The sequence below is a fragment of the Musa acuminata genome, chromosome BXJ1-5, assembly GCF_036884655.1.
Source record: "Musa acuminata AAA Group cultivar baxijiao chromosome BXJ1-5, Cavendish_Baxijiao_AAA, whole genome shotgun sequence".
Classification (NCBI taxonomy): domain Eukaryota; kingdom Viridiplantae; phylum Streptophyta; class Magnoliopsida; order Zingiberales; family Musaceae; genus Musa; species Musa acuminata.
In genome coordinates this window covers 33251603-33323691 of record NC_088331.1, presented here as the reverse complement: position 1 = coordinate 33323691, position 72089 = coordinate 33251603, and positions in this window count along the sequence as shown.

The window sequence follows — 72089 nt, the reverse complement described above, 5'->3', positions numbered from 1 at the left end:
TATTAACAAGTTCAAAGTCAAAAACATTTGCCAAGTGCTTTTAGACTATTAACGATATTCGTAAAACAGGTGTACATGTCTCTAATAGTCTCACTTGGCTTTATTTGAAATAGATCAAAATTATGCATTAAAAGATTGACTTTGTGAGTGATTTCGAGTTTGTGCCAAATATCAAAAGTCATTTCGTATGTAGAAACCCGATTGAATTCATTTTTATCTAAGGCGCAAAATAGAGTATTCATAGCTCTAGCATTTAAAGAGAAAGTCTTCTTCTCCAACTTATTCTAATCATTCATTGGAAGAGAAGACTTTTAAAAATCATTCAACTATATTCCATAAATTGAGATTAGAAAGATCCAGAGATCACGCCGATTTTACAGTGGTTCGGTCAAATAACCTACATCCACTTGTGAGGCCCCTCTTTGATGAGGCTCCCACCTTCCACTAGCAAATCTCTTGAAATGGAAGGGCAAATACCCCTCTTACAACTTTTTACAAGCGGTTCACTCTGTTACAGATTTTCAGCAAAAAAGAAGGAGGTGAACACTAGCAAATTGAAAACAAGACTAGCAAAGACTTTTCTAAGACCTTTCTCTCAAACAATTGCTGCTCAAAAAGTTGTATTCTCAGTTGAGACTTGAGGGGTATTTATAGGCCTCAAGAGGATTCAAATATGGGCTCCAAAAATTTGAATTCTCTTATGTTCCCGATGCTGGCGGTGCCATAGCCCAGCCAAGCGGCGCAACCGCCCAGCCCAGGAGGTGTCACCGCCCAACTCTCGGGTGCTGGGCGGTGCCACCGCCTAGGCCAATTCAGCTCACTGGTTGGGCTCCAAACTTGGCCCAAACCAGTCCGAACTCGGGCCCAATTGGCCCCTACTTGGGTTATAAGATTAACACCTAATTCTAACCCTAATTAATGTACTAACTATGAATTTAAAGATATTTTCTAAGCTATTACAAAGTCTGTAAGTCAAGACTTCTTCCGGCGAGCTTCCGACGAACTTCCGGCGGTCTTCCGATAAACTCTCAGAAACCATTCTGCGGACGCCCGGCAAGCTCCTAGACTTCATGATTTGATCTTGGCGAGTTCCGATGAGCTTCTTCGGTAAGCTCCGATCTTTCTCAGCGAGCTCCGCGAACTTCCAACGAACCTTCCGGCGAACTTCCGAAAAACCCTTCGGTAAGCTCCCTACTCATTCTTGGCTAGTTCTGGCAGCATTCCCGACGAACCTTCGGACTTCCGTCGAACTCTCGAACTCACACTGAATCCTTCGTGCTTGACTCCGATACTTTGTTTTGCTTTAAGTCTTCATCGTTATCGTAGTTAATCCTGCATACACAAGCAAAAACTCTACTCCGATCTAGACAATTATTATAAAGCGAATTAACATTCTGTTGCCCGGCACGTCATTGGTTGGCGCTTCGTCTGATTCTTCGGCGCATCGTCCTCTCTTGCGGCTTTTTGCCCAATCGACGGTTGACCTCCGCAACACCGATATCCTTGGTGCAATTCCACTCTTGGCCCGATGCCCGACGTCCGAAGCCTTCTGCCATCCAATATCCTAACGTGATCTCCTCCGGCGCAACGTCAATTCCTCCTACCTTAATTGTCTAATCTTGATCGAGTAGACCTGCATCACTCAAAATATAGTTAAACATAAACATAATTATCAATTGGTTTCATCATCAAAATACGAGATTCAACAATCTCCCCCTTTTTGATGATGACAACCAATTGATGACGGAGTTAAACTTGACTCCCGGAGTTTAAACAAACTCCCCCTATCAATATGCCATATTGATAGAACCTTGAATTCAAACTGAATTTAAGTCATTGTAATATTCATCATGAATACTTGTAACACATCATTATGAACTCATGCATAGACTTATGCACATCATGTCATCAACATGCTTCTCCCCCATTGTCATCAACAAAAAGGAGAAGTACAACTATTCTTTGTAATATAAGTTCAACTCAGTGCATGAAAAACATAATATTAAGTTTTATCATCATGCAGTTTTGAAGCTAGAAAATTTAGTAAGTAATGCATCATGCTTAGGACATTCAAGCTATCAAGTTTTAGATATGCAAGTTTTACAGCATACAAGATATCACTTTTGGTAATGTTCAAGATAGCAAGTTCTACATCATGCAAGCTAGCAATATTGAGATGTTCAAGAAAGCAACTCTTGCTTCTTGAAATATGCAAATTTGTCAAGTTTTGCTAGATGTGCAAGTTAGCATTTTTGCCTCTTAAGATAGGCAAGATAGCACATTTGCTTCTTTTGAGATAGCAACTTTTTACTTCTCTTTAGACTACAAGCTAGCAATTTTTACGATATGTAAGTTTCACAATATACAAGCTAGCAAAAATTTCGAAAGCAAATGCAAGATAGCTTTCTTGTGTAAGCTCATAATTCTTGCTTCCTATTGCAATGTGCAAGTTGCAAGTTTTGCTTCTTGAGATAGGCAAGATAACACTTTTGCAATTTTTGTTTCTTAAGATAGGCAAGCTTGTGATGTTCAAAATAACAAGCTCTTTCTTCTAGAAGTGTCATTTTTGCTTTCTTTGCAAAGTGTAAGCTAGCAAAATGTTTGAAAAAGTGATCAAGTTTTGCAACATACAAGCTAGCAAAAATGCCAAACTAGCAAGAGATAATGTTTTACATGAGGCAAGCAAACAATTTGGCAAATGTTACATTTGCATCTTCTCTTTTGAGAAGTGTAATTTTTGCTTTCATCTTGAATTGTGCAAGCTAGTTAGTTTGCCTCTTTTCATGATGTCCACGCTAGAAATTCTTGCTCCCCCTTTGTCATTGTCAAAAAGAAGGGAAGACCCTTATATCAATTTTCATATTATGACAAAGGTAAGTATAATTCTTATTTGTGTATCATTATATATTCAAATTAAAACATACACAATTTCAATAACCTTATTTTTCATGCACGATACCGAAAAATAAATCAATCATCATTAATAAGCATATCATACATGATACTCAAACATTAAAATTTTTAAGCATTTATCAACATGTTGATCATGATACCAAACATTCATCATTTAAAGCATTCATGATACACATCATATGCAATAAATACATCATGTACATCATTATCAAGTATTGCATACATCATTTTAACTTTATGAATATTTCATCATTGCATACATTATACCAAAACATTTCAAGACATGCAAGCCATAAATACAAAGAAATCATGTATAAAATCATTTGAATACCAAAAGACATGATTCATATAGTAAATATCTTCTTTAAATAAAATATCAAGAAAAATCATAGGAGTACAAAGAAGAGATCTTGTTTTAAAAGAAAAATCAAGTAATAACTCCAAGAACTCACAAGGAAAAATCATGATTCATTTAGAAAATCTCCTCTCAAGAGAATATCAAGTAAAATCGTAGAAGATCGATTAATGAGAAATTTTGATTTATAATAAAATCTCATATATCGAATGTCGAGAAATCAAAATGATGATTTATATAAAAAATATCACAAGTTATATTCAAGAGAAAAATCATCATTCATTTTCAACTTATTCAATTTGTCACATCAATATTTCTTAGATATGCATGATACCAAAACATGGTTTTAAATCTTTAACATATAACATGCATAAATTGAAAGAAGAAGGGAAGAATTCAAATGTACAAAGATTTCAACCATCTCATAAACAAATGTAAGACCAAGTCATGAATCCAAAATTCCATGAATCAAAATGATCATCAAAGGTAATCTCATGTTATTCCAAGAAATCAATATCATAATTTTGATAAAACTCATTTCAAATTTAAATCATCAAAATCAGCAAACTATCAACATTACTTTCAAGAGATTCAAAATGGTATACATAGATTTATCATAATAAACATCAAGATCAATAGGATAGAGAAAAATAAATTTTCAAGGAAAAAATATTTTCCTCTTTTTAGTTGTTTCAATTCATATGATTTTATTTCACTTATACCAAATAAAAATATGTATAATGTTTAAAACCGAAAGTGTAAGATTTATTACAACAAAGATTAATAAGGCACTTTCATTATGGTAAAAATCAATAATCCATAAATCACAAGATTCATATGCATAATTTCGAAATTTATTAAGCATGATCATTATGCATGACACTAAAACATGGTTTCAAAATGTTTAATATTTTCATTACATCATTATGCAATGGTTTCATTGAACATAATTTTGAATGATTCTTATAGATAACTAAAACTTCTTTAGTTTTAATTTATATGATTGACTTTATATTAGCATGCTCAAGTTTTGTTCTTATGTCAAAAACATACATCATGTTTGAAAACCAAAGACAAGGTTTTTTAAAAAAATCATTAAGCCTTCCATATAAAAACCATGCATCATCATTGAAGGTTAATATGGAAATCATCAAAATACACATTCTTGCTTCTCAAGCACATATATATATATGATTATTTAAATCTAACATTTTATTCTATTAACATAAAACATACAATTTTCAAGAAAAATAATTATTCAAAAGAAAAGAGAAAATGCATCATGGAAAACATCAAGTAATTTCAAAATAATTCAAGAGAGTTGAGTTACTTACCTTGTAGTCGAAGCCCGTCAAAGCCCAATTCGCCGTTTCATTTTTGGAAGTTCTTGATTCATCCTTGGGTGCCTTCCTTTTCTTTGGCCTCTTCCTCCGTTCAAGTTCATTATTTATTTTAGATTTTTGTTTAATGAACTTATTAAGAGTTAGTGTTCGAAGTTCAAGTTCATCATTGTCCTCATCACTTGAGTCATCGCTCAAGTGGTATTCATTTGTTCGGAGTTCCAAAACCTTCCTATTCTTTGTAAGGTGGTTCAAGTGTTCATTGTGTTCATCATGTGCATTGCACACCATTTCATATGTCATCAATGAGCCGATAAGTTCTTCAAGTGGAAAAATATTTAAATCTTTTGTTTCTTGTATTGCCATTACTTTTGATTCCCAAGCTTTAGAAAGTGATCGTAAAACTTTACTAACAAGTTCAAAATTCGAGAAACATTTGCCAAGAGCTTGTAAACCATTGACGACATCCGTAAAATGGGTGTACATGTCAACAATGGTTTCGCTCGGCTTCATTTGAAAAAGCTCGAAATCATGCATTAAAATGTTAACTTTCGAGTCTTTGACTCTACTAGTTCTCTCATGCGTGATTTCAAGTGTTTGCCAAATATCAAAAGCCGTTTCGCATGTAGAAATCCGATTGAACTCATTTTTGTCCAAAGCGGAAAATAAGGCATTCATAGCATTTGCGTTTAAAAAAAAATACATCTTCTCCAAATTCGAACATTCGTTCATCGGTTTAGAGGGAAGTTGAAAATCGTTTTCAACGATATTCCATAAATCTAAATTCATAGAAATCAAGAAAACTCTCATTCGAGTTTTCCAATAAGTGTAGTCCAATCCATTAAACAATGGTGGACGAACAACCGAAAAGCCCTCTTGAAAGCCATGAAGAGCCATTTCTCTCGGGTGTAAATCCGAAATGAGAAATACCGGGCTCTGATACCAATTGTTAGGATCGGAGCAGCACTAAGAGGGGGGGTGAATTAGTGCAGCGGTAAAGTGTGATAAACTTTTGACGATTTAAACACTTTCGGAAACTTCGTACGATAAAAATAATGTTTTCGTTTGAAACCGTTTCAATTGCGTTTTAACTTGAAGATATAAGTAAGACGGAGACAAAGAAGTAGAGCATTAAAGTGCAAATAGTTTGCAGTAATGTAAATGACAATAAGTAAATGCAAACCAGAGATCACGTCGATTTTATAGTGGTTCGGTCAAATAACCTACATCCACTTGCGAGGCCCCTCTTCGATGAGGCTCCCACCTTCCACTAGCAAATCTCTTGAAATGGAAGGGCAAATACCCCTCTTACAACTTTTTACAAGCGGTTCACTCTTTTACAGATTTTCAGCAAGAAAGAAGGAGGTGAACACTAGCAAATTGAAAACAATACTAGCAAAGACTTTTCTAAGACCTTTCTCTCAAACAATTGCTACTCAAAAAGTTGTATTCTCAGTTGAGACTTGAGGGGTATTTATAGGCCTCAAGAGGATTCAAATTTGGGCTCCAAAAATTTGAATTCTCTTATGTTCCCGATGCTGGCGGTGCCACTGCCCAGCCAAGCGGTGCCACCGCCCAGCCTTGGAGGTGTCACCGCCCAGCTCTCGGGTGTTGGGCAGTGGCACCGCCTAGGCCAATTCAGCTCACTGGTTGGGCTCCAAACTTGGCCCAAACCAGTCCGAACTCGGGCCTAATTGGCCCCTACTTGGGTTATAAGATTAATACCTAATCCTAACCCTAATTAATGTACTAACTACGAATTTAAAGACATTTTCTAAGCTATTACAAAGTCTGTAAGTTAAGACTTCTTCCGGCGAGCTTCCGACGAACTTCCGGCGATCTTCCGATAAACTCTCAGAAACCATTCTGCGGACTCCCGGCAAGCTCCTAGACTTCACGATTTGATCTTGGCGAGTTCCGATGAGCTTCTTCGGTAAGCTCCGATCTTTCTCAGCGAGCTCCGCAAACTTCCAACGAACCTTCCGGCGAGCTTCCGAAAAACCCTTCGGCAAGCTCCCTACTCATTCTTGGCTAGGACCGGCAGCATTACCGACGAACCTTCGGACTTCCGTCGAACTCTCGAACTCACAATGAATCCTTCGTGCTTGACTCCGACACTTTGTTTTGCTTTATGTCTTCGTCGTTATCGTAGTTAATCCTGCACACACAAGCAAAACCTCTACTCCGATCTAGACAATTATTATAAAGCGAATTGACATTCTGTTGCCCGGCACGTCATTGGTTGGCGCTTCGTCCGATTCTTCGGCGCATCGTCCTCTCTTGCGGCTTTTTGCCTAATCGGTGGTTGACCTCCGCAACACCGATATCCTTGGCGCAATTCCGCTCTTGGCTCGATGCCCGACGTCCGAAGCCTTCTGCCATCCAATATCCTAACGTGATCTCCTCCGGTGCAACGTCAATTCCTCCTGCCTTAATTGTCTAATCCTGATCGAGTAGACCTGCATCACTCAAAATGCAGTTAAACATAAACATAATTATCAATTGGTTTCATCATCAAAATACGAGATTCAACACTTTGAACTTGTTAGTAAAATCTTAAGATCCCTTCCAAAGAGTTGGGATCCTAAAGTAACGGTCATTCAAGAGGCCAAGGATTTAAATAACTTTCCTCTCAAAGAACTTATCAGGTCATTAATGACCTATGAGATGACTTGCAACACTCATGAAGAGCTTAGGAAACAACCTTCTAAAGAATAGGAAGGACATAACACTAAGAACTCATGAAGACCACTTGAAAGAAAATTTAAGTGATTAGGACTATAATTATGACTTGGCACTCTTGACATAAAGTTCAAAAAATCATAAAAAGGAATAAATTTAAAAATGACACTAAAAATAAAATTGAACCTAAGAAAGAACAAGTTATATGCTACGAATGCAAGAAGCTGAGATATTTCAAAAGTGAATGTCCTCAAGCAAAGAAGAAGCAACCAAAGAAGAAGAAGGCTCTTAAAGCAACTTGGGACGACTTAAGTACATCCAAAGAAGAGGAGCCAACCATCATATAGCAAGTTACTCACTACGCACTAATGACTATCGGAGATAAGGTAAGCAGTTCATTAGATGCAAATTTATCTTTTGATGAATTACTTAGTGCTTTTCATGATTTATTTGATGAATGTAAATTAGTTAGTAAAAAATATAAATTTTTGAAAAAAGAGTATGCATCTCTTGTTAGTGATTTTGATAGATTAAAAATTAAGCATGATGATAGTTTAGCTCCTTGCACAAAATGTGATGAATTAGAAACGCTTAAAAAGGAGAATTTACAACTACATGAAACCTTAGAAAAATTTGAAATAGATAGTAAATCCTTAAATATGATTCTTGCAAGTAAGAATCATGCTCATAGAAGAAATGAAATCGGCTTTGTGAATAACAATCGTAAAAATTCAACCATCTTTGTTAAAGGCCAAACTTTACATGTTTCACCCCGAAATAAATATAACTTTTGTTGCAAATTTGGACATGTTGCTTATCAATATCCGTTTAAGAGATGTAGTCCACACAAATTGATTTGGGTTCCTAAAGGAACTGTAAAAAACTCCATGCATATGACTAGAGATCCATCTCAATTCTCTAAGCTCACTAGCCTAAACGAAGGGTATGTTACCTTCGGAGACAACTACAAGGGTAAAATCATTGGCAAAGGAACCATAGGTAACAAATCCAACTTTTTTATTGAAGATGTATTGTTGGTTGATGGCTTAAAGTATAATCTTTTGAGCATTAGTCAATTTTGTGATAAAGGATACATTATTAGATTTGAATCCAATGATTGTATTTTTGAAAAATCACACAAAAACATATCTGTGATTGCCCTAAAACAAAATAATGTATACACTATTGATATTGATAATCTTTGTAATAAAATATAGTTTTTGATTTTAAATGATGATGCCTGGCTTTAGCATAGAAGATTAGGTCATGCTAGCATGAAAATAATCTCTCAAATCTCATCTAAAAAACATGTAAGAGGTATTCCTAACATCAAGTTCGTTAAAGATAATGTGTGCGATGCAAGTTAATTAGGAAAACAAATAAAAGGTAGTTTCAAACCAAAGAATCAAATAACCACCTCTAGACCATTGTAATTGATCCAAATGGATTTATTGGACTAATTGATACATCAAGCCTAGGAGGTAGCAAATATGCCTTTGTAATTATGGACGATTATAGTATATACACTTGGATAGACTTTTTGGCACACAAAAGTAATTGCTTTAGATATTTTTCTAAGTTTTGTAAACTTATTTAAAATGAAAAAGGCTTTATGATTTTATCAATTCGGAGTGATAACGATGGCGAATTTCAAAACCGTGATTTCCAAAATTTTTATGAATCTAATAGATACAACCACAATTTCTCTACTCTGAGAAATCCTTAACAAAATGTAATAGAAAGAAAAAATAGAAATTTATAAGAAATGACAAGAACCATGTTGAACGAACATAGCCTACCCAAATATTTTTGGCTGAAACTGTTAATACGGCATGCTACGTTATGAATAGGGTTTTAGAAAGACCATTACTTTCTAAAACTTCTTATGAATCGTGGAATAACAAAAAATCTAATGTTTTATATTTTAAAGTTTTTGGTTGTAAATGTTTTATCTTGAATGAAAAAGATGCCTTAGGAAAGTTTGATGCAAAATCCGATGAAGGGATTTTTCTTGGCTACTCTTCTATTTCTAAAGTCTTTCATATCTTTAACAAAAAAACTTTAGTTATAGAAGAATCTATTCATGTTGTCTTTAATGAAGTTTCAAAATTTAAGAAAAATGAGTTTGATGATGATCTTAATTTTAATGCTTTGAATTTAAATGAACCCTCTCCTCCAACTAGCAACTTAGATATATCTTCTTCCTAAACATCCTTATGCAAGAAATGGAAGTATGTAGATGCTCATCCTAAGGAGCTAATAATAGGAGACACATCAAAAGGGGTTCAAACTCGTTCTTCTCTTAAAAATTTTTATGCCAATATCGCTTTTCTTTCTCAATTGAACCTAAATGCATTGATGAGGCCTTGAAAGATGATTCATAAGTTATCGCAATGCAAGAAGAGTTGAACAAATTTGAGAGAAACGAGGTGTGGAAGCTTGTTCCTAGGTCAAATGACCATTTAGTTATTGGTACTAAATGGGTTTTTAGAAATAAGCAAGATGAATATGGTATCGTGTTTAGAAATAAGGCTATATTAGTGGCCAAGGGTTTCAACCAAGAAGAAGGTATTGATTTTTATGAAACCTTTACTCTTGTGGCACAATTAGAAACCATAAAGATGCTCCTTGCCTATGCTAGTAGTAATAATTTTAAGTTATTTCAAATGGATGTCAAAATTATTTTTCTTAATGACTTTATTTCCGAAGAAGTTTATGTTAAACAACCTTCTGGATTTGAGAATGATAACTTTTTGAATCATATGTTTAAATTGACTAAAGCTCCCTATAGATTAAAACAAACCCCGAAGGCTTGGTATGAGAGACTTAGCTACTTTCTTATCTAAAATAATTTCTCTAAAGGCAAGGTCGATACTACATTATTTATTAAAAATTTTAAAAATAATTTTCTTATTATTTAAATTTATATTGATAATATTATTTTTGGTTCTACAAATGAATCTTTATGCGAATCATTTGCCAGGAGTATGAGTCAAGAGTTTGAAATGAGTTTAATAGGTGAATTAACTTTCTTTTTAGGCTTATAAATCAAATAACTTAGTGATGGTATTTTTCTTAGTCAAACAAAATATGCATTAGACTTGCTAAAACGATTTAATATGGATAGTTCAAAGGCTATCAATACTCCTATGAGTACCTCCACTAAGTTAGATATTGACGAAAGTGGAGAAAGCTTTGATCAAAAAGCTTATAGAGGTATGATAAGAAGTTTACTATACCTCATCGCAACTAGACCGGACATCATATTTAGCATAGGACTTTATGCTATGTTTCAATCTAATCCTAAGATATCTCATCTTAAAGCAGTTAGAAGAATTCTTAGATATCTTAAACGAACTATTAATCTAGGATTATGATATCCAAAATCTGAAAACTTTAAACTAATTGCTAACGTTGATACGGATTTTGTCGGATGTAGAATAGATAGAAAAAGCACATCTAGAACATATCAATTCTTAGGTCATGCACTTGTCTCTTGGTCTTCCAAGAAACAAAACTCAGTTCTACTATTTACAACTGAAGCCGAATACATAGTGGCAAGTGCATGTCGTGCACAAGTTGTATGGATGAAAAATACATTAGAATATTATAAGATTCACCTTAAGAACATTCCCGTAAAATGTGATAATACGAGTATAATATGTTTAACAAAAAATCCTATTCAACACTCTAGAACTAAATATATTAACATTAGGCATCATTTCATAAGAGATCATGTTAATAACCATAACATATCTTTAGAGTTTATTGATACAAAACATCAATTAGCCGATATCTTTACAAAACCTTTAAATGAAGAATAATTTGATTTTATTAGAAGAGAGTTAGGGATGTTAAATTGTCTGAATGCATGAGTTAACGATTTTTGATACACTTAATCACTTCACTCATGGAATTTATTGACAAATGTATCTCTCACAGATTTCACTCTTGTGAATTTCTAATGAGAAACTGATTTGATCTATGAAGCTTTATTCGTGAATTTCTTTTTCATATGATGCTCTCTTCCTATGAATTCTTCCTTACTCTTCCCTTCAAAGATGAATTTTGGTGTGTGATGATTACTTGCAAGAATGACGATTTGATTTCACATGGATATCTTGATCCTTTTCATGAATCCCTTCTCTTTGTTAAATTGAAACATGATTTAATAAAACTCATTTATTATTTTGAATTTGACTTGATTCAAATTATTTCATGTTTTTGGCTCTTAATAGATTCTTTCCTTACCTTTCTTCCTCTTCTTCTTATTTTTATGACAAAAAAGAAGAAAGAAACTTGCACATCTAAAGAAGAACAAAAAAAACCCTAGAGTAAAAATATTAGTTTATCCAAAATGGTTATCATGCAAAGTTTTTGCTTATCTTCCTTTATGGTTTGGATAAATTGGTTAATTTTATTTATCACACTTATATTGTTGAATAGTTCTCCTTTTTGTTGATGACAAAAGGGGAGAAATGATACTAAAATGTGGCGAATTGATGACAAATTGGCATTGTAAATATTTGAAATATATTTTCATAAATGCTTGTATCTTATCATAAATGCTTGTATGTTTTACGAATGCTTAAAATATAATTAGAATTGTCAAATACATCGCAACACATCGTAAATGCTTGAAACATATCAAAATGTATTTCATATGTTTTGTAGAAACTTGAAATATTTCATAAATGCTTGATAATTGTCTATCATTATAATAAGGTATCGTAAGCTTAACTTGCTATTTACAATTGATATCATGCCTCAAAATAATGAATTGCTATCTTTTATCAAGAATTGTCATCTTGCTAAATTTTATATTTTAAATTTGTATCATACTTGAAAATGATGATTGTCTATCATCATTGGACTTGAAATTGAATGTCAAGCCTTGACATCATTTTTTTATTGATAAATACGTGGTAATGTATTTTGAATTGGTAAATCATGATAAGTATCATGATGTGCATGTTGATAAGTTTAAATGAATATAACTTATCGGTTTGATGCTTGAATTTAAAGGTCTTGAATTCAAGAGAGTCTTTTCTCAAGTATGGCATATAGATAGGGGGAGTTAAGGTTAACTCCGTCATCAATTGATTGTCATTATAAAAAAGGGGGAGATTGTTGAATCTCGAATTTTGATGATGAAATCAATTGGTAAATTGTTTGATCTAATCCATATGTTGAGAAAAGTGTGCAGGATTAACTACAATAGCAGTAAGACATAAAGTAGATGTTGGGCTAGAGTCAAGATCAAGATTTCGTTAGGAGTTCGAGAGTTCATCGGAAGTCCAGACGTTTATCGAAAGTTCTGCCAGAATTGACTAAGAAGTCCAAGAGCTTGCCAAAGAAGCTCATCGGAACTCGCCAAGAATATCATCATAAAGTCCAGGAGCTTGCTAGGAGTTCGTTGGAACATTGCCAAGAGATTGTCGGAAGTTCACCAGAAGATCACCGGAAGATCGCCGGAAGTTCACCGGAAGAACAATTAACATACCAGGCCAAGATTACTTAGTTAATATCTTAAATTATCGTAGTTAGACCTTAAGTTGAGTTAAGATTAGGAGGTAATCCCACTAACTCATTTAGAGGCCAGTGGCCCTTAACAGGGCTGAATTGGGCCGGTTGAATAGTCCATTCAGCACCGGAAGTCATGGTTGGCGGTGGCATCGCCTAGTTACTCGGTCTCCTAAGTGGTCTGGGCGGTAGTACCATTGGCAGTTAATGCTACCAAGTAGTGGTACTGCCCTTGTTAGGCGATTGTACCGCCTAGTGTCAAAGTGTCAGGCGGTGGTAACACCCAATAATGGTGGTGGTATCGCCAGTACCCTGAAATCTAGGGATATGATATTTTTTTGCTCCAATTCTGAAGTCATTAGAGCCCATAAATATCCCACCCTTTTTTGCATGAAAGGATAACAAAAGTGCAATGAAAGTGTTGAAAAATTTTAAGTGTTGGGGTGTTAAAAGTATTGTAAAAGTGAGAAGAGTTCTCCTCCTCCCTCTCCTTAGATTTGTAATCATTCAAGAGAAGTGTGAGGCCTGTAAGGGTTATCTCCTAAACTCGTGAAAATGATAAAGTGTTGTAAAGAGGTGGTTGGTCTTCACCTATTGAAGAAAAAACATTAGTGGACACCGGTGACCTCGATAGAGGGGGAATCAGAAGTGAATGTAGGTCACAATGACCGAACTACTATAAATTCTAATTTGCATTTCTATTATTGTCATTTACTTACTCTGCAATTGCTTCACTTCCTCCTTACTTGGCTTTTACTACCCTTATGAACAAACATACTTTCAAGCTATCTTCCTAGATCGATTTTTGTTTTAATATACGAAGTTTCCTTAAACCCGCAATTTTATCCACTGCACTAATTCACCCCCCCCCCCCTTAGTGCCGACTCGATCCTAACAATGGCCACCTCCCTTTCTTCTCCCTCTTCCCTCTCTTCTCCTTCTTCCTCTTTTCTTCTCTTCTTCCTCTTCTTCTTCTTCTATTCCTCTCCTCTTCTTCCCTTCTCCTCCCCAATGCCCCACACCTCCTCGTTGCAGCCCTTGTCGCAACCATCCTCTTTTCTTCCTCTTCTTCTTCTTATTCTTCTTCTTCTCTTCTTCACCTCTACTTCCCTTCTTCCCGATGCCCCACACATCCTCTCCTCTGTTTCCTCCTGTGGGAAACAAAGGTGCCGTAGCCACCTCCTTCCTCTTCTTCTTCTTCTTCTTCTTCTTCTTCTTCTTCTCCTCTTCTTCCCTTCTCCTCCCCAATGCCCCACATATCCTCTCCTCTGATTCCTTCTACGAGAAATAGAGGTGTTGCAGTCCTAGCTACTATAGCTACCTCCCTCTCGTCTCCCTCTTCCCTCTCTTCTTCTTCTTCTTTCCTTCTCTTCTCCCTCTTCTTCTTCTTCCTCTTCTTCTTCTTCTTCTTCTTCTTCTTCTTCTTCTTCTCCATGTGATAAAAATGCTATTTCCCTTTTTTTTTTTTCTGCAGCCTAATAGTTTAATAACTATATTTACTATATTTACATATAGGTCCTTCGATTTACAAATACGTTCTTATAAATAAATTTCAGAAGTGAGGGATATTATACTCTCCCCCCCTTAAAAGAAAATTTAGTCCTCTAAATTGGTTATACCTTAATCGATAAAAAGATGAGGATTATATTTTATTTATTTCCTCCTCCAGCTCCCATATAGTTTCATTAATAGAATGCAATTACATAATCATCTAAGAGTGATTGAAATATCCTCCTCCTTGATCTTCAATAGATGGTAACCCGACCTCCGATCAATCTTGAAAAAATACTTATGCACCGTGCAATTGATCAAAGAAGTCAGCACTTCTGGTTAAAGGATACATGTTTTTTATGGTCACTTGATTCAATTGTCTACAATTAATGTAAAGCCTCAATGTTCCATCCTTCTTCTTAACTAATACCGAAGCACCCTATGATGAAATACTAGGCCAAATAAAATCTTTATCTAATAGTCCTTATAGTTGCTTTTTCAATTCCACTTACTCAAATGGTGTCATTCCATAGAGAGGCTTAGATATTAGAATTGTCTCAAGGATCAAATCAAAAGCGAATTCGCCCTCTCTGTCTAGAGGTAATCCGAGCAAGTCATATAAAAATTATGACATAAGATATACAAACATAAATACATATGAGTCATATAAAAATTATGATATGAAAGATGTTAATATGAAAGATCGTAAAAGATCAAGTCATGAATATCAAAAGACATGATTCACTTTGACAAGTCTTCTTAAATAACGAAAAGAAATCTTGGGAGATCAAAGATCTTGATTCATAAAAAAAAATCTCAAGTATCAAGTTAATGACTCGAATAAAACTCAATCAAATTTAATTTATCAAATCATCAAAGTCACTTTCTTAGTTCAAGAGATTCATAAAATAGATTCATCACTAAGAATCACTTGTTGAAAAATCGAAAAGCTTTAGAGATATTTTTAAGAAAAAATGCATTCTCCCCCTTTTGTTTCAATTTAAGCGATTGATTTATACAAGCATGCCTTTGTCTTTTATACCAAATAAAAACATTCATTATCATTTAAACCTGAAAAAGTAAATTTTATCACGACAAAGATCAATAGTATAACATATTAAAAAATAAAACATCTTCAATCAAAAGATTTGTTAATAATTCTAATTATAATGATCTTTTTTTATTATTTCATCTAGTGAGCTTTGAAAAGTGTATTGGATCTCCGGTCATAAGCCTTGAGCATCTACTATCAAAATATCATTTTTACTCCTAGCTTTCGATTTTAGAGATGTCTACAAGAATGGTGGGTTTATTCTAGGTACCCATTTAGCTTTGGGTCTCTCATGGTTGGATCTATATATCTTAATTTTTGACATTAAGTTATTCATGGTTCATTTAAGAACCCAAACCAATTTATGTGAGTCATACTTTTTAAATGAACGTTTATATACAAAATGACCATATCTACCACAAAAATTACACTTAACCTTAGGGATAACATGCAATATGGGCCTTTAACAAAAATAGTTAGCTTTTGTTGAGTATAGTTACTCATAAAGCCGATTCTTTCCTTTCTATGAACATGACCCTTATTGGCAAGAATCATATTTATGATTTGCTACCAATTTCAAATTTTTCTAACAATTATTGTAATACTACATTTTCTTTCTTAAGTGAATCTAATTCTTCACACTTAATGCAAGGGGTAAACAAGCATTTATCATACTTATGTTTAAAATTTTTAAATTCATTAGAAAGAGAAGTATGATCCTTTTTTAATAATTTATATTTTTTACTAACTAATTTACATTCATCAAACAAATCATGAAAGACATTAAGTAATTCATCATAAAGTAAATAAGATTCGTTTGAATTGCTTACCTCATCATTGAGATCCATTAAGGCATAATTCACCACCTCGTCTTTATTGGTTTACTCCTCATCTTCGGATGTACTCGATTCATCCTATGTCGCCTTAAATGCTTTCTTCTTCTTTGACAACTTCTTTTTTAGTTTTGTATACTCATCTTTGGAGTGCCCTGGCTTCTTGCGTTTATACAAGTGATTGTGTCCTTTTTGAATTCATTTTTAGATTCTTGTTTTAATTCAATCTTGTTCGGACTTTTTAAAATTTTTTTGTGAGGAGTTCTATGTCATCTTCACTTGACCTCTCGCTTGAATGGTCTTCTTTGGTTCTAAGTACAATAACCTTTCTATTTTTTGGAAGGTTGTCATCATGTTTATCATATGCCAAATATGATATTTGATAGGTCGTTAAAGACCCAATAAGTTATTCAAGTGAAAAATTGTTTAAGCCTTTTCCTTCTTATATTGCCATTACTTTAGGATCCCAAATTTTTGGAAGGGATCTTAATATCTTGTTAACAAGTTCAAAATTAGAAAAACTTTTACTAAGTATTTTTTTACCATTGATGACATCCGTAAAATTAGAAAAATATGACTCCAATGGTCTCGCTTGGTTTCATATGAAACAACTCATTGCTATAAACCAAAAGACTAATTTTTTACTTTTTAACCCTACTTGTGCCTTCATGTGTGACTTCAAGCATGTGCAAAATCTCATGTGCAGTATCGCATATATAAACCCGATTAAATTCGTTTTTATCAAGAGCGTAAAACAAAGCGTTCATTGCTTTAGCATTAAAAAATAAAGTCCTCTTCTCCAAATCATTCCATTCATTCATTAGTTTGGAAGACTTTTCAAAATTGCTTTCAATAATGTTCCATAAAATGAAATCCATAGAAAGCAAGAAAATTCTCATTCTAGTTTCAATATGTGCAGTCCGTCCCATTAAATATAGGAGGATGAATGATAGTAAGACCCTCTTGATTGTCGATAAATGTCGGTAAAAGCCATTTCTCTTGGTTGTTAAACCAAACGAGAAAAACCTTAGCTCTAAGACTAATTGTTAGGACTGTTTTGGCACTAAGAGAGGGGGTGAATTAGTGCTTTTGATTAAAAACGTTGATTTTAGAAAATCATCGGTCGACAAAAATGATAATTAAAGCAAGCTTGACTTAGAGTAAGTGAACTAAGCAATTAACTCAAAATCTAATAGCAATGAAATGTAGAAAGAAAGTTTAAACTGATTTATAGTGGTTCGATTGTCATGACCTACGTCCACTTTCGATTCCTCTTCCGTCGAGGCCACCGACTTACATTAATGATCTTCTTTCGATGGGCAAAGATCAACTACCCTCTTACTGTAGGGAAATCTTAGGGGGGCAACATTACATGCGCAGCGGAAGAACAAAAAATAATATCCTCAATTCCCAAAGATATGTTCGTCATTGTGCGAAGATTGGTATGCAAAATTCATAAAACTTAAAATTACATAAATGAAAGACTATGTTTTCTAGGGAGATCGTATATCCCAGAATCTATACAGATCTCTAGGAGAGGGTGAAGGAGGTCAAGTGTCCTCTTCTCTAGTGATGATCCACACAGTAGGGCTGCGATAATGCTCCTCAAAACTTGAGGCCTGCTATCTAAGGTGGAGAGAGGGAGGAGAATAGGATAGGCAACCAAAAAGCCTTGCCTATGAACCATTGAATCCCTCCAATTTATAGAGGTCCCCTATCAACTTAACCTTAATGAATCCTACCCTATTGGGTATTGGATCTCCATCCAACTACCCAAGTCTCTTAAATTAGTGGATCTCTATCCAATAATCTCTCATTGGCTCTTATTAGATCTCATCCATAGGATCCAATAATTCAGGGGCTTATTGGATATCCAATAAGATAAGGGCTTCGGCAGATATCTAATATCCAAACCTCTACTAATCGTAATGCATACCATATGTGTATGATCCTTTAGGCCCAATATCGAGCTAGCCGTGAGTCATACCTGTCAGAACTCCTTTTGGCTCAGTGAATTATTATCTCTATAATAATTCACTCGACTCATCAACTACAGACATACTAGGCCACTACGCCACAGTCCCCAAACGATACAAGAGAATCCAATCCATTGGATTAGTCTATCCTTAGTTACCAAGTACTTATAGTCCCTCATCCATCTAATATCCCATAGACCATATACCGGGCACGGTGCTGTTAGACCCATACGATTTCTAATTGAGTCTCGCTCTAATCGGATTCTCCCAAAGAACTCTTTCTCTCTCAATCCGAATGACCTTGGCTAGGGATTTGTTTGAGCAAGAACACATGTGATATTCCTCTCATGACACCAAGAGTGAATAATCCTCTATTGACACTTAATAGTTCTCATAAGGTTAGATACCACTCGTGATTACCGTTTGTGCCAGATCTGGTGTTAGGATCAGATTCGGTGTTAGGATCAGATTCGACACTAAGAGGGGGGGGTGAATTAGTGTAGTGGTAAAATCATGACGGTTTAAAAACTTTCGTACGATAAAACTGTTTTCGACGTAAAACCATTTTCGGAAACTTAACTTAAATTGAAAGCATATGGAAGTGTAGTTGATGTAAAGCAATGGAGGCAGTTTGCAGTTAAGATAAATAGTAGAAAGTAAATACAAACCGAGATTTAGAGTGGTTCGGTCAATCTTGACCTACATCCACTTTTGGCTTCCTCCTTTGACGAGATCATCGACTGTGAGAACCCTTGCAGATTCTAAACTTGGGGTTGATCTCTTTAGGGGATCGGCCTCCTTGGAACTCTATAGGGGTTCCTCCCTCCAATTTGCTGCTCAAATGCTGTAGAAAAGATTCATCTATTGCTTATCAAAAGAGGTGGAATACATGACTATTTATATGGCTTCTAAACCCTAACTCCTAATAGGACTCTTACTTAAGACTCATACTTCTAACCAACTCCTGACTCCTACTCAAGACTCCTACTTCTAACCAACTCCTAATATGACTCATACTCAAGACTCCTATTCCTTTATAACTCCTTATTCTTCTCTAAGAAATAACCTCCTAACCCTAGCCGACCACTTCACCTCTTTAATAGGGGTTGGCTTAGGTAGGTTTTACATGAATGTCCCTCTCAATTAGGACTCTCTTAGCTAGAGTCCTAACAAACCCGCCCTCTTTAAATCAGCCTTGTTCTCGAGGCTGACGATTCATGAATTTTGCGAATTTGATCTTCAAGTCATCATAGTTCTCCCAAGTGGCATCTTCTGTTAGTAAGTTTGCCCACTGTATTAGCAATTCAGTAGTGGATCGTCGTCGTTGAGTCACGATCCGTCGATCAATAATGACACTTGGCTGAGTTTGAAGTTCTCCTTAGGTAGTCATATTTGGTGGGTGGCTTTGGGCTATCTCCAAGCACCTATTTACAACTTCCGTCTGGCCGTCGGTTTGCGAGTGATATGCCATACTCCTTTTCAATTTAGTACCCTGCATATGGAATAACTTTATCCAAAATCTGCTCGTGAAGATGAAAGTAGAATTTATCATAAGCACAATGCGTCCCTTATAGTGTAATTCTTTTAAGTCCCAATTGTAATGAGCCATGGGGCTTGGTGCTTCCTCCAATTTTTTTATAATCTTACTAGTCTCTGAATCTTCCTGCCATTCCATCTTAATATCCTTAAGAAAGTCGCTGGTCGGAAGTGAAATGGCCGAAACTTCAACTTGCTCGGGTAGTTGCGAAAGCGCATCTGCAAGAACATTCTCTTTCCCCTTTTTGTAAGTTATTTCATAATCAAATCCAAGAAGTTTTGTTACCCAATTTTGCTACTCAGGGGATGATATCTTTCGCTCCAAAAAGTACTTGAGGCTTTTATGGTCGGTTTTAATTTAAAATCGTCGGCCAATCAAGTAGGGTCTCCACCTCGTTGCTAAGTGCACAATGGCGAGTATCTCCTTATCATATGTTGACTTATTTTGATATGAGGGAGATAATGCCTTGCTAGTGTATGTGAGTGGTCGACCATATTGCATGAGAATGGCTCCAATTCCAACTCCAGATGCGTCGGTCTCAATAATGAAGGGTAAGTTGAAATCTAGTAGTGTTAGCACCGGTGTCGTCGTCATGGCTGCCTTAAGTTTGTCGAAGGCAGCGGAGGCTCTGTCCGACCATTGGAAGACATCTTTTTTCAGTAAGGAAGTAAGTGGTGTACTGATCTCTCCATAGTTTTTCACGAACTTACAGTAGTAGCCTGTTAAACACAGAAAGCCATGTAGCAATTTTATGTTCCTCAGGGTTAGCTAGTTTTGCATTGCTCCAATTTTGAAGGGGTCTACTAGCACACCTTCCTCTGATATGATATACCTAAGATATTCCACCTTCTTTTGAAGAAAGTAAAAATTCATAGTGGTTGTTGTGTGTTCAAAAGGTGGTTTTCGGTATGTCTTCTTCGCATACTCGTATTTGATGATACCCGGATCGAAGGTCCAGCTTTGTGAAGATTTGTGCTCCCTTTCATCTAGCAACTCATCTACTACTGGAATAGGGTATTTATCCTTGATGGTTATACCATTGAGAGCTCGGTAATCAACACATAATCGCCATATTCCATCCTTCTTTCGTATGAGGAGCACCGGTGAAGAGTAGGGGCTACAACATGGCCAAATAACTTCTGTTTTGAGCATCTCTTTTACAATCCTTTCTATTTCATCCTTCTGGAGATGTGGATACTGATATGGCTGAGCATTTGCTGGAGATTTGCCTGGAAGAATCGTTATATAATGATTATGCCGACGGGTAAGAGGTAGGTTACACGGTTCGTCAAATATATCTGAAAATTCAGCAAGCAAAGGAAGTAGATTTGGATCTTCAAATTTTGTTGGCTCTCCCTTAATTTGCTGCTCAAGTTGTACCAAAAAGCCATTGCATGCTTTATGCAAAATCTTCTCCATTTGTTGTGTGCAAATCATTGTTACGTCGCCCCCACGTTTCCCGTTCAGTATCACATGTTTCTCCTTATTGTAAAATTTCATAATTAGTTGCATAAAATTCTAAGAAATATCACCTAATGTCATCAACCATTTAATTATGAGCATGGCCTCATGATCATCAAGAGGGAGAAGGAAGAAATATGCAATTATCTCTTGGTAAGGCCTCATGATCAGCAACAGTTTCACTTGCGGGCGCCTACGATCATACTTCAAAATCCAACCATCGGCGGCCTTAACGTCAAACCTACTGAAATTCTCAATAGATAAAGCCATCTGGATAGCAACCATACTATTTAGAAAGTTATTAGTATTGCCCATGTCGATGAGAACAGTGATCGGTTGTTGTTTGAGAAGGCCTCCAACTTTCATCATTTGCGGGTTTGAGTAGCCGGCTAGTGCATGTACCGTAACTTCGGTTGGTTGTGGCTCTTTTTCTACATCTTCTTCTTCATGTTCAAGGCTCTCTTCTGGATATTCATGTTGAATCTCGGATTTTGATGATGAAGTCAATTGTCATTTGTTATCTAATCTATGTGTTGAGATAAGTGTGCAGGATTAACTACGATAAGAGTAAGACAAGCAGCAGGTGTTGCGCCGGAGTCAAGATCATGATCACGTTGGGAGTTCGAGAGTTCGACGGAAGTTCGGACGGTCGTCGGAGGTTCAGCGAGAACAGATCCGAGAAGTCCAGAAGCTTGCCAAGCGAAGCTCGTCGGAACTCGCCAAGTGGATCGTCGCAAAGTCCAGGAGTATGCCGGATGTCCGCAGAAGGATCACCGAGGGTTATCGGTTGATCGACGGAAGTTGGCCGGAAACTCGCCGGAAGAAGCGATTGACGCATCGGAGCAAAGCTGCAGAAGTTGTCTTAGAGTTAATCGTAGTTAGCATGATGATTAAGCATGAAAATGAGAGGTGATCCCATTAGCTTAATCTTGGGGCAATTGGGCCCCTGAAAAGATTCAAAGTGGGCCGAATGGAGTGAACCATTCGGACCCTGATTGCACCAGGAGGTGCAACCGCCCCAGCCAGGAGGTGCAACCGCCTGGGCTGTGGGGTTGGGAGGTGCAACCGCCCCAGCCAGGAGGTGCAACCGCCAGGGCTGCGAGGTTGGGAGGTGCAACCGCCCCAGCCGAGAGGTGCAACCGCCCAGAGCTCAGTCTTCGAGCTAGACTGGGCGGTGCAACCTCCTCTGCCAAGAGGTAGCACCGCCAGAGCTCAAGTTTCGAGCTCTGCCAGGCGATGCAACCACCGAGCTCAGTCTTCGAGCTCTGGCAGAGAGGTGCATCAGCCTGAGCTCAGTCTCGAGCTCTGCCAGGTGATGCAATCACCGAGCTCAGTCTTCGAGCTCTGGCAGAGAGGTGCATCAGCCTGAGCTCAGTTTGGAGCTCTGCCAGGTGATGCAACCACCGAGCTCAGTTTCGAGCTCTGCCAGGTGATGCAATCACCAAGCTCAGTCTTCGAGCTCTGCCAGGTGATGCAACCATCGAGCTAAGTCTTCGAGCTCTGGCAGAGAGAAGCAATCGCCTGAGCTCAGTCTTCGAGCTCTGCCAAGCGGTGCCACCTCTCCAGTCAAGATGTGCAACCGCCTGATCCCAGAATTCTGGGATTTGATCGATTTGATCGTTTTGAGCTCGAATTTTGAATTGGGTTGGGGCCTATAAATACCCCACCCATTCAGCACTGAAAAGATACAGACCTACACCGAAATCTTGATCTTTTCTGTGATTCTAAGAAGCTCAAAAGTGTTGTAAAGCCTTTAAGTCTCCTCCTTCTGTTCTTCAAGTTTTCAGTTGTAAAGTGAGGAGAGAAAGGACTGTAAAGGTTGTCTCCTAAGCCTGTCAAAAGGAGAGAAATTGTAAAAGGGCAGTTTGGCCTTCGCCCATTGAAGGAAGGCACCTAGTTGACGTCGGCAACCTCATCGGTGGAGGAAGCCAAAAGTGGAGTAGGTCAAGGCTGATCGAACCACTCTAAATATCTGGTTTGCGTTTATTTTCGAGCACTTTATCATTACTGCAAACCTCCCTCATTACTACTGCTCTCTGCGCTTTCACGAACAAGTTCTAAGTGCTGTTCTTCCGAATCTGCATTCAGACGTAAATTCGTATTTTCATACATTACAGTTTACGTTTACGTTTGATTCTGCAGAACTGTTTTCCGTGCTTTTACAAACGAGCTTCTTTGCAGTTTACACTTACATTTTAATCCTATTGATAATTGCAATCTGTCCTCTACGATTTTACGAACGAGTTTCAGCATTTAGACGTAAAACTGCATTCAGACGTAAATCGGCTTTCCTCGCTCAATCATCAGATCTCAGTTCACATTTACGTCTTGATTCCAACTGCATACTGCCTTCTGCGAGTATACAAACAAGTTTTTGAGTTTAGACGTAAATCTGCGTTTAGACGTAAAACTGCGTTTAGACGTAAATCTGCGTTTAGACGTAAATCTGCGTTTAGACATAAATCTGCGTTTAGACGTAAATCTGCGTTTAGACGTAAAACAGCGTTTAGACGTAAATCTGTGTTTAGACGTAAATCTGCGTTTAGACGTAAAACAGTGTTTAGACGTAAATCTGAGTTTAGACGTAAACTGCGCTTAGACGCAAAACTGCGTTTAGACGCAATCTGCGCTTAGACCCAAACTGCACTTAGATACAAACTTAGAATTTGCTTTTGCATCATTACAGTTTTTGAACGAACGCAACTTTTGGTTTTTAATCGCTGTAAGATTTCCGTTGCACTAATTCACCCCCCCCCTCTTAGTGCTCTCGATCCTAACAATTGGTATCAGAGCAAGGTTAACTCTCTAAAGGATTAAAACCCTAGAGAGATGGCATACGCCGGAAACCAAGAGGGGCATTCGATTACACGTCCACCCATGTTCAGTGGAACGGACTACACTTACTGGAAGACCCGAATGAGGATCTTTCTTATTTCTATGGATTTTGAACTGTGGAACCTTGTTGAAAATGGATTTTCAAAATCTTCTCTTCCAATGATCGATTGGAACGATTTGGAGAAGAAGGCTTTCGCTCTTAATGCAAAGGCTATGAATGCCTTATTTTGCGCACTTGATAAAAACGAGTTTAATCGTGTTTCAACTTGCGAAACTGCTTTTGATATTTGGCACACACTTGAAGTGACCCACGAGGGCACAAGTAGAGTGAAAGAGTCAAAAATCAATCTGTTGCTGCATTCTTTTGAACTTTTCCGAATGAAACCGAGTGAAACCATTGGCGACATGTTTACCCGTTTCATGGATGTCGTCAACGGTCTAAAAGGACTCGGAAAAAGTTTTTCGGATTTTGAACTCGTAAATAAAATACTAAGATCCCTTCCTAAAAGTTGGGATCCTAAAGTCACCGCCATTCAAGAGGCAAAGGATCTGCGCAACTTCCCTCTTGAAGAACTAATCGGGTCATTAATGACCTACGAAATGACTTGCAAAGCTCATGAAGAGCAAGAAGACATCCTTCCAAAGAACAGGAAGGATATGGCACTTAAAACTTCTGAATGCCACTTGAGAGAAAACTCAAGTGATGAGGACTGTGATGATGACTTGGCACTTTTGACAAGAAAGTTTAAGAAATTCTTCAAAAGAAACAAGTTTAAAAACGATGTGAAAAATAAACTTGAACCCAAGAAGGACCAAGTGATCTGCTACGAATGTAAAAAGCCGGGACACTACAAAAGTGATTGTCCCCAAGTCAAGAAAAGAACAACAAAGAAGAAGGCGCTCCAAGCAACATGGGATGATTCGAGCGCATCTGAGGAAGAGGAGTCCAACACCGAGCAAGTTGCTCATTACGCCTTTATGGCCATCGAAGAGGAGGTAACGGATTTATTAGATGCTGATTTATCTTTCGATGAATTATTAAATGCCTTCCATGATTTATTTGATGAATGCAAAGTTATAAATAGAAAATACAAGTTGCTAAAAAAGGTACATGATAATCTTACTTGTGAGTTTGATAAGTTAAAAGTCGAACATCATGATAGTTTAAATTCATGTATCAAATGTCATGATTTAGAAACTATACAAAAAGAAAACTTGCTACTTAAGGACACCTTGAAGAAATTCGAGGTTGGTAGCAAGTCATTAAACATGATCCTTACAAACAAGGGTCATGCTCCCAAAAGAAGTGGGATTGGATTTGTGAGGAGTCCTCACCGAAATCTAACTACCTTTGTAAAAGGCCCCATCTTACATGTTCAACACCAAACCAAGTGCAACTTTTGTTGCAAATCTGGACACAAGACACATTGTTGTCCATTCAAGAAAATAAGTCCAAACAAATTAATTTGGGTTCCTAAAGGAACCATGATAAACTCTATGCAACATGATAGAAAATGTAGATCTATTTATGAGGCACCCAAAAGCAAATGGGTACCTAAACATCATTCTTTCTTGTAGAAAACTAAACAATCGCAAGCTAGGAGCAAGAAATGGTACCTTGATAGTGGATGCTCAAGGCATATGACCGGAGATCCATCTCAATTCTCTAAGCTCTCTAGCATAGACGAAGGATATGTCACCTTCGGAGACAACAACAAGGGTAAAATCATTGGCAAAGGAACCATAGGTAACAAATCCAACCTCTCTATTGAAGATGTTTTACTAGTTGATGGTCTAAAACATAACCTCTTGAGCATTAGTCAATTATGTGATAAAGGATATATTATAAGATTTGAATCTAATGCCTGCATCATTGAAAAACCACACAAAAATGTATCTATGATTGCATTAAAACAAAACAACGTATACACTATTGACATCAATGACTTATGTGATGAAATGTGCTTTGCCGTTATGAATGAGGATGCTTGGCTATGGCATAGAAGATTAGGTCATGCTAGCATGAAACTAATCAATCAAGTATCATCTAGAGAACTTGTAAGAGGAATTCCTCATATCAAGTTCATCAAAGATAATGTATGTGATGCTTGCCAATTAGGTAAGCAAATTAGGGGTAGCTTCAAAGCTAAGAATCAAATAAGCACCTCTAGGCCCTTACAATTGATCCATATGGACTTGTTCGGACCAATCTCTACATCGAGTCTAGGAGGTAGCAAATACGCCTTTGTCATTATTGATGACTACAGCAGATATACATGGACCTACTTCTTAAAACAAAAAAATGAATGCTTTAGACATTTTGCCAAGTTTTGTAAACTTGTTCAAAATGAGAAGGAATCTATGATTTCGTCAATTAGAAGTGATCACGGTGGAGAATTTCAAAACCATGACTTCCAAGAATTCTGTGAACTCAATGGATACAACCATAACTTCTCTACTCCAAGAAATCCTCAACAAAATGGGGTAGTAGAAAGAAAAAATCGAAATTTGCAAGAAATGGCAAGAACCATGTTGAATGAACATAGCCTACCCAAATATTTTTGGGCCGAAGCTGTAAACACTGCATGTTATATTTTAAATAGAGTCCTAGTAAGACCCTTACTCACCAAAACTCCCTATGAGTTATGGAATAACAAAAAACCCAATGTCTCATATTTTAAAGTCTTTGGGTGTAAGTGTTTTATCTTGAATGAAAAGGATAACTTAGGAAAATTCGATGCTAAATCTGATGAAGGAATCTTTCTTGGTTATTCTTCGGTTTCTAAAGCTTTTCGCATCTTCAATAAAAGAACCTTAATTATTGAAGAATCCATCCATGTTGTTTTCAATGAGATTTCAGAAATTAAGAAAAATGATCTTGATGATGATGTTAATTTTGATTCCTTGAATTTAAACGAAACCCCGTCTCCAACTAGCAACTTGGTTGCATCCACTTCCAAAACATCCTTACCCAAGGATTGGAAGTATATTGATGCTCATCCTAAGGAGCTAATCCTAGGAGACACATCAAAGGGGGTTCAAACACGATCTTCTTTTAAAAACTTTTGTGCCAACGCCGCTTTTCTCTCCCAAATTGAACCCAAATGTATTGATGAAGCCATGAAAGATGATTCATGGATTATCGCAATGCAAGATGAATTAAATCAATTTGAGAGAAATGAGGTGTGGACGCTTGTTCCTAGGCCAAATGACCATTTAGTAATTGGTACTAAATGGGTCTTTAGAAACAAGCAAGATGAAAATGGTATCGTGGTTAGAAACAAGGCTAGATTAGTGGCCAAAGGTTTCAACCAAGAAGAAGGTATCGATTACGATGAAACCTTCGCACCTGTGGCTCGATTGGAAGCCATAAGGATGCTCCTTGCCTACGCTAGTTGCAATAATTTTAAGTTATTTCAAATGGATGTTAAAAGCGCTTTTCTAAATGGTTTCATTTCCGAAGAAGTTTATGTTGAACAACCTCTTGGATTTGAAAACAATGGCTACCCTAATCATGTGTTTAGATTAACTAAAGCTCTCTATGGTTTAAAACAAGCCCCAAGGGCTTGGTATGAGAGACTTAGCTCTTTTCTCATTGAAAATAATTTCATAAAAGGCAAGGTTGATACTACATTATTTATCAAGAATTTTGAAAATGATTTTCTCATTGTTCAGATTTATGTTGATGATATTATCTTTGGTTCTACAAATGAATCTCTTTGTGAATCCTTTGCGAAAACTATGAGTCATGAATTCGAAATGAGTCTAATGGGAGAGTTAACATTCTTCTTAGGCCTACAAATCAAACAACTAAGTAATGACATCTTTATTAGTCAAACCAAATATGCTGTGAGTTTGCTAAAGAAGTTCAAAATGAATAATTCAAAAGCCATTGACACTCCTATGAGCACCTCCACTAAGTTAGAAATTGATGAGAATGGAGAAAGCTTCGATCAAAAAACCTATAGGGGTATGATAGGAAGTTTACTTTACCTCACTGCCACCAGACCAGACATCATGTTCAGTGTAGGACTTTGTGCTAGATTTCAATCAGACCCTAAGATATCTCATCTCAAAGCAGTCAAAAGAATACTCAGATATCTTAATGGAACTACCAATCTAGGATTATGGTACCCAAAATCAAAAAATTTTGAATTAACAGCTTATGCTGATGCGGACTTCGCTGGCTGTAAACTAGACAGAAAAAGCACATCAGGATCATGTCAATTTTTAGGACATGCCCTTGTATCCTGGTCATCTAAGAAACAAAACTCGGTTGCCCTATCAACAACCGAAGCTGAATACATTGCAGCAAGTGCATGTTGTGCACAAGTTGTATGGATGAAAAACACTTTAGAAGATTACAAAGTGAATCTTAAAGATATTCCCATTAAATGTGATAACACGAGTGCAATATGCTTAACTAAAAATCCTATACAACACTCAAGAACAAAACACATTGATATCAGACATCACTTTATACGAGATCATGTCTCTAATCATGATGTAACCATAGAGTTCATTTATACCAAACATCAACTGGCTGATATCTTCACAAAACCCCTATGTGAAGAACAATTTGATTACATAAGAAGAGAATTAGGAATGTTGAAGTGTCCGAATACTTTAACTAGTTAAAATTATTTTTCGGATGTTATTATTATTACATGCCTTGACAAACGCTTGATCAAATAACATGTTGCAAATTATGTGACAAATATTTTTAACCAGATGCATGTAAGAAGTTCATTTTTCGGTTTGTATGCTAAAAATGGGATGTTCTTGTACACTCTTATGAAAACTCTTTGAAAAATGACTTTCCTCCGTCAAGCAAAAACAATAAAAAGATATATGTGTCATGACTTCCTTTATATGCTTGATAATGCTATCATGCTTTTTGTTGATGACAAAGGGGGAGAAACATATGAATTGATAAACACTATGTCATAGCTGAACTGCCATAATCATATCTATGTCATAGTTGCAAATACTTGAGTGATGCTATAAACAATGTTATGCCATCCTTGCATCACCAAGAGATATGTGAACATGTGCTATAGTTTGCATCATATCTTGATTTGATATTCTATAGAAAATGCAAACTTGCTAGAAAATCTCAAATGTGTGCATCATGTAAAAAGTCCTTCGAAGCTTTATATTATTACATGATGAATTGTTACAAACACCATCATACAAACTTGATGATGAATGTCATGCTTTGACATCATTCTTGAAGAGATACATCATGATGGGCATCATGATGAGAGTATTGATAAGTTTAACTGATCTAACTTATCAATACGTCACTTGAATTCTTCGGTCTTGAATTCAAGGTTGACTTATCTCAACTATGGCATATAGATAGGGGGAGTTAAGGACAACTCCTTTATCAATTGATTGTCATCATCAAAAAGGGGGAGATTGTTGAATCTCGGATTTTGATGATGAAGTCAATTGTCATTTGTTATCTAATCTATGTGTTGAGATAAGTGTGCAGGATTAACTACGATAAGAGTAAGACAAGCAGCAGGTGTTGCGCCGGAGTCAAGATCATGATCACGTTGGGAGTTCGAGAGTTCGACGGAAGTTCGGACGGTCGTCGGAGGTTCAGCGAGAACAGATCCGAGAAGTCCAGAAGCTTGCCAAGCGAAGCTCGTCGGAACTCGCCAAGTGGATCGTCGCAAAGTCCAGGAGTATGCCGGATGTCCGCAGAAGGATCACCGAGGGTTATCGGTTGATCGACGGAAGTTGGCCGGAAACTCGCCGGAAGAAGCGATTGACGCATCGGAGCAAAGCTGCAGAAGTTGTCTTAGAGTTAATCGTAGTTAGCATGATGATTAAGCATGAAAATGGGAGGTGATCCCATTAGCTTAATCTTGGGGCAATTGGGCCCCTGAAAAGATTCAAAGTGGGTCGGATGGAGTGAACCATTCGGACCCTGATTGCACCAGGAGGTGCAACCGCCCCAGCCAGGAGGTGCAATCGCCTGGGCTGTGGGGTTGGGAGGTGCAACCGCCCCAGCCAGGAGGTGCAACTGCCAGGGCTGCGAGGTTGGGAGGTGCAACCGCCCCAGCCGAGAGGTGCAACCGCCCAGAGCTCAGTCTTCGAGCTAGACTGGGCGGTGCAACCTCCTCTGCCAAGAGGTAGCACCGCCAGAGCTCAAGTTTCGAGCTCTGCCAGGCGATGCAACCACCGAGCTCAGTCTTCGAGCTCAGGCAGAGAGGTGCATCAGCCTGAGCTCAGTCTCGAGCTCTGCCAGGTGATGCAATCACCGAGCTCAGTCTTCGAGCTCTGGCAGAGAGGTGCATCAGCCTGAGCTCAGTTTGGAGCTCTGCTAGGTGATGCAACCACCGAGCTCAGTTTCGAGCTCTGCCAGGTGATGCAATCACCAAGCTCAGTCTTCGAGCTCTGCCAGGTGATGCAACCATCGAGCTCAGTCTTCGAGCTCTGGCAGAGAGAAGCAATCGCCTGAGCTCAGTCTTCGAGCTCTGCTAGGCGGTGCCACCTCTCCAGTCAAGAGGTGCAACCGCCTGATCCCAGAATTCTGGGATTTGATCGATTTGATCGTTTTGAGCTCGAATTTTGAATTGGGTTGGGGCCTATAAATACCCCACCCATTCAGCACTGAAAAGATACAGACCTACACCGAAATCTTGATCTTTTCTGTGATTCTAAGAAGCTCAAAAGTGTTGTAAAGCCTTTAAGTCTCCTCCTTCTGTTCTTCAAGTTTTCAGTTGTAAAGTGAGGAGAGAAAGGTCTGTAAAGGTTGTCTCCTGAGCCTGTCAAAAGGAGAGAAATTGTAAAAGGGCAGTTTGGCCTTCGCCCATTGAAGGAAGGCACCTAGTTGACGTCGGCAACCTCATCGGTGGAGGAAGCCAAAAGTGGAGTAGGTCAAGGCTGACCGAACCACTCTAAATCTCTGGTTTGCGTTTATTTTCGAGCACTTTATCATTACTGCAAACCTCCCTCATTACTACTGCTCTCTGCGCTTTCACGAACAAGTTCTAAGTGCTGTTCTTCCGAATCTGCATTCAGACGTAAATTCGTATTTTCATACATTACAGTTTACGTTTACGTTTGATTCTGCAGAACTGTTTTCCGTGCTTTTACAAACGAGCTTCTTTGCAGTTTACACTTACATTTTAATCCTATTGATAACTGCAATCTGTCCTCTACGATTTTACGAACGAGTTTCAGCATTTAGACGTAAAACTGCATTCAGACGTAAATCAGCTTTCCTCGCTCAATCATCAGATCTCAGTTCACATTTACGTCTTGATTCCAACTGCATACTGCCTTCTGCGAGTATACAAACAAGTTTTTGAGTTTAGACGTAAATCTGCGTTTAGACGTAAAACTACGTTTAGACGTAAATCTGCGTTTAGACGTAAATCTGCGTTTAGACGTAAATCTGCGTTTAGACGTAAATCTGCGTTTAGACGTAAAACAGCGTTTAGACGTAAATCTGCGTTTAGACGTAAATCTGCGTTTAGACGTAAAATAGTGTTTAGACGTAAATCTGAGTTTAGACGTAAACTGCGCTTAGACGCAAAACTGCGTTTAGACGCAATCTGCGCTTAGACCCAAACTGCACTTAGATACAAACTGAGAATTTGCTTTTGCATCATTACAGTTTTTGAACGAACGCAACTTTTGGTTTTTAATCGCTGTAAGATTTCCGCTGCACTAATTCACCCCCCCCCTCTTAGTGCTCTCGATCCTAACAATTCAATGATCTCTTTTTCTATTGGTTCAATCATAAGAAGTCTCCCTTTACTACAGCGATGCTCACGGCTCCACGGCTCGTCGCAATGCCAACATAACCCCTTCGTATATCGCTCCCGAAGCTCTTCTCTTATTAACCTCTTTGGTGTAGGGACTCGGTCGATAGTAGGGGGGGCTGAGAGCTTCAATATTGCTAGTTGAGGAGCGACCCTAGTCCTCCGAGCTTCATGGTTCAGTTGCTCCTCTTGATGTCATGCAAATGAGATGGCTGCTATAAGCGTGTACGGTTGTCGTGCTTTAACTTCTCCTCGGATCTCCGGCTTCAAGCCCTCAATCAAGGTCCTCAATAGCTACTTTTGAGACCAAACATGAGTTTGATTAGATAACCTTTCAAACCTGGTTTGGTACTCCTGAATGGTGGAGGTTTGTCGGATCTTTGCTAGTTGTTCATCAATATTTTCATAATCCGTTGGTCTGAAGCGGATCAACAGTCCTTCTTTGAATTATCACTATGAAAGGACTCCATAAGTGTGTTTAAACTAATCAAACCACCGTATGGCATCTCCTTCAAGATGTATAGCTACAATTTTCATCATAGATGCGTCCGCGGTTTTGTGGTACCGAAAATATCGCTCCACGCGTGAGATCCAACCAATCGGGTCTCATTCTTCCCATCTAGGAAAATTTACCCTCATGCATGGATAGTTGGGGTCGGTCATAGAGCCTCCCCTCCCTTGGAACTCATCTCTTCGGGCCTGGTGTGATTGGGCAAAGCTCTCTCCTTGATATGATTTTTTCGGGCTTCGTGGTTGGCCCAATCTGAGTTCGGTAAAGAGCATCCGAATCTTATCCTCCATTCGCACCTCCAAGGCTTCGAATTTAGCATTGATTGCCTCCTTAGATGCCATAGTATATGCCTCCAAATCTATGATGTTAAGATCTCTCTTTTGTTGTTAGGTTAAAGGCATGTATAAGTTGAGAGAAGTGATGGTCGAAAGGGTTGGTGGATCGGTGGATGTAGGCTACGATTTAGGCTTGTTTTGTGGCTGTTTTGGGTGCAGTTTGAGGGCGTGGTTTAGTGAAGTTTTAGGGCTATGGATGAAAGTTTTGGATCTATGGTAGATGGCAGCAAAGGTTTGATATACATCAGTAGAAGTTGTGGCAAGTATGTGCTGTCTTGTAAGAGTAGAATTGTCGTCAAAGAAACAATGGTCTCTCGATGTAATTTCTACCAAAAACTTAAGAGAACTGAGGATGGAATTGATAGAAAAATCACAGTATATATGACAGCAAGGATGTCTAATTTAATCAAGAGAATTTCGGTAGTATAATAGCAAGAAAATTGGTACAAGTTGTGATAGCAGAATTATCGTCGAAAAATTTCAGCGGCTTACGACGAAAATTTGCAGCAACACAAAATTGTTTTTAGAGATGAATTTCTCAATAGATCAATTTTATATGGAAGCCAAGATAATCTATGAAGTATATAAGAAATTTTATTCAAAAAAGATTACAAATAGATGGGTTAAAGCAACAATATGCGGCTGAAATTTTCTGCAGCATAGATTTTCAAGTGTAGCAGATTGAACATAAAAGATCAGTAGTTTATATTGAGAATTTTTCGATGAAACCAAAGGAAAATCCACTGTTAGGAAGTGTTAAAGATGTCATAAAAATTTCATAGAAATTTGGATAGAAAAAGTACAATAGCAAGATCAAACAGATGGTGCTATGCGGCTGGAATTCTGCAATGTATCTTTCATCGTAGAGATGAAAACTTTGTGATGAAAAGTTTATGCAGCAATATAGGAACAGTTTTTTTGGAATTTTTGAATAAGGATAACTAGATTGCAGCAGTAGTAAGATTGAAAACTAGAACCTGTTGCAATTCATGGGGAGATCAAGGGATGATTCGTGGTGGTGGAGATGATGGCGAAATTTGGCGACGATCTTTTAAGCAATTGTGGGAATTGCTTTGGGTGGCTGTGGAGGGTTGATGGATGGCTGTGGAAGGGCAACGAGACACCAAGAACACTGCTCTGATACCAAGTGTTAGAACCCTTACAGATTCTAAACTTAGGGTTGATCTCTTTAGGGGATCGACCTCCTTGAAACTCTATAGGGGTTCCTCCCTCCAATTTGCTGCTTAAATGCTACAAAAAAGATTCATCTATTGCTTATCAAAAGAGATGGAATACATGACTATTTATATGGCTTCTAAACCCTAACTCCTAATAGGACTCTTACTTAAGACTCCTACTTCTAACTGACTCCTACTCAAGACTCCTACTTCTAACCAACTCCTAATAGGACTCCTACTCAAGACTCCTATTCCTTTACAACTCCTTATTCTTCTCTAAGAAATAACCTCCTAATCCTAGCCGGCTACTTCACCTCTTTAATAGGGGTCGGCTTAGGTAGGTTTTACATGAATGTCCCTCTCAATTAGGACTCTCCTAGCTAGAGTCCTAACACCGACGTCCACTATAGCCTTTCTTCAATAGACGAAGGCCAACCACCCTTTTACAGTTTTACTCCTTTTGACGGGCTTAGAAGACGACCCATACAGATTTCCACTCCTCTCTTGAATGGTCAAAACTTAGAAGAAAAGAGGGAGAAGAACTTCTAGCCTTTTACAACACTTTTAAGCTCTTAAATTCTTAGAATAAATGCAAGCTTTTGATGCCCTTTCATGCAGGAAAGGGTAGAGTTTATATAGGCCCAAACTGATTTGAATTTGGAACTCAAAAGTGTCATCTCCCGGATTTTCGGGGTCTTGGCGGTACCACCGCCAGAACTAGGCGGTACTACCGCCTGACACTACTCAGAGACCAAGCTCAGGCAGTACCACCACCTGACAGGGGCGGTATCACTGCCTGACTTCGCTCAGAGACCGAGCTTCTCGGCGGTGCCACCGCCGGCCAGGAAATCTGGGTCCGAATGGGCTGATCCATTCGGCCCAATTTAGGTCTGTTAAGGGCCCAATTGGCCCCAAATTAAGTTAATGCGATCACCTCCTATTCCTAACTTAATTTTCATGCTAACTATGATATTTAAGACATTAATACTGCAACTCGTGTTCCGGTGCATCAATCGTTTCTTCCGGCAAGCTTCCGGCGAACATCCAACGAACCCTCGGTGATGCTCTAGTGGACTTTCGGCAAACTCTTGGACTTACGACGATCCTCTTGGCGAGTTCCAACGAGCTTCTTTGGCAAGCTCCTGAACTTCTCGGATTTGTTCCCGCAGAACCTTCGACGACCGTCCGGACTTCCATCGAACTCTCGAACCCCCAATATGAATCTTTGTCTTGACTCCAACTCAACACCTACTGCATATCTTATTGCCATCATAGTTAATCCTGCACATGTAAAACAATCTCGATCTAGACAATTAATACTAAGCATTAATCAAGTTGTCCGGCATGTTATTGGTCCCTCGACACTTCGTCCGATTCTTCGGCGCATCGTCCTCTCTTGCGGCCTATTGCCCAATCGGCCAATTAACTCCGTAACTCCGATATCCTTGGTGCAATAGATATTCTTCTTGGCCTGATGCTTGAATCCACAGTCTGAAGCCTTTTGTCAATACGTCGATCGATCCCTCGGCCCATTGTCCAATCTTCTGACATGTTCCTCCAGCCCAACATGATTTTTTTTGCTTTAATTGTCTCATCATGATCGAAGCATCCTACATCACTCAAAATGCAGATTAAAATATAAACATAATTATCAATTGGTTTTATCATCAAAATATGAGATTCAACAATCTCCCCCTTTTTTATGATGACAACCAATTGATGATGGAGTTAAACATAACTCCTGGAGTTTAAACAAACTCCCCCTATCAATATGCTTATTGATAGAACTTCTTGGATTCAAAAATCTAAGCAACATGTCATGATCAAATCATACATGTCATCAACATACTTCTCCCCCTTTGTCATCAACAAAAAGAAGAAGTACCACAATCAATTGTTTGTAATATATGTTCTAATCATTTGCATGATAAACATAATCTCCATTTTTATCATCATGCAATTTTTCTATCATCATAAATATGTAAGGTAGTAAGATAGCATGTTCTATTTCATACAAGCTAGCAAATTAGATATGTGAAAATTTAACATGTTTTGCTTCTTGAGATAGGCAAGATAGCACTTTTGCTTCTTTTGAGATAGCAATTCTTTACTTCTCTTTAGATCACAAGTTAGCAATTCTAGCAAATTTTACATTATATAAGGTAGCAAATTTTTGGTGATGTTTAAGATATAGCAATTTTTGCCTCTTCTTGAAATTTCAAACTAGCAATTCTTGGTGATGTTCAAGATAGTAATTTCTTTCTTCTCTTTTGAGAAGTACAATTTTTGTTTTCTTCTTGAATTGTGCGAGCTAGAAAATTAGCTTTCTAGTATGTTTTGCTTCCCCTTTATCATTATAAAAAAGAAAGAAAGACCCTTTACGTTAATTTCTAAATTATGATAAAGGAAAATAGCATAGATGAAAATTCAAGTCATGAATGTCAAAACAATTATTTTTTCATGAATATTTCATCATTGCATGCATCATTACCATAAGTTAAAGTATTGCATGCATAATTCTAAATCATCATGTATATAAAATCATCATTACATGCATGATTCCAAATCATCATTTATTTCACATCATGAATTTTGTCAAATTACATCCTACCATGCATGATCGAAACTTCTTATTTGTATACATCAAAATAAATTAATGAATATTTCATGTATTCATATCGTCACATAAGGAATATCAAGAAGAATTATTAGGTGATGAGATAAATATTTCATAAACATAATGAATTGCTTAAAAATTATATCATGAAAAGATAAAATCATGTGAATACCAAAAGATATGATTCATTTTGTCACATCTCCTTTTTAAAAAATGAAAGAAATTCTTAGGCGATCATGAAAGGAATTCTTAGGCGATCATGGTATAGATAAAATTCATTCAATCTTGTAGGAGAACAAGATATTAATTCAAGCATATAATATTTCTCAATTCATTATGAATCATAAAAAAATTATGGTTCCGAAAAATCATGATTCATTTAGAAAAATTTTCTCTTTAGTACACGACAAGAAGAAATATAGCAATGATACCAATCATGATTCATTTGGATGGTAGATGGCAAAAAGAAACATTGAGGATAAAAGAATTTGATTTTTATAGAGTAAATCTCAAGTTATAAATTTCAAAAAATCAAGATAAAGCTCATTCAAATTCAGATCATTAAGTTATAAATTTGATTTTTATAGAGTAAATCTCAAGTTATAAATTTTCAAGAAAAATACTTTTCTCTATTTAGTTGTTTCATACAAGCATGCCTTTGTCCTTTTTGTGCCAAAAAATATATATATTATCAATCATTTAGGATCGAAAAATAAATTTCGTCATAAAAACCATCAAGATTAATAAACCACAAAAATTATTATGTATAACTTTAAAATCTCATGTATAAAATTGTCAAATTATGGTATCAAAATTTTAATATTTTCATTACAACTTTATGGATCATTAAGTATACAATCGTCAAGCATAACACTTACGCTATTTCATATAAGCATACCTATTTCATTTTTGTCAAATCAACACATGCATCATTTTTTAAACCGAAAAAGCCACTTTTATTATTGTGAAAATTGATAATCCATAAATCACAAAAATCATTATGCATCATTTCAAAAGAAAACTCATTAAGCATGATTGCATTACTTCAAATCAAACATAATTTCATTTATTTTCAAAATATTCATCATGATAGGACATACATGGCAAAGAAATCATTAAACATAAAGCATATTCATCAATCATGGTTTCATTGAGCATAAGGTATTTTCAACCAAAATCATTTTGTTATTTGTTGTAGTCATGCATTTTTCTTTTTAGGTGAATCTATCTTTTCATGCTTAGTTTTCCATACAAAAGCCATGCATCATCATTAAGCATGATATTAAACTTCTTAATATTTTCATTAAGACATCAAGCATGGTTTCAATCAAAATCGGAAATCATCAAGATACACATTTTTTCTTCTTAAAAGAAACATACATATGATCATTAGATTTAAATCTAACATTTTATTCCATTAACATAAAACATGTAATTTTCATTATTATTTTTAAAATTACGACCATGATCATATTATTGTATTTTCATATTTTTTTTAAACATGTAATTTTCAAGAATAATTATTCTAAAAAAAAGAAAATACATCATGGAAAACATCAAGTAATTTCAAAATAAATTAAGGGGGTTTCAATTACCTTATCGTTGAATGTCGTTAAGGTGTAGTTTGCCATCTCGCCTTTCTTGATTTTCTTCTCATCTTTGGATGAACTCGATTCATCCCAATTTTTGTTCATCTTCTTGCATTCAAGGCAAGTAGTTCCTTCTTTTTGTTCTTAAGTTTTTGTTTCATTAACTTTTTAAATTTCTTAGTGAGGAGTTCATGTTCACCATCACTTGAGCTTATTCTCGAGTGGTCTTCAAATGTTCTAAGTTCAAAATCCTTCCTGTTCTTTGGAAGGTGGTTCTCAAGTTCTTTACGTGCATTGTATGTCTTTTCATAGGTCATCAAGAACCCTATTAGTTCTTCGAGTGAAAAATGGTTCAAATCATTAGCCTCTTGTATAGCCATTACTTTAGAGTCCCAAGTTTTATTAAGAGATCGTAAAATCTTGTTTACGAGTTCAAAATCCGAAAAATATTTACCAAGAGCTCTTAAACCATTGACGACATCCGTAAAACGGGTGTACATGTCAACAATGGTTTCACTTGGCTTCATTCGAAAAAGCTTGAAATCATGCATTAAAAAGTTGATTTTGAATATTTAACTTTAGAAGTGACTTCGGGTGTGATTTCAAGAGTGTGCCATATGTCAAAAGTCGTTTCGCACAAAGAAACCTGATTAAATTCATTTTTATCTAAGGCGCAAAACAAGCATTCATAGCCTTTACATTTAGAGAAAATGTCTTCTTCTCCAAATCATTCTAATGGTTCATTGGAAGAGAAGGAAGATCCTCATTCTAATGTCTTCTTAAAATCCATAGAAATAAGGAAGATCCTCATTCGGGTCTTCCAATAGGTGTAGTCCGTCCCGTTGAACATGGGCGGATGTGTAATAGAGTGACCCTCTTGGTTTCCAGTATATGCTATCTCTCTTGGGTTTTAATCCAACTAAGAGTAAACTCGCTCTGATACCAATTGTTAGGATCATATTCGGCACTAAGAGGGAGAGTGAATTAGTGCAGCGGTAAAATCACGATGGTTTAAAAACTTTCATTTGATAAAATTGTTTCCGACGTAAAACCATTTTCAGAAACTTAATTTAAATTAAAAGCATATGGAAGTGTAGTTGATGTAAAGCAATAGAGGTAGTTTGTAGTTAAGATAAATAGTAGAAAGTATATGCAAACCGAGATTTAGAGTGGTTCGGTCAATCTTGACCTATATCTACTTTTGGCTTCCTCCTCCGACGAGGTTACCGACGTCCACTAGAGGCCTTCCTTCAATAGGCGAAGACTAACCACCCTTTTATAGCTTTACTCTTTTTGACAGGCTTAGTAGATAACCCTTACAGATTTCCACTCCTCTCTTGAATGATCAAAACTTAGAAGAAAAGAGGGAGAAGAACTTCTAGCCTTTTGCAAAACTTTTAAGCTATTAAATTCTCAGAATAAATGCAAGCTTTTGGTGCCCTTTTATGTAAGAAAGGGTGAGGTTTATATAGGCCCCAACTAGTTTGAATTTGGAGCTCAAAAGTATCATCTCCCAAATTTTTGGGGTCCTGGCGGTACCACCACCAGAACTAGGCGGTACTATCGCCTGACACTGCTCGAAGACCGAGCTCAGGCAGTACCACTGCTTGAATTCGCTCGGAGACCGAACTTCTAGGCGGTGCCACCGTTGGCCAAGAAATCTAGGTTCAAATGGGCTGATCCATTCGGCCCAATTTGGGTTTGTCAAGGACCCAATTGGCCCCATATTAAGTTAATGGGATCATATCTCATTCTTAACTTAATCTTCATGCTAACTATGATATTTAAGACATTAATATTGCAACTCGTGTTCCGGTGTGCCAATCGCTTCTTTCAGCGAGCTTCCGGTGAACTTCCGGCGAACATCCAACGAACCCTCGGCGATGCTCCAACGGACTTCCAGCAAACTCCTGGACTTATGATGATCCTCTTGGCGAGTTCCGATGAGCTTCTTTGGCAAGCTCCTGGACTTCTCGGATTTATTCTCGTAGAACCTCCGACGACCGTCCGGACTTCCGTCGAACTCTCGAACCCCCAACATGATCTTTGTCTTGACTCCGGCTCAACACCTGCTGCATATCTAATTGCCATTGTAGTTAATCCTGTACATTAAAATAAACTTCGATCTAGATAATTAATACTAAGAATTAATTAAATTGTCTGGCATGTCATTGGTCCCTCGACGCTTCGTCCGATTCTTCGGCGCATCGTCCTCTCTTGCGGCCTATTGCCCAATCAGCCAATTGACTCTACAACTCCAATATCCTTAGTGCAATACCCGCTCTTCTTGGCCCGATTCCCGAATCCATGGCCCAAAGCCTTCTATCGATACGTCGACCGATCCCTCGGCCCGACGTCCAATCTTTTGACATGTTCCTCCGGCCCAACATGATTTTTCTTGCTTTAATTGTCTCATCCTGATTGAAGCATCCTATGTTACTCAAAACGCAGATTAAAATATAAACATAATTATCAATTGGTTTCATCATCAAAATATGACATTCAACATCTGGAACCTTTAGACCTATAAGTATGGTATCATAGAATGGAGTACTCATAGAGGACATCCTTGGTGTCTCAAGTCTAAGGACCATATACACCACTAGGACTACGAAATCGTTGTCTGATAATAAAGCATTATCAACCATCCAACATTATGTAAGTGGATCAATCAATTAACTCATTCTCCAATGAGCACATGTACTATATCCCTAGTGTCCCCACACGAGCAGCAATGAGACCAACTGTATCCATCATATGGACGGGTATATAGCACACCAGTTTATTTGGTTCTCTCGATGTCCCTCTCGAGTAACCTATGACCGGGATTATTTAGGATATATGTTTAAAGGCAAATATATCTCATTATTATGATCTTATCATGATCTGATTCTCATTGCATAGACCCATTACGTTACAATATATTCAAGCAATAATCAATATAAAGTGATAAAATATCAAAATATAATAATAAATAAAAAGACTGCATGTCAAGTCACACGTGTCATCACTCATGTGATTGACTTGTAGGGCACCTATGACTAGGAATCTCTCACTTGACCTAAAGCCAATTACCTATGTATTTGATCCCCATCATACCCCTATGATGCTCAAAGACAATCTGAGACAATGACTTTGTTAGTGGATCTGCAATGTTATCTTCGGATGAAACTCTTTCCACTCTTACATCTCCTCAGGTCACGATCTCTCTGATCAGGTGGAACCTCCTAAGAATACTTCTGATGAGACCTAGGTTCCTTCGCTTAAGTAATCGCCCCTTAGTTGTCATAATATAAGGGAATCAGCTCCTCGTTGCCCGGCATGACTCCCAAGTATATGACGAACTTCTTCATCCAGACTCCCTCCTTTGTTGTCTCTGTTGTAGCAATGTACTCCGCCTTTACGGTCGAGTCAGCACTAGTATCTTGCTTGACACTCTTCCAGTATACTGCTCCTCTATTCAAGGTGTATATATACCCCGAATTCGACTTGCTATTATTGACATCGGATTGGAAACTCAAGTCCGTGTAGTCTTCAACCCTGAGGCTACTATCTCCATATACCAGTAAAAGATCATTAGTCCTCTCAAGTACTTAAGGATACACTTTAGTGCTTTATAGTACTCCAAGTTTGGATCCGCTTGATACCTGCTCGTGACACTCAAAGCATATGATATATCAGGTCTGGTATAGAGCATCACATACATGATAGATCCTATCCATGTTTGCCCTTTCTTCAGAAGTTTTTGGGGACATACTCCTAGAAAGCGATATCTCATGTCTCATCGGTATAAGATCTCTCTTCGAATTTTTCATGTCAAACATTTTGATAATAGTGTCTATGTACTTGGATTGAGAAATTATTAATTGTCAAGCTGGTCGTGAGTCATACCTGTCAGAACTACTTATGACTCAGTGAATTATTATCTACATAATAGTTCACTCGACTCATCAAATACGGATGTACTAGGCCACTACACTGCAATCCCCAAACGATTCAAGGGAATCCAATCCATTGGACCTGTCTATCCTCAATTATCATGTACCTATAGTTTGTCATTCATCTAATATCCTAGAGACAATATACCGTGTTAGGATTGAGTCGGCACTAAGAGAGGGGATGAATTAGTGCAGCGGATAAAAGTGTCATTAAAAAATGATCTCGAAAGATAGCTTGAGGGCGTGTTTGTTCGTAATGTTAGGATCGAGAGCACTAAGAGGGGGGGGGGTGAATTAGTGCAGCGGAAATCTTACAGCAATTTAAAAGCTAAAGCAGCGTTCGTCCGATAAAAAATGATTTCGATATAAAAGTAGAATCACAGTGCAGTTTGCGTCTAAGCGCAGTTTTGCGTCTAAGCGCAGTTTGCGTCTAAGCACAGTTTGCGTCTAAACTCAGTTTTACGTCCAAACGCAGTTTTACGTCAAAACGCAGTTTTACGTCTAAACGCAGTTTTGCGTCTAAACGCAGTTTTACGTCTAAACGCAGTTTTACGTCTAAACGCAGTTTTACGTCTAAACTCAGTTTTACGTCCAAACGTAGTTTTACGTCAAAACGCAGTTTTACGTCTAAACGTAGTTTTACGTCTAAACGTAGTTTTGCGTCTAAACGCAGTTTTACGTCTAAACGCAGTTTTACGTCTAAACGCAGTTTTACGTCTAAACGCAGTTTTGCGTCTAAACGTAGTTTTACGTCTAAACGTAATTTTACGTCTAAATGTAGTTTTGCGTCTAAAAGCAGTTTTGAACCTTGAAAAGCGTTTTACGTAGAAAGCAATTTGCAGTTATAAATGGAATCCGAATGTAAGCGTAAACTGCAGTGTGAAGATCGTACGAAAACACGATTTACGTTTGAATGCAGATTCTGAAAGATCAGAGCTTAGAAACTCGTTCGTAAAGGCGCAGAGGGCAGTAGCAATGTAGGAGGTTTGCAGTAATGATAAAGTGCTCAAGGTAAAAGCAAACCAGAGATTTAGAGTGGTTCGGTCAGTCTTGACCTACTCCACTTTTGGCTTCCTCCTCCGACGAGGTCACCGACGTCAACTAGCTGCCTTCCTTCAATGGGCGAAGGCTAACTGCCCTTTTACAGTTTCTCTCCTTTTGACAGGCTTAGGAGACAACCTTTACAGATCCTTTCTCTCCTCTCTTTACAACTCAAGACTTAAAGAACAGAAGGAGGAGAACTTTAGGACTTTACACAAATTTGAGCTCTTAGAATCACTGAAAAGATCAAGAATTCGGTGTGGATCTGTATCCTTTCAGTGTTGAATGGGTAGGGTATTTATAGGCCCCAACCCAATTCAAATTTGGAGCTCAAAACGATCAAATCCCGGAATTCCGGGATCAGGCGGTTGCACCTCTTGACTGGAGAGGTGGCACCGCCTGGCAGAGCTCGAAGACTGAGCTCAGGCGATTGCACCTCTCTGCCAGAGCTCAGTGGTTGCATCGCCTGGCAGAGCTCGAAGTCTGAGCTCGGTGGTTGCATCACCTGGCAGAGCTCGAAACTGAGCTCAAGCTGATGCACCTCTCTGCCAAAGGTGGTTGCACCTCTCTGCCAGAGCTCGAAGACCGAGCTCAGGCGATGCATCACCTGTCCAAAGAGGTTGCACCTCTCTGCCAGAGCTTGAAGACCGAGCTCGGTGGTTGCACCTCTTGGCAGAGCTCGAAACTTGGGCTTTGGCGGTGCTACCTCTTGACAGAGGAGGTTGCACCGCCCAGTCTCGCTTGGAGACTGAGCCCTGGGCGGTTGCACCTCTTGGCTGGGGCGGTTGCACCGCCCAGTCCCGCTGGAAGACATGGCCTGGGCGGTTGCACCGCCTGGTGCAATCAGGGTCCGAATGGTTCGCTCCATTCGGCCCAATTTGAATCTTTTCAGGGGCCCAATTGCCCCAAGATTAAGCTAATGGGATCACCTCCCATTTTCAAGCTTAATCATCGTGCTAACTACGATTAACTCTAAGACAACTTCTGCAGCTATGCTCCGATGCGTCAGTCGCTTCTTCCGGCGAGTTTCCGGCGAACTTCCGTCGATCATCCGATAAACCCTCGGTGATCCTTCTGCGGACATCCGGCATACTCCTGGACTTTGCGACGATCCACTTGGTGAGTTCCGATGAGCTTCGCTTGGCAAGCTTCTGGACTTCTCGGATCTGTTCTCGCTGAACCTCCAACGACCGTCCGAACTTCCGTCGAACTCTCGAACTCCCAACGTGATCATGATCTTGACTCCGGCGCAACACCTGCTGCTTGTCTTACTCTCATCGTAGTTAATCCTGCACACTTATCTCAACACATAGATTAGATAACAAATGACAATTGACTTCATCATCAAAATCCGAGATTCAACAATCTCCCCCTTTTTGATGATGACAATCAATTGATAAAGGAGTTGTCCTTAACTCCCCCTATCTATATGCCATAGTTGAGATAAGTCAACCTTGAATTCAAGACCTAAGAATTCAAGTGACGTATTGATAAGTTAGATCAGTTAAACTTATCAATGCTCCCATGATGCCCATCATGATGTATCTCTTCAAGAATGATGTCAAGGCATGACATACATCATTAAGTTTGTATGATAGTGTTTGTAACTATTCATCATGTAATCATATAAAGCTACGAAGGACTTTTTACATGATGCACACATTTGAGATTTTCTAGCAAGTTTGCATTTACTTCACAAAATAGAATATCAAATCAAGACATGATGCAAACTATAGCACATGTTCACATATCTCTTGGTGATGCAAGGATGACATAACTATAACATTGTTTATAGCATCACTCAAGTATTTGCAACTATGACATAGACATGATTATGGCAATTCAGCTATGACATAGTTTTTATCAATTCATATGTTTCTCCCCCTTTGTCATCAACAAAAAGCATGATAGCATTATCAAGCACATAAAGGAAGTCATGACACATATAATTCTTTGAATATCTCTTTATTGTTTGTTGCTTGAAGGAGGAAAGTCATTTTTCAAAAAGTTTTCATAAGAGTGTACAGGAACATCCCATTATTAGCATACAAACCGAAAAATGAACTTCTTACATGCATTTGGTTAAAAATATTTGTCACATAATTTGCAACATGTTATTTGATCAAGCGTTGTCAAGCCATGTAATAGTAATAACATCCGAAAAATAATTTTAACTAGTTTAAGTATTCGGACACATCAACATTCCTAATTCTCTTCTTATGTAATCAAATTGTTCTTCACATAGGGGTTTTGTAAAGATATCAGCTAGTTGATGTTTGGTATCAATAAACTCTATGGTTACATCATGATTAGTGACATGATCTCGTATAAAGTGATGTCTAATATCAATGTGTTTTGTTCTTGAGTGTTGTATAGGATTTTTAGTTAAGCATATTGCACTCGTGTTATCACATTTAATGGGAATATCTTTAAGATTCACTTTGTAATCTTCTAAAGTGTTTTTCATCCATACAACTTGTGCACAGCATGCACTTGCTGCAATGTATTCAGCTTCGGTTGTTGATAGAGCAACCGAGTTTTGTTTCTTAGATGACCAGGATACAAGGGCATGTCCTAAAAATTGACATGATCCTGATGTGCTTTTTCTGTCTAGTCTACAGCCAGCGAAGTCCGCATCAGCATAAGCTGTTAATTCAAAATTTTCTGATTTTGGGTACCATAACCCTAGATTGGTAGTTCCATTAAGATATCTGAGTATTCTTTTGACTGCTTTGAGATGAGATATCTTAGGGTCTGATTGAAATCTAGCACAAAGTCCTACACTGAACATGATGTCTGGTCTGGTGGCAGTGAGGTAAAGTAAACTTCCTATCATACCCCTATAGGTTTTTTGATCGAAGCTTTCTCCATTCTCATCGATTTCTAACTTAGTGGAGGTGCTCATAGGAGTGTCAATGGCTTTTGATTTATTCATTTTGAACTTCTTTAGCAAGCTCACAGCATATTTGGTTTGACTAATAAAGATGCCATTGCTTAGTTGTTTGATTTGTAGGCCTAAGAAGAATGTTAACTCTCCCATTAGACTTATTTCGAATTCACGACTCATAGTTTTCGCAAAGGATTCACAAAGAGATTCATTTGTAGAACCAAAGATAATATCATCAACATAAACTTGAATAATGAGAAAATTGTTTTCAAAGTTCTTGATGAATAATGTAGTATCAACCTTGCCTTTTATGAAATTATTTTCAATAAGAAAAGAACTAAGTCTCTCATACCAAGCCCTAGGAGCTTGTTTTAAACCATAGAGAGCTTTAGTTAATCTAAACACATGATTAGGGAGACTATTATTTTCAAATCCAGGAGGTTGTTCAACATAGACTTCTTCGTAAATAAAGCCATTAAGAAAGGCGCTTTTAACATCCATTTGAAACAACTTAAAATTATTACTGCTAGCGTAGGCAAGGAGCATCCTTATGGCTTCCAATCGTGCCACAGGAGCGAAGGTTTCTTCGTAATCGATACCTTCTTCTTGGTTGAAACCTTTGGCCACTAATCTAGCCTTGTTTCTAACCACGATACCATTTTCATTTTGCTTGTTTCTGAAAACCCATTTAGTACCAATAACTAGATGATCGTTTGGTCTAGGAACAAGCTTCCACACTTCATTTCTCTCAAATTGATTTAATTCATCTTGCATTGCGATAATCCATGAATCATCTTTCATGGCTTCATCAACGCATTTGGGTTCAATTTGGGAGAGAAAGGCAGTATTTGCACAAAAGGTTTTAAGAGAAGATCGTGTTTGAACTCCCTTTGATGTGTCTCCTAAGATTAGCTCCTTAGGATGAGCATCTACATACTTCCAATCCTTGGGTAAGGAAATCTGAGAAGTGGATGCATCCAAGTTGCTAGTTGGAGACGGGGTCTCGTTTAAATTTAAAGAGTCAAAATTAACATCATCGTCAAGATCATTTTTCGTGATTTCAGAAGTCTCATTGAAAACAACATGAATGGATTCTTCAATAATTAGAGTTCTTTTATTAAAGATATGAAAGGCTTTAGAAACTGTAGAATAACCAAGAAAAATTCCTTCATCGGATTTAGCATCAAATTTTCCTAAGTTGTCTTTTTCATTCAAGATAAAACACTTACACCCAAAGACTTTGAAATATGAAACGTTGGGTTTTTTATTGTTCCATAACTCATAGGGAGTTTTGGTTAGTAGAGGTCTCACTAGAACTCTATTTAGGATATAGCATGCAGTATTTACGGCTTCGGCCCAAAAATATTTGGGTAGGTTATGTTCATTCAACATGGTTCTTGCCATTTCTTGTAAATTTCGATTTTTTCTTTCTACAACTCCATTTTGTTGAGGGTTTCTAGGAGTAGAGAAATTATGGTTGTATCCATTGAGTTCACAAAGTTCTTGGAAATCATGGTTTTGAAATTCACCACCATGATCACTTCTAATTGACGAAATCATAGAACCTTTCTCATTCTGAACGAGTTTGCAAAACTTGGTAAAAGATCTAAGGCATTCACTTTTCTGTTTTAAAAAGTAAGTCCATGTGTATCTGCTATAGTCATCTATGATGACGAAAGCATATTTGCTACCTCCTATGCTTGATGTGGAGATGGGTCCGAACAAGTCCATATGGATCAATTGTAAGGGCCTAGAGGTGCTTACTTGATTTTTAGATTTGAAGCTACTCTTAATTTGTTTACCTAATTGGCAGGCATCACATACATTATCTTTGATGAACTTGATATGAGGAATTCCTCTTACAAGTTCTTTGGATGATATTTGAGTGATTAGCTTCATGCTAGCATGACCTAATCTTCTGTGCCATATCCAAGCATTCTCATTTAAAGCAGAAAAACATGTTTCATTACATAAATCATTGATGTCAATAGTGTATACGTTATTTTGTTTTAATGCAATCATAGATATGTTTTTGTGAGGTTTTTCAATGACGCAAGCATTAGATTCAAATTTGATGATATATCCTTTATCACATAATTGACTAATGCTTAGGAGGTTATGTTTTAGACCATCAACTAGCAAAACATCTTCAATAGAAAAGTTGGATTTGTTACCTATGGTTCCTTTGCCAATGATTTTACCCTTGTTGTTGTCTCCGAAGGTGACATATCCTTAGTTTATGCTAGAGAGCTTAGAGAATTGGGATGAATCTCCGGTCATATGCCTTGAGCATCCACTGTCAAGGTACCATCTCTTGCTCCTAGCTTGCGATGGTTTAGTTTTCTACAAGAAAGGATGATGTTTAGGTACCCATTTGCTTTTGGGTTCCTCACAAATAGATCTACATTTTTTATCATGTTGCATAGAATTTGTCATGGTTCCTTTAGGAACCCATATCAATTTGTTTGGACTCCATTTCCTGAATGGACAATAATGTGTCTTGTGACCAAACTTGCAACAAAAGTTGCATTTGCTTCTAACATGTAAGATGGGGCCTTTTACAAAGGTAGTTGGATTTTGGTGAGGACTCCTCACAAATCCAATCCCACTTCTTTTGGGAGCATGACCCTTGTTTGTAAGGATCATGTTTAATGACTTGCTACCAACCTCGAATTTCTTCAAGGTGTCCTTAAGTAGCAAGTTTTCTTTTTGCATAGATTCTAAATCATGACATTTGATACATGAATTTAAACTATCATGATGTTCGACTTTTAACTTATCAAACTCACAAGTAAGACTATCATGCATCTTTTTCAGCAATTTGTATTTTCTATTTATAACTTTGCATTCATCAAATAAATCATGGAAGGCATTTAATAATTCATCGAAAGATAAATCAGCATCTAATAAATCCGTTACCTCCTCTCCGATGGCCATTAAGGCGTAATGAGCAACTTGCTCGGTGTTGGACTCCTCTTCTTCAGATGCGCTCGAGTCATCCCATGTTGCTTGAAGAGCCTTCTTCTTTGATGTTCTTCTTTTGACTTGGGGACAATCATTCTTGTAGTGTCCCGGCTTTTTACATTCGTAGCAGATCACTTGGTCCTTCTTGGGTTCAAGTTTATTTTTCACATCGTTTTTAAACTTGTTTCTTTTGAAGAATTTCTTAAACTTTCTTGTCAAAAGTGCCAAGTCATCATCACAGTCCTCATCACTTGAGTTTTCTCTCAAGTGGCATTCAGAAGTTTTAAGTGCCATATCCTTCCTGTTCTTTGGAAGGATGTCTTCTTGCTCTTCATGAGCTTTGCAAGTCATTTCGTAGGTCATTAATGACCCGATTAGTTCTTCAAGAGGGAAGTTGCGCAGATCTTTTGCCTCTTGAATGGCAGTGACTTTAGGATCCCAACTTTTAGGAAGGGATCTTAATATTTTATTTACGAGTTCAAAATCCGAAAAACTTTTTCCGAGTCCTTTTAGACCGTTGACGACATCCGTGAAACGGGTAAACATGTCGCCAATGGTTTCACTTGGTTTCATTCGGAAAAGTTCAAAAGAATGCAGCAACAGATTGATTTTTGACTCTTTCACTCTACTTGTGCCCTCGTGGGTCACTTCAAGTGTGTGCCAAATATCAAATGCAGTTTCGCAAGTTGAAACACGATTAAACTCGTTTCTATAAAGTGCGCAAAATAAGGCATTCATAGCCTTTGCATTAAGAGCGAAAGCCTTCTTCTCCGAATCGTTCCAATCGATCATTGGAAGAGAAGATTTTGAAAATCCATTTTCAACAAGGTTCCATAGTTCAAAATCCATAGAAATAAGAAAGATCCTCATTCGGGTCTTCCAGTAGGTGTAGTCCGTTCCACTGAACATGGGTGGACGTGTAATAGAATGCCCCTCTTGGTTTCCGGCGAATGCCATATCTCTTGGGTTTTAATCCTTTAGAGAGTTAACCTTGTTCTGATACCAATTGTTAGGATCAAGAGCACTAAGAGGGGGGGGGTGAATTAGTGCAGCGGAAATCTTACAGCAATTTAAAAGCTAAAGCTGTGTTCGTCCGATAAAAAATGATTTCGATATAAAAGCAGAATCACAGTGCAGTTTGCGTCTAAGCGCAGTTTTGCGTCTAAGCGCAGTTTGCGTCTAAGCGCAGTTTGCGTCTAAGCACAGTTTGCGTCTAAACGCAGTTTTACGTCTAAACGTAATTTTACGTCTAAATGTAGTTTTGCGTCTAAAAGCAGTTTTGAACCTTGAAAAGCATTTTACGTAGAAAGCAATTTGCAGTTATAAATGGAATCCGAATGTAAGCGTAAACTGCAGTGTGAAGATCGTACGAAAACACGATTTACGTTTGAATGCAGATTCTGAAAGATCAGAGCTTAGAAACTCGTTCGTAAAGGCGCAGAGGGCAGTAGCAATGTAGGAGGTTTGCAGTAATGATAAAGTGCTCAAGGTAAAAGCAAACCAGAGATTTAGAGTGGTTCGGTCAGTCTTGACCTACTCCACTTTTGGCTTCCTCCTCCGACGAGGTCACCGACGTCAACTAGCTGCCTTCCTTCAATGGGCGAAGGCTAACTGCCCTTTTACAGTTTCTCTCCTTTTGACAGGCTTAGGAGACAACCTTTACATATCCTTTCTCTCCTCTCTTTACAACTCAAGACTTAAAGAACAGAAGGAGGAGAACTTTAGGACTTTACACAAATTTGAGCTCTTAGAATCACTGAAAAGATCAAGAATTCGGTGTGGATCTATATCCTTTCAGTGTTGAATGGGTAGGGTATTTATAGGCCCCAACCCAATTCAAATTTGGAGCTCAAAACGATCAAATCCCGGAATTCCGGGATCAGGCGGTTGCACCTCTTGACTGGAGAGGTGGCACCGCCTGGCAGAGCTCGAAGACTGAGCTCAGGCGATTGCACCTCTCTGCCAGAGCTCGAAGACTGAGCTCAGTGGTTGCATCGCCTGGCAGAGCTCGAAGTCTGAGCTCGGTGGTTGCATCACCTGGCAGAGCTCGAAACTGAGCTCAGGCTGATGCACCTCTCTGCCAGAGGTGGTTGCACCTCTCTGCCAGAGCTCGAAGACCGAGCTCAGGCGATGCATCACCTGTCCAAAGAGGTTGCACCTCTCTGCCAGAGCTTGAAGACCGAGCTCGGTGGTTGCACCTCTTGGCAGAGCTCGAAACTTGGGCTTTGGCGGTGCTACCTCTTGACAGAGGAGGTTGCACCGCCCAGTCTCGCTTGGAGACTGAGCCCTGGGCGGTTGCACCTCTTGGCTGGGGCGGTTGCACCGCCCAGTCCCGCTGGAAGACATGGCCTGGGCGGTTGCACCGCCTGGTGCAATCAGGGTCCGAATGCTTCGCTCCATTCGGCCCAATTTGAATCTTTTCAGGGGCCCAATTGCCCCAAGATTAAGCTAATGGGATCACCTCCCATTTTCAAGCTTAATCATCGTGCTAACTACGATTAACTCTAAGACAACTTCTGCAGCTATGCTCCGATGCGTCAGTCGCTTCTTCCGGCGAGTTTCCGGCGAACTTCTGTCGATCATCCGATAAACCCTCGGTGATCCTTCTGCGGACATCCGGCATACTCCTGGACTTTGCGACGATTCACTTGGCGAGTTCCGACGAGCTTCGCTTGGCAAGCTTCTGGACTTCTCGGATCTGTTCTCGCTGAACCTCCGACGACCGTCCGAACTTCCGTCGAACTCTCGAACTCCCAACGTGATCATGATCTTGACTCCGGCGCAACACCTGCCGCTTGTCTTACTCTCATCGTAGTTAATCCTGCACACTTATCTCAACACATAGATTAGATAACAAATGACAATTGACTTCATCATCAAAATCCGAGATTCAACACGTAAGGGTAGTGAAAGCCAACGAGGAAGCGAAGCAATTGCAAAGTAAGTAAATGACAATGATAGAAATGCAAACCAGAATTTATAGTGGTTCGATCATTGTGACCAACATCCACTTCTGATTCCTCCTTCAATAGGCGAAGACCAATCACCTCTTTACAACGCTTTCTTCTTTTCATGAGTTTAGGAGATAACCCTTACAAGTCTCACACCTCTCTTGAATGATTACAAAACTAAGGAGAGGGAGGAGGACTTTTCTCATTTTTATAACACTTTTAACACCCCAACACTTAGAATTTTTCAATACTTTGATTGCACTTTTGTTGCCCTTTCATGCAAAAATGGGTGGGCTATTTATAGGCCCCAATGGCTTCAGAATTTGAGCCAAAAAATATTGCATCCTCAGATTTTGGGATATTGGTGGTACCACCACCATTATTGGGTGGTACAACTGCTTGACACTCTAACACTGGCCGATACCATCGCCTAACAGAGCTTGGAGACCAAACTCTAGTAGTACCATTACCTCGCAGTATTAACAACCGACGGTACCACTGCCCAAACCACCTGGGAGACTGAGTTACTAGGTGGTACCACCGTCGGCCTTGATTTCAAGTACTGAATGAGCTGTTCAACCGACCCAATTCAGCCTTGTTAAGGGCCCAATTGGCTCCTAATTGAGTTAGTGGGATTACCTCTCAATCCTAACTCAACTTAGGGTCTAACTATAATAATTTAAGACATTAAGTAGTTTTGGTCCGGTATGCCAATTGTTCTTCCGGCGAACTTTTGATAATCTCTCGGCAATGTTCCAACGGACTCCTAGCAAGCTCTTGGACTTTACGACGATCTTCTTGACGAGTTCTAATGAGCTTCTTTGGCAAGCTCCTGGACTTCTTGGTCAATTCTGGCAGAACTTCCGATGAACATCCGGACTTCTGACAAACTCTCAAACTCCCAACGAAATCTCGATCTTGACTTCGGCCCAACATCTGTTTTATGCCTTACTACTATTGTAGTAAATCCTACACACTTTTCTCAACATATAGATTAGATCAAATAATTTACTAATTAATTTTATCATCAAAATCTGAGATTCAACAATCTCTTCCTCTTTGATGATGACAATCAATTGATGACAGAGTTAATCTTAACTCCCCCTATCTATATGGTATACTTGAGAAAAGATACTCTTGAATTCAAGGCCTTTGAATTCGAGTATGATAAGTTATATTCATTTGAACTTATCAAAATGCACATAATGATACTTATCATAATTTATCAATTCAAAATACGATACCACATATTTATAAAAAAGAATGTCAAGGCTTGACATCCATTTTAAAGTCCAATGATAGTAGACAATCATCATTTTTAAGTATATTACAAATTTCAAATATGAAATTTTGTAAGATGACAAAGATAGCAATTTATTATTCCAAGGTAAGATATCAATTGTAAATAGCAATTTGAGCTCATGATATTTTATCATAGTAATAGACAATTATTAAGTATTCATAAAACATTTCAAGTATCTACAATACATATAAAATACATTTTGATATGTTTCAAGCATTTTAAAAAGGAGAATGAGCGAGGCGACGAACATTGACCATGTCTCCATAAATGACCGTGTGTGTATATATATATATATATATATATATATATATATATATATATATATATATTCAAAAAATATGAATGAATTTTTAGAAAAAAAACTTCAATTTTAGAAAATTTTCATAAAATATTCCTATTTTGAAAAATTCTAATGGAGCATCCCTTGTTCACGAACTTTATTCTTTTACCCTTGGACAACTAAGTCATTGTTTTCCGGCTCAAAACAAAAGCTTTTCGATTATTGGTTTATTAAGAATTTAATATTAGTGGGTGGTGCTGAGCTTGACGAAGAGCCATCTTTTTTTCTTCTCTTTTGTCTCTTTTCTTCTTATTCTTCTTTTTTTTCTTTATTTTTTTCCTTTCTTTTAGTTCTATACATGGGTGGTGCTGCTCCTTCCTCTTTCCCCATCTTTCTTTCTTTGTCTGTTTTAGCATTACATCAAGAAGACAAAAAAACTTCATATATGTATATTGTTGTCTTTGTTACTGTTCGATCATTTAATAGTTATTTAGACATGATAAAATGAATCTAGGATTTTCATGATAATAGTGATATTTAAATCATTTTGTTCTGTCAACAAACTGGTATTTAAATCTTCTTTTCTTGTTTGATTTTTTTTTATTTCATTTTTTTGTGAAATCTGGAAGATGTTATAACCCATTTTACTATTACATTGGTCCGTGGATTATTAAGTTATATGATTTTTTTTATGATCTCATTATGAGGAGGATTTATATTTTAAAATAATATTTTAATTCTTAATGATATTGATAGATAGACAGACATTAAATGAGATATCATATTTGGATGAAAATCAATGGATAAATAGCATAGGTTTTGGCACTCATACTATAGACTTGAATAACTCATTTGATTATGATAAAAATGATTATAGTAGTGATATCTTTGTAAACGAATTGGTTAAAGAAAGAATGCAAGAAAAGGTTGAATGTGACATTAATCATAATATTCATAATGCATTAGATATTATTGGTTAATAAGTTACTTTAAGTGAGGATATATATATGATAATATTGAATAAGTACTTCCTAAATATGATTGTAGCTAAGATAATAGTGTGTCGTTAAACACACCAGTTCCTTTTGCTGAAGATGATGATTATTCATATATTGATCTTTTTGTTAGTTAGTTATAATATTTGAATGACATTAAAATTATTTTATTATATATGTATATTATTTTGTAACCCAAATAATGTCTTTGTATAGGTATTTCAATATATAGATGAATTTAAAAGACCTTAAAAGCCTATGTCATTCAAAGAAATTTATTGTAACTAAAAGTTATAAGATAAAAGAAATATATATAATTTTTTATTTTCAATGGATGTTAGTAGCTCATGGTGGAATTGGTAGTTTTAGATTTACCAAGCTTCATAAAGAGCATGAATGTAATTTACCAAGATTAAATAGAGATAATAAGAAATATAAAATTTTCTTCATTGTAAATCAAATCAAAGATTAAATTATTATAAATATTGATTATACTATAAAGATGATTATTATTGATATTCAAAAAATACTTAAAGTTAGCTGTATCATATAAGAAGGCTTATCTTGCAAAAGAGATTGCATTTAATGAAGTTCATGGTGATTTTAACCGGTCTACATTGATATAATTTTATTTCTAATGGAGTTAAAATTGCATGACTTGAGACTCATATTCAAATGATAATTTCATCAAAAAAATATTTTTAAAAAATATTTTAGGTCTTTAGACTTATTTTAGTAGTTTCAGATTATATATATGGCCTGCTTTTAGTATTCTATTATGTAAATATTTTGATGCTTTGATGATGAATACAATTATTGATGGTTGTAATAAATTATTTCTAATTACATTTGCTGTTATACAGATTAAGTGTAAAGAGTATTTCTTGCATCAATTCAGAATATATACTATGAGATACGAAAACTTGACTATTATCAGTGATCGAAATCTAAGCATTCTTTCAATTGTGAAGGAGATCTTTCGCATGAGCATATCATGATTATTGTATAATTTATCTATCAAAAAAATTTTATAATCGATATATAAGACAGAGAGGCTAAAGCTGTCATCGGCAGCTGCTAGAGCCTCTATTATATGCAAGTTTAACGAATGCATACAAAAGGTGAGAAAAAATCATGAGAAAAAATTCATATGGATATATGAAATTGAGAAGAAGAAATGGTCTACTACATATTTGTCTGATCATCTTTATATAATGCTCCCAATAAATAGATGGATGTTATATTTCTTACTATATTAAATCTTTTATGCTTACTAGAACTAACTTGTACGACACTAAGTTTCAATACCATATTAGTCTATCATCAATCGTATTGCTATCGGTTTAAGATTTTAATTTTTTGATCTGTATATTTTTACCAATGTTTGCAACAATATCAGTTTACTAATCTAACAACTTCACAATCAAAGCAAATTGGATGGTACACTCGGCCTATATTATTTCAGTCTTTTATGTATCAACCTAAGCTCTAATCAGTATATTATTCTTTTTAAGAAGACTAAAAAATATTAAAAATAAAAAATAATTATAATATACAAAAGATCATCCTCCACCACACCAAGGATGTGCAAAGCATTGAATATATAACTAGAACATGCAAAGGACCCATAAGAGTTATCTCAATGTTGTATTTTCCCTTTTTCACATCAACTACAATTAGCTTTCATAATTCAAATGGAAACTTTGAAGGGGGCAAAAAATACCTTCTCCTTGTTACACATGGGTGAGGAAGTTAGCTTCTCGAATGAAAATTCTAGAATATCAAAGCACTCTCAAATAGAATGAATATACTCGAAAATAGTCTAACGTCTCTATGGTGGACAATAGTGCCACGGTAACTTATGAATCAAACCGAAGTTGCATAGAGTGATATTTTCTTCTTCTAGCTTTAGATAAACTGAGGATGACCTGAAATTCATGTAGTAGAATGGAACGTTCCTTCAATTTATCTTCGGTCACTACACAAAGGGGACTTCCAAAATGATCCCAAAAAATATATTCCAACCTAATCACGGAAGCAGTAAGAGAGGCATTAGTATGCATCCTCTGTGGGGATTTAATGGTGCCATTTGAACTCAAATATTACAAAGTTTAGATATAGATTCTAATTTGCAACAATGGCTTGAGTTAACGTAATGTTTATTATAGTTGTGGATTTGTTCTGAAGTTTCCTGCCCACGTCTTGCATAATGGCTGAGATAATAACATGGCATCTAGAGATATATGATTACTTGATTTATATCTATGGTTCCTCTCAATTATGATATATAGTAGCTTTGAAGGATAGTTTTCCTATTCGGATTATGAAACTAATGTTATTCCAATGGCTACATATTCCACCCCTGTGGAGAGTGAGAAAAATTGTATTGCTCAAAATAGCTCGTCACACTTGTGTTGGGAAAGTTGGAATCACATGGAAGAACATACATTTTTCACAGAAAAAAAATGTTTCTTATCATCATGCAAATATTGATGTATAAAAAATTATAAAATCAAAAACTACGAATAAGATAATTACCTAGAAAGGTCGGATATCCTTGAATTCCTATAAACATATAGGAGAGGATAAAGAATGTCAAGTGCCCTCCTCTATAGCAGTGATCTATATGACAGGGGCTACGAAGACACTCCTCAAATCATCGCTCAATTCTCCTTGTTGCATGTACTACACAATCAAGAAGGGGCCAACCCTTCTTGTTGTCCACACACCCCAAGCAGTCCACACACCCCTTGTCCACACACCCCAAGCAGGGGCTATTGGTTGAGGAGGAGAGAGGGAGAGGAGAATAGGAGGTGGCAGTCAAAAACCCTAGCCTGTGGCCCTTTGGTTCCATCCTACTTATAGAGGTCTCCTATCAACTTAATCCTAATGGATCTTACCCTATTAGGTATTGGATCTTCATCTAATTATCCAAACCTCTTAGATTAATGGATTTCTACCTAACAATCTCTTATTAGCTCTGATTGGATCTCATTTATGAGATCCAATAATTTAGGGGCTTAATAGATATCTAATAAGATAGGGGCTCTGGTGGATATCTCATATTCGAACATCGACTCGTTGTAATACCTACCATATGTGTGTGACCCTCTAGGCCCAATATCGAGTTGGTCATGAGTTACACTTGTCAGAACTCTTTCTAGCTCAATGAATTATTAACTCCATAATAATTCACTCGACTTATTGATTGCAGGTATACTAGGCTACTACGTCGTAGTCCCTAAACGACACAAGAAAATCCAATCCTTTTGATATATCTATCCTTAGTTATCGTGTACCTATAATCCCTCATTTATCTAATATCCTAGAGCTGTATACTGGGTATGGTGCTGTCAGACTCATATGGTTTCTCCTTGAGTCTCGCTCTAATCGGATTCTCCCGGAAAACTCTTTCTCTCTCAATCCGAATGACCTTGGCCAAGGATTTGTATGAGCAAGAATACATGAGATATTCCTCTGATGATACCGAGCGTAAATGATCCTCTATCGATACTCAATAGTCTTCGTAAGGTTGGCTATCACTCCCGATGACTAGTTGTGCTAGATTTAGAACTTCCAAACATATAAGTCTGATATCAAAGAGTGGAGTACTTATACAGGATATCCTTAGTGTCTCAAGTCTAAGGACCAAGTACACCATTGGGATGATAAAATTACTGTCTAATAATGAGGTATCATCAATCATCCAGCATTTTGTGAGCGGATTAATCAGTAAACTCATTTTCCAATGAGCACTTGCACTTTAGCCCTAATGTCCTCACATGGGCAACTATGAGACCAGTCGTCTCCATCATATAGACGGGTATATAATATACCAGTCTATTCAGTTATCTCGATGTCTCTCTTGAGTAACCTATGACAAGGATTATTTAGGGTCTGTATTTTAAGGTGAATCGATCTCATTATCGTAATCTTATCATTATCAAAATGCCTTTCACAATTCAAAAAATTCCCTACATGTCTCCAATTTCAAAAAGTATTAGTTAATTAAAAAGTTTAATTAATTATTATTATTATCTAATAGTCCTATATTATGATATGTACATGTGATGTATGATGTATACGGATGATCATGGATCATGTGATGTGTGTGTACATGTGATGTAATTATTATTATTGGGGTCTGCGAGCTTCTAATTTTATTCTTGTTTATTATTGGGCCTACGTGCCTATGATTAAGTTTTAATCACATGAGGAGGTACAACGAGAGTATGGAAGCGATAGAGGGACCCACGAAGCCGAGATAGACGATCATGACGCATGGAGATACATCGAGATGCCGATAGAACCGACGAGGATGAGATGGACGATCATAGGGCATGAAGATATATCACTACACATATAGACCTTGATGTGAGTGATTAGGCCTACTAGCTCATGCTTGATCACATTAGGTTGTGGTCCATGATCATCTGGTGTGATTACTCATGTGATGTGTGATTGCTTGTATACTTACTAGATATGTATATATATTTGCATGCGATATAGATATATATTAAATATGTATGTATGTATGTGACATGTCACATTAGGAGACCAAATCAAAATCTCCTCTCTCGACAATATTAAGTCAGTAAACGTGACACAATTAGATTGACCCACGTGGCCTTCCATCGTTATAAGTAAGGATTGATTCGTAACATAGGTTGAGTTGATCGATGCTGGTTATAGGTGCCTTACAAGCCAATCACATGAGTGATGGCATGTATGAAATGATATACATTCTTTTTACTTATTATATTTTGGTATTTTATCACTTTATATTACTTGTTATATATATATATATATATATATATATATATATATATATATATATATATATATATATATATATATATATATATATATATATATATATATATTGCGATGTCTATGGATCTGTGCAATGGGAATCGGATCATAATGAGATCATAATAATGAGACTGATTCGACTTTAAACACATATCTTAAATAATCCCGATCATAGGTTACTTGAGAGGGACATCGAGATAACCGGACAGACTAGTGTATTGTATACCCGTATATATGATGAAGGTGGTTGGTCTTATAACTACTCGTATGGGGACACTAGGGCTATAATGCATGTGCTCATTGGAGAATGAGTCTTGTTGAATCTCGTATTTTGATGATGAAACTACTTGATATATGTTTATGATTTAATCTGCGTTTTGAGTGACGCAGGATGCTTCGATCAGGATGAGACAATTAAAGCAGGAAAATCATATTGTGCCGAAGGAACATGTCAGAAGATTGGACGTCGGGCCAGTGGATCGGTCGACGTATCGACAGAAGGCTTCGGGCCGTGGACTCGGGCATCGGGCCAAGAAGAGCGGGTATTGTGCCAAGGATATCGGAGTTGCGGAGTCAACTGGCCGATTGGGCAATAGGCTGCACGAGAGGACGATGCGCCGAAGAATCGGACGAAGCGTCGAGGGACCAATGACATGTCGGACAACTTGGTTAATTGCTTAGGATTAATTGTCTCGATTGAAGTTTTGTTTTAAGTGTGCAGGATTAACTACGATGAGAGTAAGACAAGCAGCAGGAGTTGCGCCGGAGTCAAGATCATGATCACGTTGGGAGTTCGAGAGTTCGACGGAAGTTCGGACGGTCGTCGGAGGTTCAGAGAGAACAGATCCGAGAAGTCCAGAAGCTTGCCAAGCGAAGCTCGTCGGAACTCGCCAAGTGGATCGTCGCAAAGTCCAGGAGTATGCCGGATGTCCGCAGAAGGATCACCGAGGGTTATCGGTTGATCGACGGAAGTTGGCAGGAAACTCGCCGGAAGAAGCGATTGACGCATCGGAGCAAAGCTGCAGAAGTTGTCTTAGAGTTAATCGTAGTTAGCATGATGATTAAGCATGAAAATGGGAGGTGATCCCATTAGCTTAATCTTGGGGCAATTGGGCCCCTGAAAAGATTCAAAGTGGGCCGAATGGAGTGAACCATTCGGACCCTGATTGCACCAGGAGGTGCAACCGCCCCAGCCAGGAGGTGCAACCGCCTGGGCTGTGGGGTTGGGAGGTGCAACCGCCCCAGCCAGGAGGTGCAACCGCCTGGGCTGTGGGGTTGGGAGGTGCAACCGCCCCAGCCAGGAGGTGCAACCGCCAGGGCTGCGAGGCTGGGAGGTGCAACCGCCCCAGCCAAGAGGTTGCACCGCCAGAGCTCAAGTTCCGAGCTCTGCCAGGCGATGCAACCACCAAGCTCAGTCTTCGAGCTCTGGCAGATAGGTGCATCAGCCTGAGCTCAGTCTCGAGCTCTGCCAGGTGATGCATTCACCAAACTCAGTCTTCGAGCTCTGGCAGAGAGGTGCATCAGCCTGAGCTCAGTTTCGAGCTCTGCCAGGTGATGCAACCACCGAGCTCAGATTTCGAGCTTTGCCAGGTGATGCAACCACCAAGCTCAGTCTTCGAGCTCTGCCAGGTGATGCAACCATCGAGCTCAGTCTTCGAGCTCTGGCAGAGAGAAGCAATCGGCAGAGCTCAGTCTTCGAGCTCTGCCAAGCGGTGCCACCTCTCCAGTCAAGAGGTGCAACCGCCTGATCCCAGAATTCTGGGATTTGATCGATTTGATCGTTTTGAGCTCGAATTTTGAATTGGGTTGGGGCCTATAAATACCCCACCCATTCAGCACTGAAAAGATACAGATCCACACCGAATTCTTGATCTTTTCAGTGATTCTAAGAGCTCAAATTTGTGTAAAGTCCTAAAGTTCTTCTCCTTCTGTTCTTCAAGTTTTGAGTTGTAAAGAGAGGAGAGAAAGGATCTGTAAAGGTTGTCTCCTGAGCCTGTCAAAAGGAGAGAAATTGTAAAAGGGCAGTTTGGCCTTCGCCTATTGAAGGAAGGCCCCTAGTTGACGTCGGCAACCTCGTCGGTGGAGGAAGCCAAAAGTGGAGTAGGTCAAGGCTGACCGAACCACTCTAAATCTCTGGTTTGCGTTTATTTTCGAGCACTTTATCATTACTGCAAACCCCCTTCATTACTACTGCTCTCTGCGCTTTCACGAACAAGTTCTAAGTGCTGTTCTTCCGAATCTGCATTCAGACGTAAATTCGTATTTTCATACATTACTGTTTACGTTTACGTTTGATTCTGCAGAACTGTCTTCCGTGCTTTTACGAACGAGCTTCTTTGCAGTTTACACTTACATTTTGATCCTATTGATAACTGCAAACTTTCCTCTACGATTTTACGAACGAGTTTCAGCATTTAGACGTAAAACTGCATTCAGACGTAAATCGGCTTTCCTCGCTCAATCATCAGATCTCAGTTCACGTTTACGTCTTGATTTCAACTGCATACTGCCTTCTGCAAGTATACAAACAAGTTTCAATGTTTAGACGTAAATCTGCGTCTAGACGTAAAACTGCGTTTAGACGTAAATCTGCGTTTAGACGTAAATCTGAGTTTAAGACGTAAATCTGAGTTTAGACGTAAATCTGCGTTTAGACGTAAAACTGCGTTTAGACGTAAATCTGCGTTTAGACGTAAATCTGCGTTTAGACGTAAATCTGCGTTTAGACGTAAAACTGCGTTTAGACGTAAATCTGCGTTTAGACGTAAATCTGCGTTTAGACGTAAAACTGTGTTTAGACGTAAATCTAAGCTTAGACGCAAACTGCACTTAGATACAAACTGAGAATTTGCTTTTGCATCTTAATAGTTTTTGAACGAACGCAGCTTTTGGTTTTTAATCGCTGTAAGATTTCCGCTGCACTAATTCACCCCCCCCCCCTCTTAGTGCTCTCGATCCTAACAATTGGTATCAGAGCGGGGTATTTCTCATTTCGGATTTACACCCGAGAGAAATGACTTTTCAAGAGGGCTGTTCGGTCTTTCGTCCACCGTTCCTTAACGGATTGGACTACACTTATTGGAAAACTCGAATGAGAGTTTTCTTAATTTCTCTAAATCTGGATTTATGGAATATCATTGAAAACGGTTTTCAACTTCCCTCCAAACCGATGAACGAATGGTCGGATTTGGAGAAGAAGAATTTTTCTTTAAACGCAAAGGCTATGAATGCCTTATTTTGCGCATTGGACAAAAATGAGTTCAATCGGATTTCTACGTGTGAAACGGCTTTCGATATTTGGCGCACTCTTGAAATCACGCACGAGGGAACTAGTAGAGTCAAAGACTCGAAAGTTAATATTTTACTGCTTGATTTCGAGCTTTTTCATATGAAACCAAGCGAAACCATTGTTGACATGTACACCCGATTTACGGATGTCGTCAATGGTTTGAAATCACTTGGTAAAAGCTTTTCGGATTTTGAACTCGTTAACAAAGTTTTGCGCTCACTTTCTAAAACTTGGGATTCAAAAGTAACTGCTATTCAAGAATCGAAAAACTTGAACCATTTTCCACTTGAAGAACTAATTGGTTCATTGATCACATATGAAATGACGTGCAATGCACGTGAAGAACTTGAGAACCACCTTCCAAAGTACAGGAAGGATTTGGAACTCTGGACAAATGAATGCCACTTGAGCGATGACTCAAGTGATGAGGACAATGATGAACAAACCAACCTTCCAAAGAACAGGAAGGATTTGGGACATAGAACATTTGAAGACCACTCGAGCATAAGCTCAAGTGATGATGAACTTAAAATGAAACGAAAATTAAAAAGCAAAAAGAATGGAACTACTTGCTTTAAACGCAAGAAGAAGAACAAAAATTGGGATGAATCGAGCTCCTCCGAAGAAGAGAAAGTCAACAAAAGCAAGGCGGCAAACTACGCCTTAACAGCCTACAATGATGAGGTAATCGAAATCCCCCTAATTTACTTCGAAATTACATGATGCATTTCATGATGCATTTTTCTTTTTCTTTAAAATTTTCTTGAAAATTATATTTTTAATAATTTAATAATGAAAATGCAAAAATATGATCATGCTTGTAATCTTGAAAATGATAATGAAAATTGCATGTCTCATGTTAATGCAAGATAGAAATCTAATGATTTTACACCTAGTGAGATTAATCTTATTTATGTGCTTGAGAAGCAAGAATGTATATTTTGATGATTTTCATATTGCTTTTCAATGACGATACATGGCTTTTGTCTGGAAGGCTTGATATTTTTCATTGTCTTTGTTTATTAAATATAATGTATGGTTTTGACATAAAAATAAAAGCATGCTATTATAAAGTCAATCATAAATTAAAACTAAAGAAGTTTTAGGCATTTATAAAACTCATTCAAAATTATGTTCAATGAAACCTTGCTTAATGTTGCAATGAAAATATTAAAGTTATACTTGATGATTTCAGATTTGACAAATGCTACACTTTAAATATGAATCATTCTTCAATCAGATTAAATGCTTCAATCATTTTCTATCTCTAAGAGTTCTCGATTTTGGTGAAATACAAGTGATAAATTCATTTATAATATCTTGTAAATCACTTGAATTATGAATGATTTTTTCTTTTTTATGATGTGTTAAAAGAATCACTTAAAAAGAAAATGTTTTTCCCATTTTATCGAGATTAATGATTTCATGATATTATGTGAATCTCGAAACTGATTTTGATGAAATAGTAATAACGTTATTCATGTTATGAATCTTAAAAATGATAATATGCTTCATGTGATAATATGAATACATGAAACACTTATGATATTCTGTGTATTCATAAAATATTTATCTCATCATCCAATAACTCTTCTTGATATTCCTTATGAGATGAAATGAAATAATGCATGAAATACAAATGAGGAGTTAATGATCATGCATAATAGGATGTAATGAATTCTAGATACCATCGTTTGAATATCTATGATCATGCTGCCAAAATGATATATCATGAATGCTTGAATATCATGTTTGATATGCTCATGATGATAATTGATTTTTCAGTATCATGCATAAATCTTTTGAAATGTAATGTTAATGAATTTGTGCATTGAAACTATAATGATGCACAAATAAGAATGATTACTTACCTTTGTCATGATTTAGAAATTGATGTAAAGGGTTTTTCCCTTGTTGACAATGACAAAGGGGGAGATAGCTAGCTTGTACAAGTCAAGAAGATGCAAAAACTTGATTTGCTAGCTTACCTATTTTAAGAAGCAAAGATTGCTAACTTGCTTATTTCAAGAAGAAAAATTGTCTTCTTGAACATCACTATCTTGAATATCTCAAGAAGCAAAACTTGCAATTTGCACATTGTAATAGGAAGCAAGAATCATGAGCTTACACAAGAAATTTATCTTGCATTTGCTTTCGAAATTTTTGCTAGCTTATATATTGTGAAACTTGTATATCGTAAAAATTGCTAGCTTGTTGGTCTAAAGAGAAGCAAAAAGTTGCTATCTCAAAAGAAGCAAATGTGCTATCTTGCCTATCTCAAGAGGCAAAAATGCTAACTTGCGCATCTAGCAAAGTGAGCAAAATTTTCAAGAAGCAAGAGTTGCCTTCTTGAACATCTCTAATTTGCTAGCTTGCATGATGTAGAACTTGCTATCTTGAACATTACCAAAAGTGCTATCTTATATGCTATAAAACTTGCATATCTAAAACTTGATAGCATGAATGTTCTAAGCATGATGTAACACTTGCTAAATCTTCTAGCTCCAAGATTGCATGATGATAAAACTTGATACTATGTTTTTCATGCAATGAGTTGAACCAATATCACACACACTTGATTGTAGTACTTCTCCTTTTTGTTGATGACAAAGGGGGAGAAGTATGTTGATGAAAGTATGTTGATGACATGACATGTGATGCATAAAGTTTATGCATATGTTCATGTTGACGTGTTGCAAGTATTCATGATGAATATTGCAATGACTTGAATTCAGTTTGAATTCAAGGTTCTATCAATATGACATATTGATAGGGGGAGTTTGTTTAAACTCCGGGAGTTAAGGTTAACTCCGTCATCAAGTAGTTGTCATCATCAAAAAGGGGGAGATTGTTGAATCTCGTATTTTGATGATGAAACTACTTGATATATGTTTATGATTTAATCTGCGTTTTGAGTGACGCAGGATGCTTCGATCAGGATGAGACAATTAAAGCAGGAAAATCATATTGTACCGAAGGAACATGTCAGAAGATTGGACGTCGGGCCAGTGGATCGGTCGACGTATCGACAGAAGGCTTCGGGCCGTGGACTCGGGCATCGGGCCAAGAAGAGCGGGTATTGTGCCAAGGATATCGGAGTTGCGGAGTCAACTGGCCGATTGGGCAATAGGCTGCACGAGAGGACGATGCGCCGAAGAATCGGACGAAGCGTCGAGGGACCAATGACATGTCGGACAACTTGGTTAATTGCTTAGGATTAATTGTCTCGATTGAAGTTTTGTTTTAAGTGTGCAGGATTAACTACGATGAGAGTAAGACAAGCAGCAGGAGTTGCGCCGGAGTCAAGATCATGATCACGTTGGGAGTTCGAGAGTTCGACGGAAGTTCGGACGGTCGTCGGAGGTTCAGAGAGAACAGATCCGAGAAGTCCAGAAGCTTGCCAAGCGAAGCTCGTCGGAACTCGCCAAGTGGATCGTCGCAAAGTCCAGGAGTATGCCGGATGTCCGCAGAAGGATCACCGAGGGTTATCGGTTGATCGACGGAAGTTGGCAGGAAACTCGCCGGAAGAAGCGATTGACGCATCGGAGCAAAGCTGCAGAAGTTGTCTTAGAGTTAATCGTAGTTAGCATGATGATTAAGCATGAAAATGGGAGGTGATCCCATTAGCTTAATCTTGGGGCAATTGGGCCCCTGAAAAGATTCAAAGTGGGCCGAATGGAGTGAACCATTCGGACCCTGATTGCACCAGGAGGTGCAACCGCCCCAGCCAGGAGGTGCAACCGCCTGGGCTGTGGGGTTGGGAGGTGCAACCGCCCCAGCCAGGAGGTGCAACCGCCTGGGCTGTGGGGTTGGGAGGTGCAACCGCCCCAGCCAGGAGGTGCAACCGCCAGGGCTGCGAGGCTGGGAGGTGCAACCGCCCCAGCCAAGAGGTTGCACCGCCAGAGCTCAAGTTCCGAGCTCTGCCAGGCGATGCAACCACCAAGCTCAGTCTTCGAGCTCTGGCAGATAGGTGCATCAGCCTGAGCTCAGTCTCGAGCTCTGCCAGGTGATGCATTCACCAAGCTCAGTCTTCGAGCTCTGGCAGAGAGGTGCATCAGCCTGAGCTCAGTTTCGAGCTCTGCCAGGTGATGCAACCACCGAGCTCAGATTTCGAGCTTTGCCAGGTGATGCAACCACCAAGCTCAGTCTTCGAGCTCTGCCAGGTGATGCAACCATCGAGCTCAGTCTTCGAGCTCTGGCAGAGAGAAGCAATCGGCAGAGCTCAGTCTTCGAGCTCTGCCAGGCGGTGCCACCTCTCCAGTCGAGAGGTGCAACCGCCTGATCCCAGAATTCTGGGATTTGATCGATTTGATCGTTTTGAGCTCGAATTTTGAATTGGGTTGGGGCCTATAAATACCCCACCCATTCAGCACTGAAAAGATACAGATCCACACCGAATTCTTGATCTTTTCAGTGATTCTAAGAGCTCAAATTTGTGTAAAGTCCTAAAGTTCTTCTCCTTCTGTTCTTCAAGTTTTGAGTTGTAAAGAGAGGAGAGAAAGGATCTGTAAAGGTTGTCTCCTGAGCCTGTCAAAAGGAGAGAAATTGTAAAAGGGCAGTTTGGCCTTCGCCTATTGAAGGAAGGCCCCTAGTTGACGTCGGCAACCTCGTCGGTGGAGGAAGCCAAAATTGGAGTAGGTCAAGGCTGACCGAACCACTCTAAATCTCTGGTTTGCGTTTATTTTCGAGCACTTTATCATTACTGCAAACCCCCTTCATTACTACTGCTCTCTGCGCTTTCACGAACAAGTTCTAAGTGCTGTTCTTCCGAATCTGCATTCAGACGTAAATTCGTATTTTCATACATTACTGTTTACGTTTACGTTTGATTCTGCAAAACTGTCTTCCGTGCTTTTACGAACGAGCTTCTTTGCAGTTTACGCTTACATTTTGATCCTATTGATAACTGCAAACTTTCCTCTACGATTTTACGAACGAGTTTCAGCATTTAGACGTAAAACTGCATTCAGACGTAAATCGGCTTTCCTCGCTCAATCATCAGATCTCAGTTCACGTTTACGTCTTGATTTCAACTGCATACTGCCTTCTGCAAGTATACAAACAAGTTTCAAAGTTTAGACGTAAATATGCATCTAGACGTAAAACTGCGTTTAGACGTAAATCTGCGTTTAGACGTAAATCTGAGTTTAAGACGTAAATCTGAGTTTAGACGTAAATCTGCGTTTAGACGTAAAACTGCGTTTAGACGTAAATCTGCGTTTAGACGTAAATCTGCGTTTAGACGTAAATCTGCGTTTAGACGTAAAACTGCGTTTAGACGTAAATCTGCGTTTAGACGTAAATCTGCGTTTAGACGTAAAACTGTGTTTAGACGTAAATCTAAGCTTAGACGCAAACTGCACTTAGATACAAACTGAGAATTTGCTTTTGCATCTTAATAGTTTTTGAACGAACGCAGCTTTTGGTTTTTAATCGCTATAAGATTTCCGCTGCACTAATTCACCCCCCCCCTCTTAGTGCTCTCGATCCTAACAAGTCTACTAATTGATCCGCTCACGGAATGTTGGATGGTTGATGATGTCTTATTATCAGACAATAATTCTGTCATCCTAGTGATATATTTGGTCCTTAGACTTGAGATACCAAGGATGTCCTATATGAGTACTCAACTCTTTGATACTAGACTTATAGGTCTAAAGGTTCTAAATCTAGTATAGCCGCTCATCAGGAGTAATAACCAACCTTACGAGGGCTATTGAGTATTAATAGAGGATCATCCGCTCTTAGTGCCATGAGAGAAATATCTCATGTGTTCCTGCTCAGACAAAACTTTGGCTATGGTCATTTGGATTAAGAGAGAAATAGTTCTCTGGAAGAATCCGATTAGAGTGAGACTCGTATAGAAACTATATCGACCTGATAACACCATACTCGGTATATAGTCTCTAGGATATTAGAAATATAAGAGACTATATATATATATATATGATAACTAAGGATAGATAGGTCCAAAGGATCGGATTCCCCTGTATTGTTTGAGGACTGTGCGTAGTAGCCTAGTACGTTTATAGCCAATGAGTTGAGTGAATTATTATGAAGATAATAATTCATTGAGCTAAATGAAGTTCCAACAGGTATGACTCATGGCTAGCTTGATATTGGGCCTAGAGGGTCACACACATATGATAGGCATTGCGATGAGTAGAGGTTCGGATATGAGATATCCGTTGGAGCCCCTATCTTATTGGATATCCAATAAGCCCTTGAATTATTAGATCCTATGGATGAGATGTAATAAGAGCTAATAAGAGATTATTAGGTAGAGACTCACTAATTTAAGAGGCTTGGGTAGTTGGATGTGTTGAATCTCGGATTTTGATGATGAAGTCAATTGTCATTTGTTGTCTAATTTATGTGTTGAGATAAGTGTGCAGGATTAATTACGATGAAAGTTAGACATGCAGCAGGAGTTGCACCGGAGTCAAGACAATGATCACGTTGGGAGTTCGAGAGTTCGACGGAAGTTCGGACAGTCGTCGGAGGTTCTACAGGAACAAATCCGAGAAGTCCATAAGCTTGCCAAAAGAAGCTCGTCGGAACTCGCCAAGTGGATCGTCGGAAGTCCAGGAGTTTGCCGGAAGTCTGCAGGAGCATCACCGAGGGTTCATCGGATGATCGACGAAAGTTCACCAGAAACTCGCCGGAAGAAGCAATTGACGCACCGGAGCAAGCTGCAGAAATTGTCTTAGGAATTATCGTAGTTAGCACATTGATTAAGTTCGAAATAGGAGGTGATTCCATTAACTTAATCTTGGGGCAATTGAGCCCCTAAAAAAACCCAAATTGGGTCGAATGGATCAACCCATTCGGACCCTAATTGCTGTGGGAGGTGCAACCGCCCAAGCCAGGAGGTGGCACCGCCTGGGCTAAGTCTCCCAGCGAGACTGGGCGGTGCAACTGCCCTAGCCAGGAGGTGGCACCGCTTGGGCTCAGTCTCCGAGCGAGACTAGGCGGTGCAACCTCCCCTGACAAGAGGTGGCACCGCCTGAGCTCAGTCTTCGAGCTCTGCCAAGCAGTGCAACCACCTCAGTCAGGAGGTGCAACCGCTTGAGCTCGGTCTTTGAGCTCTGGCAAGAGGTGCAACCGCCCTTGACAAGACATAGCACCGCCTAGAGGCTCAGTCTTCGAGCTCTGCCAGGCGGTGCAACCGCCCCAGTCAGGAGGTGCAACCGCCTGATCCCAGAATTCCAAGAATTGATAGTTTTGAGCTCCAAATTTGAACTGGGTTGGGGCCTATAAATATCCCACCCATTCAACACCGAAAGAGCATGAACTTACACTGAAATCTTGATCTTTCTATTTGATTCTTAGAGCTCAAAATTGTTGTAAAGGCCAAACGTTCTTCTCCCCCTATTCTTCCAAGTTCTGAGTTGTAAAGAGAGGAGAGAAAATTCTGTAAGAGTTGTCTCCTAAGCCTGTCAAAAGGAGTGAAACTGTAAAATGGTGGTTGGCCTTCACCTATTGAAGGAAGGCCTCTAGTTGACGTCGATGACCTCGTCGGTGGAGGAAGCCAAAAGTGGAGTAGGTCAAGATTGACCGAACCACTCTAAATCTCAGTTTGTATTTACTTTGAGCATATTATCTTTACTACAAACCTAATCTATAGCTTAATGCTTTCTATCCGGTTTCAAGCGTTGCACTTTCCGAATCAACGTTTAGACGTAAAACTGTTTTTTCGTACAATCATCATATTCATATTTCAGTTTGTGTTTACGTCTTGATTTCAATCATAACTGCAAATTGCCTTTATGTCCTTGCTTAAACTGCATCTAGCCTAATCAAGTGATTTATGAATCAGCATTTAGACGTAAATCAGCTTCTTCGTACGAACGTTATATTTTAGTTTGCGCTTATATTCTGGTTTTCATCATAACTGCAAACTACCTTCATAAGATTGATTTTAACGTCATCTCACTTAATCTTAAGTTAAAGTAATCTTAGAATCGGCTTTCAAACCGAAATCATTTTTATCGTTCGAACGTGTTTTATCCTTGAAAGATTTCCGCTGCACTAATTCACCCCCCCCCCCCCCCCTCCCCCCTCTTAGTGCTCTTGATCCTAACAATTGGTGTCAGAGCGGGGTTAACTCTCAAATGGATTAAAACCCAAGAGAGATGGCTTACACAGGAAACCAAGAGGGCCATTCTATTACACGTTCACCCATGTTCAATGGGACGGACTACACCTATTCGAAGACCCGAATGAGGATCTTTCTTATTTCTATGGATGTTGAACTTTGGATTCTTGTCGAAAACGGTTTTTCGAAGTCTTCTCTAGTTAGGATCGAGAGCACTAAGAGGGGGGGGGGGTGAATTAGTGCAGCGGAAAACTTTCAGCGATTAAAATCGAAAGCTGCATTCGACCGATAAAACCAACTTCTATATGAAAGTTGATACTAATCAATGTTAATGTCAAACTAAGCAGCCAGTTTGCAGCTATGATGAAAACCAGAATATCGACGCAAACTGAAATCCGAAGTTCGTACGAAGAAACTGATTTACGTCTAAATGCTGATTCGTAAATCACTTGATTAGATAAGACACAGTTTAAGCAGGAGTATAAAGGTAGTGTGCAGTATTGATAAAGCTTAAAATGTAAACGCAATCTGCAATAAGATGATCATACGAAAAAGCAGATTTACGTCTAAACGCAGATTTACGTCTGAATGTTGAAACTCGTTCGTAAAATCGCAGAGGGCAGTAAGCTATTGAAAAGTTTGCAGTAAAGGTAAAATGCTCAAAGGAAATGCAAACCGAGATTTAGAGTGGTTCGGTCAATCTTGACCTACTCCACTTTTGGCTTCCTCTACCGACATCAACTAGAAGCCTTCCTTCAATAGGCAAAGGCCAACCACCCTCTTACAGATTCACTCCTTTTGGCGGGCTTAGGAGACAACCCTTACAGAAGTTTTCTCTCCTCTCTTTACAACTCAACCTTTGAAGAACAGAAAGAGGAGAACTAACAGTTTTGAGCTCTAAGAATCACAGAAAGACAATAAGATTTCGAGTGTGTGTTCTGTTCTTTCAGTGCTGAATGGGTGGGGTATTTATAGGCCCCAACCCAGTTCAAATTTGGAGCTCAAATCTGTCAATTCCCGGAATTCCGGGATCAGGCGGTTGCACCTCCTGACTGGGGCGGTTGCACCGCCTAGCAGAGTTCGAAGACTGAGCCTCTGGGCGGTGCCACCTCTGTCAGGGGCGGTTGCACCTCTCTGCCAGAGCTCGAAGACCGAGCTCAGGTGGTTGCACCGCCTGATTGGGGAGGTTGCACCGCCTGGCAGAGCTCGAAACTTGAGCTCTAGCGGTGCTACCTCTTGACAGAAGAGGTTGCACCGCCCAGTCTCGCTCGGAGACTGAGCCCGGGGCGGTGCCACCTCTTGGCTGGGGCGGTTGCACCGCCCAGTCTCGTTGGGAGACATAGCCTGGGCGGTGCTACCTCCTGGCTTGGGCGGTTGCACCTCCCACAGCAATCAGGGTCCGAATGGGTTAATCCATTCGGCCCAACTTGATTCTTTCAAGGGCCCAATTGCCCCAAGATTAAGCTAATGGGATCACCTCCCATTTCTAACTTAATCAATATGCTAACTATGATTATTTCCTA